The 71,068-nt window shown below is 35.6% G+C and overlaps 1 protein-coding gene across 1 annotated transcript; it reads left to right on the top strand.

Moving 5' to 3' along the window:
* Positions 1–10,794: 10,794 nt before the first annotated feature.
* Positions 10,795–53,460, top strand: LOC120634359 (homeotic protein empty spiracles-like). Its single transcript, XM_039904872.1, has 3 exons — positions 10,795–11,245; positions 33,278–33,450; positions 53,260–53,460. The coding sequence occupies exons 1-3, from the start codon at positions 10,795–10,797 to the stop codon at positions 53,458–53,460; spliced, it is 825 nt and encodes a 274-aa protein (XP_039760806.1).
* Positions 53,461–71,068: the final 17,608 nt, after the last annotated feature.

Raw genomic sequence — 71,068 nt, 5'->3', positions numbered from 1 at the left:
AAATATTAAAGTATTCAGTATCGCTAAGCCTTAAATGAGGGGTTTCCTGCTCCGCTGAGGAGTTCTGTCCTCTATCTCCAACCACATTCAGATCTACACAAAGTTTGGGCAAAATTAAACACATATTATAACCTCTATAGAACAAAAATAATTATTTAAATCGGTTATATGTTGTCGGAGTTATGGTGTAAAATCGTCAAACACTTTCATCCCCTCTCCCAAAGGAACCGAGCTTAAAGTCGGGATAAAAAGTATCCTATATTAACTTAATAAATTAACTTCTAACACTTCCAAGAATATGTGTACGAAGTTTCATGACGATCGGTTAAGCAGTTTTGCGTGAAAGCGTAACAAACAAACTTACATTGACATTTATAATATTAGTAGGGATTTATTTCAACAACTGTATTGCATAATGTAGGAAACACAAAGGAACACTTACTTAAATTTAATTTAATATGTGCTTTTACCACTAAAAGTGATCGCTTCAAGGCTACCTTAACTAATAAAATAAGGCAATGAGTGGCGGGAAATCGCAATTCTATACAAGTAATTACATAGATTTAGACACTAAAAATACATCAATAATTAAATAAAGAATATATTATTTGCTTTTGAAATTCATGTATTCAATTTGGTTTTTTTTTTTTTTTTTTTTTTCGGATTGTGTGTAGCTGATTAACCCTAATGATTTTAACAGCGTAACGCGGGCTTGTTGGCGAGCCTCGGAATGGGGCTCTGCCAGGAAGAGTTTGAACCCTAGGGCTCGAAGAAGCGAAGGGATCGTCGGCCTGAGGGCGCCTCATGTGAGGCCGAACCTCGGCTCAGGCGACGATTGGAGTGAAAGGGTTACGGACGGTGATTAATCCGCACGCTTCCGAGAACGTGGTGCGAGCCCACGTCCGGTTGACGTTAGAAGTCGGGGACCTCGTCTTCGCCGGCGAAGACGCTGTGCAGAGGTTGATTGTGTGTTCTGATAGGGAGCATTGTCAGTAGTAATCTGATCGTCAGGGTCGTGAAGGATATGTTTAGGCCTCCTCTTGTTGAGAGTGGCGCTAAGGTTGGGTGAGTAAAAAGAAGCCGCAACTATGAGAGGGTTGGGATGTCGGATAGACTTCTCAAAGTAGATTTTCGAGAGTTTTTTAAAGTATTGAGCAATAGTGAGGAGTTTGAGATCTCTATGGAGATCGACGTTGCGTACGAACCAGGGGCACCCAGTAGCGTTACGCATGAAGCGGTTTTGGAGAGTCTGGAATCTCTTATATGCGGAGGGAGGGCGAAACGCGAAGGCGACGCTCGCATATGACATGATGGGGCGGACACAGGTTTTATAGAGTGTCACTTTATGACGAAGTGACAACTTGCTACGTCTGTTTAACATGGGGTAGAGTCTACCGAGAACGAAGGCAGCCTTGTTACGGGCTGCGCTAATGTGATCTGCGAAGTTAAAGCGACTGTCAAAAGTTACACCCAAGTACTTGGCTGTCTTTTGCCACGGTAGGACGGTTGAATAAGTTAAGGTCCCTTTTGTCCCTGAGGTCAGGGCGGGCTCGTCCAGTGAAAAGCACTGCTGTGCTTTTATCCGGATTCACCTCTATCCTCCATTGGCGAAACCAAGCGCCTAAGCGCTCGATGGCCTTTTGGAGGCGGGATATGATGCGAGGTATGGTTCGGTATGTTGTATAGAGGGCGGTGTCATCCGCAAATTGGGCTAGCTCTACATAGGGGCTCTTTGGTATGTCGCTAGTGTAAAGCGCGTATAGGAGGGGTGATAGAACAGAGCCCTGAGGGACTCCGGCTCGTATGGGTCTGGTAGATGACAGAGTGCCATCTATCCGGTAACGGAAGGTGCGATCGCTCAGGTAATCTCTTAGCAGTTGCAAGATTCTATCTGGGATGCCCTGGTCGTGAAGCTTATATATTAAGCCCGCATGCCAAACCTTGTCGAAAGCTTTGGCCACGTCGAAGAATACTGCTCCTGTGAGCAGCGGGTATCTTTTTTCAAAGAGACCTCTGGATATGTGCTCCGTCAGGCGGTGCACTTGGTGGATGCTAGAGTGTTTGGCTCGAAAGCCGAATTGCTCGTCGTTGAGAAGCTTTTTTGCTTCTACGATGGCTTTGAGTCGGGCCAGTATAATTCTCTCATAAACCTTTGCTAAGGAGTTGAGTAGACTAATCGGGCGGTTCAATTTGGTTGGTTACCTGGTAAAGATCGCTTTTAAGCGATAAGGCCGCCTATTGTACCTTTTCTCCTTTATTTTAATTATGTATTTTTTAATGCTTGTTTTTTTCATTTGATGTACAATGTAGTGTATTTAATTAATTCATTCATTCTTTAACGATGAAAAAAATTTATAAATTATAAAATCCCAAATTTCACCCGACGGGACTCGAAAGGGAGACCTTCCACCTATAAATCGCATCGCTCACCACTGTGCCAAATAGAAAAGATTAAACACGATTATCCCAGCTGATTATTATTATGTTCTTAATTCAAACGGCATTAACTGTAAAATAGAAAACAAAAGAAAAACTAACGGGGGGTGTTAACTGTATTTAATTACTCAGGCAGGTTTTTTTTGTCACCTACCATTTTTTTATTAAATTTTTAAGGTATTAAAATTGACAATCCCGGATTACACTAATAGCAATCTTTTTAAATCTGTTTTTCTATTGTTTGTACACAGCTTTCTAAACATTCAACTGCCCAGTGAGATGTTAACAGCAATAACGTATTGTTACGAGTGCCGACCTCCACCAATAATACGCCACATAAAGAAGATGCTTATTCAATGTATATTTTAATATTTGATAATTATTCGCTAAGTTTGGATATACAGTATTTACTTTTTTTTTTTTATAATAAACTAAATGAATATTCAGTAATATAGAAGTCACTATTCACTAAATGACTGACTAAATGACTTTTGGAAGACATGTTCGAATAATTTAATTATGTTTTAATATATATATATATCTGTGAAAAATTATCCAAACGTTGCGTGGTTTAGGAGGTTAGCGGATAAACAAAATAGTATGTAACTTCCGAATATCAACACCGGAATCGGAAACTCCATATTTATTTACTAAGTAACACAGCTCAGTACTGCGTATCGTGAAAGACTTTTAGACAGATTAGTTTTTTTTAATATTTAATCATAAAGAAAAAAAGTTAACCCGCAAATAAAGATTTATTTCCATTTGAAAAAGATATGAACGATTTATTACTTTTACTGTATGCGACAAATTTAGGTAGGTACCTACATAAAACAGGACAGCAATTTGGCCTTATGGCAATAAAAAACGTAACTACAGAAAATAGGTTGCTGGTTGCATATATCGAATAGTTTGGGCTTGTATATATGTTTACATACAAGCCTACTACAGAAAATAGGTAGGTAGGTAAGGTGTAATTTTAAATATTTAAAGCTACTTATTTCTCAAATATAGTTCAACAGGTACATACCACGATAATGTTATGGGATTTGTCGATATTTCGGCCCCGTCTAATGAAGCGGGGTCACGACGGGACTGCGGATATACGAGATATCAAGTTGGATTTCACGGGCAGAATCTGACTACCCGCTTACGTGTTCTTTTTGTTGGTGACATTCTGTCCGTGACATCCAAATTGACATCTCGTACCTCCGCAGTCTTGTCGTGGCCACGATCCATGCAACTGGGTCGAAATATCGACAAATCTTCGTGGTTAACCAATATTTAAGAAATGTTGATTAACCACGAATATCTTGGTTTAAAATCTATTTCACAAATTTTAAGAAAGCCTACTCTAGCGGTAATAACACATCACTGGGTTAAAGTTTTTAACCTAATGATGTGTTAATATCGTTTCCAGTCTGCCAATGTTCTAAAACTGTGTATCCATTAAGCGCTCAAACGTTTAAAACCTTTGTCACTTTGTATAATATAATAAGGGAGTTATTTGAGAAAGCTTTGTTTTTTTTTTAAATTTAAATCAGCTTAAGAAGTTTTTAATCTATTATATAGCGTTAGTGAAGATTACATGTTTTTAATCTGTTTTTCTCTTTTGCGTCGGAACTCTTGTAAGAAAGGATTATTTTCTCTCTATCCCACTCTATCAACTACTGATGCCAAAATGTTCAACTACGGATCATAAGATACTGGGTTCGATTCGCGGGTCGTGCAATTAATGTATAATATATGTAATTTTTCTGGGTATTTTTGATAAAAAGTAAGGAAATTTGCAGTATCCTGCTCCGTACCTCAGATAGCCCAGTGGGTAGGACTTCGACTTCATTTTCGGGGGGCCGAGTTCGAACCTCAGCAACTTTTGTAAGTTATGTGCGTTTTAAGCAATTAAAATATCACTTGCTTCAACGGTGAAGGATAACATCGTGAGGAAACCTGCATGCCTGAGAGTTCTTTAATATGCTCAAAGGGTTTTGGAGTCCACCTATCCGCCCTGGGCTTGCGTCGTCATCTCATTGTTGAACCGTGCCCAGCAGGCCATTTTTCTACGCTGGGAAATGCGTTGAGGCATCTCTGACCGAGGCTGTGCAGTCAGAACTGGGGTCAGGTATGTGGGACTCGCTGGCCGATGAAGCTTCAGCCAGAAGACCCACTACAACTAGGTCAAACAATAGTCAAAGTCAAAGTCAAAAATATCTTTATTCAAGTAGGCCCATAGGTGGCACTCTTGATGCGTACTTAAGAATGACACGGTAGTGAGATGATGGCGATAACCACATTCGTAAACTTAAAACTTAAGCTACGAGGGTTCCAATCGCGTCCTGGTCTAAGAAGAAGCCCACAACAAACTTAGCCGGGTGTTTTTTTTTGTTATCACCATCTCACAATGTCATTTCAAATTATTAGAAGAGCAACCTGGTTAGAGCAATAATTTACACCCAAGCTTTTTTATCTCGATTACGTTGTCCTTTATACTATAACAGGAATTTTCTATAAGCTTACGTTTAATTCAAACTTTGAACTTTTTAAGAGACATCTCCAGTGGTATATCCTGCTACTACCTATAGTTGACTTCAAAGGATCGCAGTCGCGTGCAACTTTGACGCCCTGGCGCACACGCCCTTGGCGCGCAATGGTGTCTACGGGGGTGAAATAAGATGCATATAATATATGGAGCAGATATATGCCATATATCTGCTCCACCCATCCTCCTTCCACGGAGGGGGAGAGCATCAGTCGCCAGCGGTCTCTCCCTCTCCGATCTCTCCTTCCATTACGTGCCCAGCTGGCCCCTTAAATTATCCCCCGATTATATCCCCTGACAGGGGATAATTAACGTGTCCACTTGCTCAAGCACGGAAACATAGAATAGGAGAAGTTTAACCCCGCTATATACCTGGTTGTGCTCAAAAGCAGTTGTAGTGCTTTTTGTTTTTCTTTTATAATTCATACTGTTGAAAATTAAAACAAAAATGTATGCCAAGAACCAGACATAGGTACCTTTGAATTTTACCCCCAATTATTTATTACACATATATTATTTCCACTTGTGCGCCAATGCTCTGAGAGTTGATAAAGCTGTGTTAGAAGATACATTTTAATCCATTCCCCGGGGATATAATTGTCTCCTGCCCATGCTAGCCGAGACATGGTCGCTACCTATAGGCCCCATAAGAAGTCTCAGAGTCACTCAGCGGGCGATGGAGAGAGCTACGCTAGGAGTATCTCTACGTGATCAGAAATGTGGAGATCCGTAGAAGAACTAGAGTTACTGACATAGGTCAGCGAGTCGCAAAGCTGTAGTGGCAAGGGCAGGGCACATAGCTCGGAGAACCGATGGACGTTGGGGTCTTAAGGTGCTGGAATGGCGACCCCGCACCGGTAAACGCAGCGTGGGTCGGCCCCCAACGAGGTGGACAGATGACATCAGGCGAGTCGCTGGGAGCCGCTGGATCCAAGCGGCTCAGAACCGTGAAACTTTTAACTCCCTACAAAAGACCTATGTCCAGCAGTGGACGTTGATTGGTTGACATGATGATGATGATGATAATGATGCAAGCCGTGCTGTACTTGGCCGGTAATGGGTTGACGGCCGATTGGTACAGTGGGCAGCGACCCTGCTTCCTGAGTCAAAGGCCGTGGGTTCGATTGCTGTTCATCGCACAAACATTTTCCATATCTGTATATTATAAGTATTTAATTTATAAAAATATTCATCAGTCATCTTAGTATCCATAACACAAGCTACGCTTACTTTGGGCCTAGATGGCGATGTGTGTATTGTCGTAGTATATTTATTTTTTATTTATTTATGACTAGCGTAGGTACCCAGCCCGCTTCGCCGGGCTAGATTTTGCTTTATTTTATTTAAACAATAAACTTACATCATGAAATTTTTAATTTGAGTCTCATAATTTATTAAATCATTCAATCTCTTCTATTGTCTTCTCGAGCGGGTGAAGATCATTATCTACACCCATGTACACCCAACAATAGAATATCATCATAGTAAATAAAAGCTGTATTTGACAGTTTGACAGTTCAAAAATAGGAGTGCTCCGATCGTCACCAAACTTTACAGGATTACTCGCCAGGTCAATCCGGAGATTCCCTGAAAGTTTTATTGAAATCGGCCCAGCCGTTTCAGAGCCTATACGGAACATACCCACACACTTTCTCTTTTATATATATATAGATGATCTAAATAGGTATATGGATTAATCGTAGGTAGATGAACTAAGTGAATATAATTTAACTTCTGCAGCTACCTTATTAATTACAATTACAGCTGTTAGCTAGTCTAGATAAATTATCAATGCGCCTAGGTAAATAATAAAGACTAGGCCATAAATTTAGACCGAAGGGTATGCATACAAATGAGGAAAATTGTTAGTGTTCGCGTATAATTTCCCCATTTAGCTAATCACGTTGCAGTTTATAATATAGCGTGCAAGACATATATGCAACACGCACTGCCTACCCAAAAATTCCTCGACTGCCTAATAAATTTGTCTGGTTATTCTCGTACGACTACGAGTTCCTATCATCTGCTGAACTATACCACTAGAAGTTGTACTGTCCTAAATAACGTACAGAAAACATAGTTTTGCTGTCACAGAATTAAGAACATATAGAAACCGTGTTCACAACTAGGTAATATTGTAGAATCAAAAACCACTCGACTTCTAAAGTCGAAAATCGTAAATGGTTTCTCGAACAAACGGTTAGTCACTTCGTACCATTTATTTGACCTCGGTAATTATTTGACCTCAATGTTATAAGCGTTCACCATAGAATGAGAAAATAGGAAAAAGATTGTGAGTTAGCTACATTCCGCGGATGTAAAGTGAGACGTGCGCGGGGCGTTTTCACTGTTTTAGGACACAATGCGCTGTTTACAATAATAGCTGAATGAGGATTATATATGTTCTTAATTCAATGGTTGCTAGCAACGCTAGTAGACCCTCCAGTAGCTACGTGAACAATATCAAGAGAAGAGCAGGATGCAGCAGATGTCGTGGCTAGCTACCAACCTACCGATAACGACGTGCCGCGATTTAGCGTTCCGGTACGATGTCGTGAAGAAACCAGGGTACTATGACTACCATACTCCCTAACAGGTTAGCCCGCTTCCATTACACCGCCAGGTAACGAGGCCTCCTACATAAATAGTTTTTTTTATTTGAGTCAACGGAGTACGGTCAGCATTGTCTGTGCAACTACTACTATCTACTGAGATAACCGACCCGTCTGGGTGGACCCTCCCTTTGGAAGATATTAAAAAAAAATCTAAATTTATTCATGTAGGCCTGAGAAAAGCACTTATGAAGCTTTCATACATATGTGTTTACATAATTGTAAGGGGATGGTGATAACTTCGTTCGCCAACTTAAACCTAAAGCTACGAGGTTTCCAAACGCGCCCTGGTCTAAGAAGAGCCCGCCACAAACTTAGCCGGGTAATTTTTTTTGTTATCACCATCTCACAGTAAATTAATATTAAGCTATGAAGATAGAGCAATTCAAACCCAAGTTTTTTTATCGTGTAAGTAATCCTTAAAATTATAATAGGATTTTTCTGTAAGCTTACTTTTTATATGAACTTTGAACTAAATAAGAGTCGTTTAAGTAATCCTTAACATTGTAATAGTATTTTTCGGTACGTTTTATATAAGCTTAGGACTTATTGAGAGGTTTTATAGTCCAGCATTAAGGTAATAAAGAAAGTCGATTTCCAAATCAATAATTTAAACGATTAAAAGTTAACAATAAACAATAAATTCAATCAGGAATTGAAATGTAATTTTATTCGCGGCTTTATCGTACTTACAAAATAATAATCGAAATTGTATAATTTTACGCCACTTTTGTTTAATTTTACAATCAATAACATGATTGTAAAACAAAAATCAATCACCTAGCCGATAACAACTATATGAAGTAGAGTCATAACAAAAAATAATTTAAAAAAAGTTATTTAGTAGGTATCCACTTACAAACTTAGGCGACCTACACTGGGGTGTATTTTAAGTTATACCTACTTCTTTTGGCGCGTTAGGGAAAAATGATGAGAGTAAATTTTAAGTCTCATCATTTCACACCGTCACGAAAAACCGACACCCTGAAGTTAGCTATAGTCAACAATTATGTTTTTTAATAAAAGGTTTGAAACTGTACACTTTGAATTGTCAAAGTCTGCGGGCGCATTCCGGTGATTTAAATGATTCAATTGTACAAACAAATATCTCAAATTTGAATGATGAAACTTAGTTTTCCGATCGAGAGATAACTAGATAATGCGTTATATTAAATTTTTCAATGTATTAAATATCTTTTTCTATTGTTAGAGTAGTTTTTTCTACAAACGCAGAATAAGGCGAAAGATAACAATTTTAAAAAGGTTTTTATCTTGTTACGCCAAAGAAGAATAACTTCTAACGCGTGTACTTACATAAGTACACACACGTTTTTTTTAGAGATTCCCGCAAGCTTCTGATATAGATTCTGTGTGTTTTGGGATAATACTAGCATTGGGTTATTTGTGTTTCTTGCTAACAAAGTCTACATACGATATAAATGATTTTTATTTATTTCATTATTATATTTATATTTTTGAATTGAGTACCTATCAAAGTTTGGTTGGCAGTTTTTAATTAGTTTCATAACAAAAAAAAACAAAAATTAAAATTTCTTTTATTTCAAGTAGGCCTAGTTAATAAGGACTTTTGAAACGGAAAGTCAGTTTGTTTGTTGTACCACCGAAAAGAGCCGGCAAGAAACTCATTAGACACAGAAGAACAATGATTTTATACTTAGTTTAACAATCTTTAGAATATTTCTGTTTTGTAAGAGATGAGAGCGGAGTGGTCTGTTTCCAAGCAGCCTTGTCGTTAAGGAATTCATCAATCGTGTAGTAACCACGATTTGTTAAATGTGTTTTAATATATTGCTTAAACTTAGGTAAAGGTAGATATAATATTACCTTCGGTATCATGTTATAAAAGCATATATCCATCCCCACGAAGGATTCCTACTTTCTTCAGACGATATGCAGATATCACTAATTTATGTCCGTTTCTAATAAGTGTATTGTTTAAATCTCCTTTTTTTTAGTATTACTTATGTTTTGTTTACTAAAGATTGTAATATTATAAATAGATTGCAAGCCTACTGTAAATACCTATATTTCTCAAAATTTGGCACGAATTGATTCGCGTGATCTAAGTTTATATATTGATAGCACAGCTCTTTTCTGTATTATAAATATAGTTTATATATCAGCAGCTCGACCCCATACAAACACATTGTTAACAATGGGTTATAATAGTGTAGGCATAGCTTTCCAGTCCAAGGCCGAATGAAGGTACAAATTTCAGTACTAATAACAAAAAACTGTTTAAAAATAAATAATAGACTAACAAGTTTATTATTACAGTAAAAAGTATAAGATTTTGTGAAAAATCCGCCTTCAAAATACGTAATAGATAGGTACTGACGTACCTCATTATTAGGTACGTATTTTGAAGGCGGGCGGTCGTTCGTTCCGCCATATTTTATGCCCTATTAACTTCAAAATCTCTGTAAATAGGTATAACCTAAGTATATAAAAAAAAGTGAATTTATTTTGTAGCTTTATTTTTGTAGGTATAAAACAAATTAATGCTAAACTTTTAACCTAATTGCTTTCGGAATAACTTTTACGCGAAGAATTTATAGTGATCCAACCGATAAACATAATTCCACAAATAACAAATTCTTTAAAGCGCACGAAATCGATAATCGATTTATACATCACTCGGAACCTCTGAAAAACGTTATCGAGACATTAAGCTAATAAAGCATCGGAGTTAATTAAGCATCTTCGACGCGACCGGCGCGGACGGGCCAAAAAGAGCAAAGACGAGCTCCCTAACCTACCCAATCGGCGCCTTAATTGAATCAAAACCTTCCAAATTCAGAAGCCGTTGAAAAGTACTCAATTCCAACCAACTTAACCCGTGTTCTGTTTAGCCGGATGGAAATGTAGAGGCTGAAGCCGAACCCGCCCCTGCAGGAAGGCTCCAAATTCAAATTCCGCCTTATGATACCCTCCCACCAATGGGATCACATCGAATTGTGTAACGAAGGCGCTTAAGTAATCCGAAGCCACCCATTGGTGGTGAGCGGCCAATCGGCGCGCAGATTTCCGCTAATCGTTTTTTTTCCCGCGCAACGGGCGGATGGTTGTGGCGGAGGGCTCATTCGGCCGCGCGCCGTCGAGGCGTACGTATCGCTCGCACGATGGATTGTGATTGTGACATGTGGTATTGATTTGGTGTGTTTTATTGTGACGTTGGAAGGAAGCATGATGCCTCTCGCACCGACTCCTGTCTTGGCGGTGCCCTCGAAGCCGAAGATAGGATTTAGTATAGACAGTATCGTGGGTGGTTCGGAGAGGTCGAAGCATACGTCTCCTCCGTTGGCAAGTCCAGGGTCGCCATCCCCTGTCGCCTCGCCTCGTAGCCCATCGCCCAGACCTCTGCTGCGGCCAAGTGCGTTGCCAGCTGTGTTCCCGAGCCCAGAGTTAAAGAGACTGCCGTACTTAGACGCTCAGAGTCATCACCATCAGTTCTTGGCACATTTCCAAGGTGCCGCTTTGGCTGCAGCCTTAGCCCACCAGCAGCAAGGGTTTGGGGGTCCGTTACCACCCCACCCGCCTCCGCATCCAGCGGCTCCGGTGCCGAGAGAGTCCTACCAGCTGTACCCGTGGCTGATCAACAGGCATGGAAGGATTTTCCCACACCGGTTTCCGGGAGGTAAGTGTTGTTTTTTAACTTTCTACCTACCTACCACCGCTTAAGTATACGTGGTTTATTTTTTACGGTAATTTCTGTTAGGTATAACAAATAATTAGAGTTATCTAAAAGTTATCTATAAACACAGAAGTAGGTTGGTTAGTTTGTATTCTTTCGCAAAGAAATAGATTGACTAGATTTTTTTATTAATTTATATTTAAAAAGAGAACACAGGCTTCTTGTTAACCCGGGAAAATTCATCCTTGCACACTAAGTTACGGGCAATAAGATAAATAGAGATATATTCCCTCTCAAACTCACCCACTATCCAGAGTCAATAGTAGAGATCTCTTGTATAAGTGTTTCTTTCTTCACATATCTTCTTGTTTATGATTATGTCTCTTCTTTTGGTTCTAAATAAATAAAAATGAAATATTTTTCTGTTTCACACTAATTTTATTAGCCATTTAATATTTAAGCGACATAAATACTATTTCTTAAAAGCTTATGTTTTTTACGCTTTACCATCCTTCTTCCTATAAAGCGAAACAATTTTTTTTATAATGCTTTGCTTTACTAAAGCTCTGTTATTGATTTTTTTTAATTATTAGCACAATTAGTCCTACTTTACTATATTATAATTTTAGGTATTTACCTACCTATTTTGGTTCTAATACTGCCTCTATCACTGCCAAGGGTAGCAGAAAAAGATCTTCTATAGAGTCATAAATTTTCTTTTTTTTATTATTGTTGTTTACAACTTTGGAGTAATAACAACAATGACATGAGTTTTGATACTGGCTTTTAAGATATGTGAACATAAGAGTTAAACGCGTTACCTGATCCTACTGAAATGTTTCATAAATAAAATGATAGTGAAATAAAGATGAAATGAAATGACACTTATAAATACCCAACATTTTACTACACGGTTGCATTGTTACGAAATGTTTTGTCTTCTTCTTTTGATTGTCATTTATCGATGACAGTTATTGTTAAAATATTCATCGCCAGCTTTACTTTTATAAGTAAGACGTTAGCAAAATTATTGTTCGTATATACAAGTCGGATTACAAATTTCTAGCTGCCGAGTAACGTTATTTTTTTTAAATATCTCAAAATGATGGTCAAGATTAAAATATAATGAGAGCTTATTTGAATATAACGGAAAATTAGTTACATCATAATTTATCTGTTGAGTTGATTTATTTATTATGTCCTAGGTTTTGTTAATATTTAGGGTCCAGACAGTACTATTTTTTATTAACTATTGCCTGTGAATGTTTGAGTAATTAAAAATATCACTTCGATAATATTGCTTTCATGGCTAAGGAAAACATCTTGAGAACGTCGTACGGACCGTGTTGTGTCTGGTGGGAGGCTTCGGCCGTGGCTAGTTACTACCCTACCGACAAAGAGCCGCTAAGCGTTTTAGTGTTCCAGTGCGATGACACGTAGAAACCAATTAGGGGTATAGCTACCATACTCCCTTAAGGTAACGGTAAAGATTAACCCGCTACTATCTTAGAATGCATCATCACTTACCACCAGGTGAGATTACAGTCAAGGGCTAACTTATAGTGGAATAAAAAAAATGTGTTGCGTGATAAAAATAAAAAAAACAATAACTGACTTAGGTCAATGCTCTGGAACAAAACTTTAAAGAAAAATCGCTTTATTGAAGTGTCTTGTGAAGCTCCGTAGGTACAACATATTTTTTTCATTATTGAGATACGATGGTACGCAATCACAAACAGCAGTTCTACGAGGTAGAACCTTGGGCCTAGTTTAAGAAGAACCACGCAAGAAACTTAGCCGGGTACCTAATCTATTGGTTATCCACTTTTATCAAGTGTCACTTAAAACTGCGAGCTTTATCTACCTTAGAATATTCCATAAAGCGAAGCTAAAAACAAATAAAAGTCTTAATTCCAAATTTAGCGATATACATAACTGTAAAATTGAATTCTATTTTTAAACTTTTATTCCCTGTATACTCCATCGGGGGTGGAGTTTTGAAAATAACTGTTAAAAAACGTAAGTTTTATTTATAAAAAGAATCTGAAATAGTAATTATTGCGGATTGAAAAAGAAACGATATAATACAAACTTTCGATGCCTTGTTTAACAGTTTGGGGTTGTATTTTTAAAAATGAATGACATATTTCTTATTTCTAACTTAAAAATAAGTGCTTACCAAGTTTTATGGATATAACATGAAAAATAGCAAACTTTATCTTGGCGTTTAACACCCTCAGGGGTAGAATAATAAAAAAATCCCACCTTGTTTCTTAACACACGTCTAGTTTGCTCAAAGAATGTTCTCTCAAAATTAAAAAATTTCTACATTCAGCTATTTCTTCTTTAGGTTGTCTGTCATCAAGTCAGGTCGAAGCCTTTTATAGGCTTAGTCATAGACAATAGGTGTTTTTTTCTACAAACTTAGCCCCGTAAATAGGTTATACATACATCCAACCTTAAGTAAAATAGTTAATATATTAAACCATATAAGAATCTAATTAGGTGTTTTTAATGTTAGTGTCGCGTAGAAATTTTGATTAAAATTGCCGTCGCTTACTTTAGCTTAATGACTTTACAAAACTTTAAGCCTTATTTATACTTAACAAGTTAGTTAAAAGTTAGTTTTGAAGCTTTTTAAAATAAACTGCTATTATTTAACATATAATATATTAATTCAAATTTCAAATTCAAATTTAAAAAAAGATATTAAGGTAGGCCTAACACATGCACTTATGAAGCGTTCATACATATATGTTTACAAAATTTTAAAGGGATGGTGTTAACTTCGTTCGCCAACTTAAACCTAAAGCTACGAGGGTTCCAAATGCCCCCTGGTCTAAGATGAGCCCACAACAAACTTTGCTGAGTAATTTTTTTGTTATCACCATCTCACAGTAAATTGATATTAGGATGTTAGGGCAATTCACACCCAAGCTTTTAACCGTTTAAGTAATCCTTAACATTATAATAGGAATAGGAATTTAAGTCAGTTATGGTGGATTGTCATGAATATCGTTATAAGAAAAAATCTTTATTTATTTGGAGAGTTAATTGTTAATTAAAGAAATATAAATATAACCTAAAATTAAATAAAATCTAAAACGTCCTCGAAACCACCGCAGCGAGGCACAGTTCCTAAGATGCCAGCATCTGCCACTTTGGATGGCCCAACTAATTCGTTGGCCAAGGTAACTGCCCGCTCTAGGATCACCGGTAGACTCGATAACCCTTTTCGATAATTCTTTGAAAAGAGCTCTTGCCTCCGGACCCCACGGTCCCAAAGTCTCTACTCCAAAAGGCGCAAAAATGAAGCTGCTATCTAGGTTTTCATTAAAGAAATTGAATTATATATTCATAAAATGAATAAAGTTTGTGAAAAAAAAAATCATATAGTTAAGCCTACTTTATAAGCACGTTTCAAACTTCAAGTCTCTTTGTTTGTAGTGACTCTACCACGGGTTTATTTTTGAGCAATAGGCTCAGTTTTTAACTACACTCAAAAGATAACACCGTTCTTCTTGATAGCCTATAATTAAACAGCCGGTCGTTCTCTGTAGAGTCTGCCCTCCGAACCGGTGGTAGAGTCACAACAAACAGACAGACTTGACATTTAGTCAAAAACCGATTCAGCCATTCCAAAATGAGTCCGGACCGACACGCGATAGGCAAAAAAGTATGGCATAATTTATGCAAGTAAATTTTCGTTTCTCGACGTTCATTAAAACTTTAATTATGTGTAGTTATTACTTATAATTACTTCATACATATTTAATTTGATATAATTCAGATTTAATGACTTGTTTTAAGTTCTGCTAAATTATTTTGCAAAATTTTATCGCTTTAAAATAAATTTCATAGAAATGTGGGTAAAATTGAGCTTTTTATTTTCTTACTCGATCGAATATTGCAATACGAAAGTGTGCACGTTTCACGCAGCAACGGTAATCGGGAATTTATAATTTCAAAATTTCCTCTAGCATGGGAACCTTCGGCCGTGGCTAGTTACCACTCTACCGCTCCAGCACTCTACCCACCGACGAAGATGTGTAGTAAATTTATAGGTGTATCTGCTTTCCGAACCGGTGGTAGAGTCACTACAAACAGACATATTGACGTTTCCAAAGTGCTTATAAACTAGGCCTATACTTGTAATAGATGAATTTATAATATTAAATTTTATGGATTTAATATAAGTGCTGCCAGTAGCGTGCATAGAGGGTATGCACAGGATATGCAGATGATATAAAATGAAGAAAATCTCCAGTACCAGTTATAAATAGTTAAGGGTTATATATAACTCTAACAATGCCTATCCTTAAGTTTTTATAAGTCGTAATGGAGATTTTCTTCATTTTATATCATCTGCATGCCCCGTGCAGATGCTAGCCAACTACCGTATATTCTGTTCAACCTTTAGAATCGGGTGTTAATAAAAAAATAATCCCATTCTACGTCGAGTTAATACGTATAGTTATAACGTATAAATGAATATGATAGAGTACCTTCAATAACTTATCTTGTACCACAAGCATATTAAGATAAAAGTTATCTATGGACACACTTTGGGCGGTTAAATACGACCTTTTTTTTACACGCTTTTTATTAGCTTCAATTCTATGTTGGTTTGTATGTTTTTAACCTATTCCTTTTGATTTTGACCCTTTACAAACGGTCTGATTCCGTTCAAACTTTGTACATACTCGTATATCGAAGACCGATAATAATACTCGTAGGTAATTTGATAAGATTATTCCATTTTTCAATTAGCAAAATTACATTTTTGTTAATTTATATAAATTTCATTTATTAATTTTAATTTACAACAAAATAAAATAGTATAATGTTTGGACGATATCTCTAATATTAATAAATTTGATCAAATTCAAATTCAAAATTCATTTATTTCAAGTAGGCCTAATATAAGCACTTTTGAAACGTCAAGTCTGACTGTTTGTAGTGATTCTAACGTGAATAAGTTACCGATTAATTTTGCTCTAATAAAAATAATAGTTTAAGAAGAACTAGTAATCACGATTTTATGAATAAACTAAACTAAAAGGTAGAAATTCGTTTGGTTTTTTTATACCAAGCGTGTTTCTTATTTTTTTTAACTATTAATTTATTTGTAGTAACCATTGACAAAACAATCAGGATGGGAAATCATATCTTTCATACATTCTATTTTTCGGTTTCCTTTTTAGTTTTCCTTATCTACATGATTGCTTGGCAGAGATTATTAGTAAGCGATAAAGCCGGCTTTGGCATCCTAATACTTTAAGTTACTGCTTTTCTTTTGATGTTCTTAATTTTTTTATGTACAAATAAAGAGTTACATTTGTTAATAAGTAAACAAACGCTGTAGCAACAACTTTTATTAGTAGTAAGTACCTAGAGGTTTGGCCACATATGATAAAAAAGCTTGGGTATGAATTGCTCTTACCATAGCTCAACATTAACTAGACTGCGAGATGGTGATAACAAAAACAAAACCTGGCTTAGTTTGTTGTGGGCTCTTCTTAGACCAGGGCGCGTTCGGAACCCTCCTAGCTTTAGTTTTAAGTTAACGATTGCAGTTATCACCATCACTAACATTAGTGTAACATGTTAAATGTATGAACGCTTCAAAAGTGCCTGTAATAATACTATATATATACTATATATATAAGGTCTACATGAATATAACATTTTTGAATTTGAATTTGTTTTTGTTTAGCGACGGATCTCGTCCGGAGTAGTAAAGTCAAAGGCAAAGTCAAAAATATCTTTATTCAAGTAGGCCCGTCCCATAGGTACATACTACATGCGTACATAAGAATTAAACGGTAGTGAGATGATGGCGATAACCACATTCGTAAACTTAAAACTAAAGCTACGAGGGTTCCTAACGCGTCCTTGTCTAAGAAGAAGACCACAACAAACTAAGCATGGTTTTTTTTTTGTTATCACCATCTGACAATGTCATTTAAAAACTATTAGAAGAGCAATAATTCACATCCAAGCTTTTTTATCGATTACGTGGTCCTTTATAGGTACTATAATAGAACTTCTCTAGTACTGTCGCCATGGTATTTTCTGCCGCTAACCAGCATTGCTACAATGCTTTGTTCCGGTCTGAAATGCTTGGTTGTCTGTGTAATTGTAGGTACATGTGGCTTAACGCCTACGCCTCAGGTTGATTGACACAGGGCGGAACTTGCAGAACGTGTTCCTAAGCATGCCCTGCGAAGGGAGAACTCCTCAGCGGACTGCAGCAAACCCCTCATTTAAGGCCTAGCGATACTGAATACTTTAAATTTTTTTGAACTACAACTAAATTGAATGCCACATAAAAAAAAAACAAAATCAAACGCAGACGAAGTCGCGGGCAACAGCTAGTAATATATAGATAAACACCCAGACACTGAAAAACATTCATGTTCATCACACAAATATTGTCCAGTTGCGGGAATCGAACCCACGGCCTCGGACTCAGAAAGCAGGGCAGATTGCCCCTGCCGGCACTCGGGACCGCCAAATTTAAACGAGGGAGGTTTTAATTGTACTCTTGCGATACGGAACCCTAAAATCCCTAATATATCTTCGGATGAATTTATCTCAGTAAGTAATTAATTATCTATAGTTTTTGTCATTGCGCATTAAAATCACTTAGCTAATTATTATTCATCATTCAAGTATCAAAGAAATCGATACTCACGATTTAGTCTCAATACCCGCATTAATTCGAAAGTGTGTTTGTTCGTTTGTCCGTTTTTCACGCAGCAACGGTATGACTTCATGTTTTGCATTGAAGTAAGTATTTTATCAGCCAATGCGTTACATACGTTATTTTTATCCTGGAAAAATACATTACTATTAGGTAAATTAGAAGTGAGATATTTAAAATTACTTTCTTATGTTTATAAAAAAACATCATATTGAATTCATCATCATCATCATCATAGCAATCTATTACCGGCTCACTACAGGGCACCAGTGGCGTGCACTTCATGCATGCACAAAATCACTGCCTACCCAAATTATTTTATATACTACTATTATTCTAGGGTTTTTACAATTTTCCCATGTACGTGCTTTATGTATTCACTGGTCGAATACCCTGTGTACGCCACTGCAGGACACGGGTCTCCCCTCACAATACGCTTACGTACGCTTTTATAATATGATTCCTAAGGTGATTTTGGACCTGCCAATGCACAAGTTTAAAGAATTTGTTAAAACACACTTATTACAGCGAGGTTACTATACAATTGATGAATTTTTTAATAACAAGGTTGCTTGGAAGCTTCCGGCTCCGCTTTCAGCTCTCACAAGATAGAAAAATTAATGTTAAAATGCAAAATGTAAATTGTTGATTTTGGAAAAGAGCAACTGCTGAGTTTCTTGCCGGCTTCTTCTCGGTAGAATCTGCCTTCCGAACCGGTGGTAGAATCACTACAAGCAGACTTGACGTTTCAAAAGTGCTTATATTAGGCCTACTTGAAATAAATGAATTTTGAATTTTTTGAATTTTTTGAACAATAAGTAAGACCGTAGTCCACCACACTGGCCCAGTGCGGTTTGGTGGACTTATTAGCATTATCATCATATTATCATATCAAACCATTACCGGCCCACTACAGAGCACGGGTCTCCTCTCACAATGAGAAGGGTTTACACCGTAGTCCACCACACTAGCCCAGTGCGGATTGGTGGATTCCACACGCCTTTAAGAAGATTACGGAGAACTCTCAGGCATGCAGGTGCCCTCACGATGTTTTCCTGCACCGTCGAAGCAAGTGATATTTTATATATGTAAGTTAGAGGTTTTTCACAAATTCCGGTGGAACCGTTTGTTTCTGTGGGATAAAACCTATGTTACTCTCCGTGCGATCGCTAAGTTAGGCCGTTGAGCAAGGACAAACAATCAGACTTTCGCATTTATAATATTAAGTAAGGATTATTAATAAATACATTATATTTCATTTAATTTGGTCACGTGTGAAGCTGCGGGGCACAAACAGTAATAAAGATACAATATATTTCCAGACGCCATTACTATTTCGCTGTCACCCGCGAACGTATCGCCGGGACAAGGGGCCACTAAAAACAATGATTAATGAACGTGCTCAAGTAGACATTACAGCGGCAGCAAATGTTTTTAAACAAAAACTAGTTTTTGATCTGCATCTAGGAATATTTGTGCCTATAAAACTGAGTTATAATTATAGAGAAGAAAGCATTCATCACTATGTTTTTAGGTACTCCAACACTACATCACTAGGTATTTACTTACATCTTCGATTTTTATTTTTTTTTTATTTTCATATAGAATTGAGAAGCGGTGCAATGCTTTCTTGGTTTGCAGAATTCTACCACTGGATTCCACACACTAGCTAATTTTAGTTAAAAATCTTTAGTTTTTAAGGGACATATTTTTTTATTTTTTTATTCCACTACAAGTTAGCCCTTGACTGCAATCTCACCTGGCGGTAAGTGATGACGCAGTCTAAGATGGTAGCGGGCTTACTTGTTAGGGAGTATGGTACCTGGTCATATCCTTAATGGGTTTCTACGCGACATCGCACCAGAACACTAAATCGCTTAGCGGCACGTCTTTGTCGGTAGGGTGGTAACTAGCCACGGCCTAAGCCTCCCACCAGACCAGACCAGAGAAAATCCTGAAATTAAGACTTCCCAAATTACCCCTGCTGAATGGGGAAACGAACCCAGGACCTCCTACTTATATCACAGTTGGGTTGCTTCTTAAATAGTTTTAAATGACAATGTGAGGTGGTGATAACAAAAAGAATACCAGCCAAGGTTTTTTTTAAATATAGGTCCATACATTACACTGTGAGTAAGTATGTGAAAAGTGAGCAACATTGTTTAAATTATTATAAGACTACTTAGAGCACAGGTAAATACAGACTTAAGCATCGCTTAAACCAGTATATACCTGATATTTTTAGGTTAGGTATACATACAACCTTTGCCTCAGCACGGCTAGCGTGGGCATGAGACAATTATATCCCCGGGGGAAAGGATAAAAATTTATCTTCTCCCACAGCTCTATCAACTCTCAGAGCACTGGCGCACACATAGAAATAATATCCAAATAATATTTAATGTAATATTAAACGGGGGTAAACTTCTCCTATTCGCTTCTATATTGGCTATTTTATATTTATTTAACCTTTGTAAAAAAAATTTTTACCAGTTTCACCTATAGTGATCTCAAGGAATATTCTTTAAATTTCTACGTTAGCCCATAGCCGGTTTGCCCGGATTTCCTTTGATATTTATTGATATAGCCATTATAGTAGAGTTAAACTCGGTGCAAATGCACTTATTCAGTGCGTCAAATATATAAATAACCTAAGTAGTTAGTACGTACGGATACTATCAATTAATAATATCAACAAGTAGGTACTTTGTAACAAAGTTGGCGTAATATCGTCTAATTAAAAAGTTATTTTGATATAATACTGTTATCTGTGGTATCGTGACCCGCGGGCCCCATTTCGTAATTACTCTGTCTTGTCTATGATAACCTATAAACGTTAATATTTTGTCTCGGTAAGATGATAAGATTGGCGCTTTTAACGTCATGGATCGGGTTTTAAAAATGGAATTCGTCAAAGCGAAGGGTTGGCTATTTCTATCGATACTTTATGTTCAATGGGAAATAGCAGGCACGGGATAAAAATTTTATCTCCCGATTATATCACCTGACAAGGTATATAACTAACCTGTCCACCAGCTAAAACACCGGAACATGGAATAGGAGAAGTTTACTCCCGTTTATTATTTATTAGACATATCTTATTTGGATATTATTTCCACTTGTGCGCCAGTGCTCTGAGATTTGATATCTGTGGAGGAAGATACATTTTATCGTTTCCCCGGGGATATAATTATAACCTCTTGCCCATGCTAGCCGTGCTGGTGTCCCAGTCTGCAGTGCCAATGGCAACAATAGGTACCAATGCAATAAAAACAAACAAACTAAACCGTTCGTAATATTTTTAGCTTTCCAACATTTACACTATGGTATGAACTTCTTGAATAATAAGTCAGCCCATTAAAAATTGCGTCTTGGAAATTTAAATAATTAAATAGTTCAAACAAACTAAAAAACACGCTTAGTATAAAAAACTAAACTAATTTATTTCTTTTAGTTTATTTATAATAGCGATTTTTTTAGTTTTTCTTGATCTATTATTGTTATTAGAGCAAAATTAATCGGTAACCCATCCACCATTAAAGAGATAAAATATTTTTTTTTTTATTCAGTCTGCCCGTCTCTCGAAATGCAAGTTCTAATTATTATTTAAAACAGGCCATTAAAAAGTAATAGCTAACGCCCTCTACCATCTAGTAGCTTAATGTTTTCTGTGGAATTTGTTAGGTAAGCGAACGCCATAGGTTTTTTACATTTGGGTCTAGATGGCGCTGTAGTAATTAGTAAAAAATCTTATTTTTTATAGAGAAAATTGGAATAATTTTTTCAGATTAGTGTATTGTCATCGGTCCTCGATATGTCTACAAAGTTTGAAAGAAATCTGACCGTTTAAAGTGGGTCAAAATCGCGCCCAAAGAAGTCGGTTACAAACAAACATACAAGTGAAGCTAATATAAAGCGTGTAAAAAGTAGCTTGTGTCACCTTGTGTGTAATATTAAACCTGCCTATTAAAGTCTTATCAATATCGATTTAGCCGTTCCGAAGATTAGTCCGGACAGACAGGCACATACAAATTTTAATTACGGTGTATTTGGATTTATCATTAAAATGCATATGAGCCTTTTTTCAAAATCACAGACAGACATTTAAACTGTGTTCATTTGTAAATAATACCATTGTGTGTGTATATAAAAGGCTGTCAAAGGACAAAAAAAAATTGTTATAATCTAGGTTTTTAATTTTTTTTTTTTTTTTATTTAATTTAACTAATATTAAGCGTGGTTTAAAACTCAATACGTATATAATTGGCGATATAATACAAATGTTTAAAGCAAAACGCTTCAATATCTACAGTAATTACTCCTTAGCAATGATAACCCCGTGCCTTCTTACATTGTAGCAATCGCTTCATTAGTCGTAATTATAAACGAGATAACTTAATTATAAAGATAACGTACTATTCAATAAACTGTTTTAATGCGACGAATCTGGGTAGAGACATATTTAATTGGTAAACACATTACACAATTAAATTTTTAAAAAAAGAACATCAAATTTTATTATGCCGTAAGTATTTGAATTATTGTCTATGGTAATTTAGTGATTGGTTATGCAATTTTAGCGGTTTAATCCAAAATTGTAAGTCTGAAGTCGATTTAATTAACAAGCGTTAAAAATAGCATTCTTTTTTTGTCACTTTAGGGTCAATGAGAGAACCAACTTGATAAAGCTATAGTTAAAATGCTATATCTATAGATATATATATAATGCTATAGCTATAGTCAACCTTTATATAGATTAGGTATTAGTCTATTCAAAATTTATTGTAAATAAGCTCCATACGGATGACCAAAGACAACTAATCCTTTCGTACTTAAGCGTTGAGTCCCGTAAATCAATGAGTTGATTCATATCATAAGTCGTTTTGTAGCTACTTTATTAAATAATTAAATAAGTATAATACGTACTAAAATAGGTAACCTATATGATAAAGATATTGTTTATTTAAGGTCTTTGGTATCATAGAAACTCCATGATCGATTACTTTTTGTATTGAGGAATAAAGTATAGATTAGGTACCTATTGTATGAATAACATCACGCCCCTATATAATTATTTGCTACTGTTCATAGTCTCCTCGCGAATGCAATACGCTATTATCTGTGTCAACAAAAAAACGATATAGCTAATATAACGGCTAAAGAAAAATATATCGCTCGACAAATAACCGTTCCGAATAACCCCTAACGCAGTGTCAATTGACTGCCCTTGTTACAATAGCAATATTATTTTTATGAACCCCGCTTAGTAAAAATCATTTTAATCGTGACAGGCTGAACGCGTCCGTACCGTGGCCATAAAAAGAATTAAAAAATAATAAGTACAGAAGTAATATGGAAGCGGTTGAGGGTTTGACAAAGGACTTTTGTGACGAGGCGGGAATGAACGCCCGCGATTATCAACCAGCGCCATTGTTGTTCCAAATTTGATTATTTCGTAGTGAAGGACGTATCTATCGATAGTTTCATTAAGGTTAATGATTCAAATGATTTGATAAGGCCTGATCTCGTAAGGGTTTAAAAATCACCATTTATCAAATCGGCGACTCTAATCTTACTTTTTTAAGTAAGTACCTACTTACTTATAAAATAGCGAACATGCTATATTATACTGTCCCTGTAAACTTAGTCCAGACTTACATAGACTTTTATTGTATTTTTAAATAGATGTTATATTACCTATGTTATAGTTGGTATGAATTGTAAATTTTATAGTTGTCTCGTAACCGCAGTCAATAATGTTAACGTGTTATACTTTATTCATTTTAATTATTGACCATTAATAATAACTGTGGGTAATACTGTATATTATAATGATATGCCTTATTATATCTTTTTAATAAACAATAAATCAACTTATGGACAAGTATATAAATAAGATGATTTTAATTCATACTTGTATTAAACAAGTAGCACTTGTATGAATTACTTTTTGCGCATTTTAAAATAGTTATATTCCTTACTGTGTCACCCAATTATTTTCTTTCTAGCTGTGAATTTTATACGGTTTATTAAATGGATAATAAGTAATTTGGTTGTTAGTGTAAATTTTATGCATTACGATGTTTGTAGATAATTATTGGTTTTATGTTGGATAAAAAAAAAACAACTTCTTAACGTGACGGTACAGTCTTTTTGTAGTCTTGTGAAAAGAACTGAACAGTACAGAATTACAGTAGTTACGAAATATGTTATTGCTTACTTTATAGCGTAATAAATATGAACCTTAAATGTTTAAATCGTAGTAATCATCAACTTTTACGGTATAAGTGACATAATAATTGCGCACTCTAAATGGTACAATGCGAAATTATCTCGTTTATCGACACACCATTTATCGATATGCACGAATCACTAATCGTTAACCATGTTGGTAGCTCCAAACGTCAAATCTTTTACGCGCGTTTTTTCTTAATGACCAGCGATTGTTACCGGATGTTTTTTTACAATATTTCAGTTAAAAGGATTGAATGGGATATAATTGGATGTAATTTGAGACATTGTTGTTGAGTGAGCGAGATTAACAGGCGTCTTAAATTAAACTATTTATGTTCGTTATGTTGGCAGCGGGCGGCCATCTTGGAACGAGATCGGTAGTTAGATTTGATTTACGTTTAGGAGGAGGAAATTTATGATTAATTATCGGGGCCCGCATTTAAATATACGTTCGAAAATGTTACTTAAGCTGGTTTGTTTGATAAATTATGAAGTTATTTGTCCAAAGTAATTGGTTTACTTAGCGAAATGGTTCAGGTAGGCGTAACTGACTATAGCTTAATAGGAAAACTTTTTGCTCATAACCTTTTTCTGAATAGGCTACTTTAAAGCTAGTACACACGATACGATTTTGTTTTGACATATAATAGGCAAGGCAATATAAACGAGAACAGAATGTAATTTATTTTCAGCCAAACGTCACAATTAACCTATTAACGTGCCACAGCTGGACGCTTCCTCGATCATAGAAGAGACGATTTAAGAGCATAAACCCACCACGCTACTCCAATACGGGTCGGTGGGTTTTAACGACAATAATCACATGTTAGTTATAATAACCGGCACCGACGGCCTAACCTCGAGAGCCCTGAACCCTGGACCTCGTGCGCTGTAGTTAAACATGCTAACCACTAGACGAACAAGGTATTTTTGATTCCGATTAAGCAGAACAAACGCGTACGACAGAGGACGAAACCTAGCTCTCGATAATTCTTATCGTGAAGAACGTCAATGTGCGCTATCTTCGTCGTTAAAAGTACCGATTTATGTTTTTGACACTTCCATCGGCCGGGTCATCGATAAGTGTTGTAGTGTTGTACTCCATAAATCTTACAGCTCTAGGTCGGATACCAACTTTTGTCATCTGTGTAATGAGGTACCAACTTCTTGGAGGGTATAAAAATACGATGGATTTATTATTATTATTTATTTAGTAGAACAGAGCTTTAAAAATTACATTTCACCATTGAGCAATTTCAAAAGGAAACGTCATAGACGATACTTTTTTTTTACACAGATACAGAATTTAATTAGAGTTACAAATCCTACTTATATTATGGAGCGGTGATAGCCCAGTGGTTAGGATATCGACTTCACTTTCGGGGGGCGAGTTCGAATCTCAGAACGCACCACTAATTTTTTTATGTTATGTTCGTTTTGAGCAATTTAAATATAACTTGCTTCAACGGCGAAGGAAAACATCGTGAGGAAACCTGCAGATTGACCTGAGATTTCTCCATAAAGTTCTCAAAGGTGTGTAAAGTCCACCGATCCGCACTAAGCCAGCGTGGTGGATTACGGCCTTAACCTCTTCTCATTGTGGAAGGTGTCCTGTAGTTGCCCGGTAATAGGTTTATATGATGATGATAATTATAAATGCGAAAGTTTGTATGGATGGATGGATGGATGTTTGTTACTCTTTCACGCAAAAAGTTCTGAATCAATTTGACTTAATTTTGGAATGGAGATAGACGTTACCTGGATAAACATACACTGCTTTTTATGCCGGGAAAATGTACCGTTCCCGGAGTTCGTGAAAAAAGAAAAAAAACCCTGTACGAAGCCGCGGGCAAGGTGTACTATAAATTATACACGGACGAAGTCGCTTGCAATCGCTTGTTACATATAAATTGCAATTCTAATAATTATCACATTTTACATCAGTTTCTTATAAGAAATAAATAACATTACATTGTTCTGCAATATTCATCTATAAAAATGTTTTAATGGACACCTAAGCGCTGAAATTCTTTTTGTTGAGAGCTTTGTTTGATTGTTTGAAACAATACGATCTTCATGTAATCCCGCAAACAGATATCTTGCGTCCTTGAGACGATTAGTTACTGCGAAATTAGAAAAAAAAAACTATACCACAAAATTACTAGTTACCCATAAACTTGTTAATTTAATATTCTTCTTACACTAGAAAACTACAAGACAATTATATTAACAAGTTGAAAAGCAAAAAACTGGTGTAAATAGTGCTCAGCCGGGAACCGAACACGCGATCCCGTCGTTATACCTGCCACATTATACGCGTAACCTGTATCCACAATTACAGAACCACGGTGTTTGCTGTAGAGATGTATAATGATAAGTATATGTTATCTGTCTTATGTTATCATTCGTGACTACATTCTTTTTAACCGACTTCCATTCCAGGGGGATATCAATTCTGATGATTTTTTCATACGTATAAAGACAGATTTGCACATGTTTTTAAGTAAAACTTCTGTAGGCGCGACTAGGGAGTAAGTCAGTTTTTTTTTCTGACGGAAGTAACGCTTACGTCTGTGTAGTTTCTGCTATTTAAAAATAATAATTTGGATTGGTCGTAAGCATATGTCATATACTCCACGCTTCTTGACTTATACGCCAGCGAGTGGCAAATCAAATAAATCATAATCAAATAAATTATTATTTCCAATATTTTCAAACGGATCAACTGTGGATAGCAAAGTGATTAAAAATTCAACAGTTTAAAAAAATAAATAAATTGTAAAGTTTTTTTTTTTGCATCTTTGATCTAATGGAGTGTTTTGAGACATACGACGGAACTTTTCAACATTGCTACATTATTGATACTATCGCATACATATGTATTTTTTACGCAAACATACAACATAGCATTAGACGTGCAACGGACGGGAATAGAAGAAGAAAATAACATCACGCCTATCCCTAGGGCAAAGATCATTGCCCATACAGCCTATCGCTACTTTTTAATTCATCTCCGTTGGGTTCTGGCAAAGATCTAAGACCATACAGCCAGTTCAAAAGTGAGTTACGCAGGTGTATTCAGTTTGTCGGGATAAACCCACATTATCTAACAAAGTTAGTACTTAGTAGCTGCATATTTTTCGACTGAAAGCTAGACTCGTAAGTTGTAGCACAGAGTATTCAATATTGATTTATACAAAAATGGTATATTTGGTATATAATTTATATAGAAGTCGGATTTTATTGTTTATAAATTCATATTGTTATTGAAAACAAGCCATTCCTCCCGGTTTCACCCGCGTTAATTAATTCATGTAGTACCTAGCAATTAAAAATTTGTAAATTTTAGTTTTAAGCTATTTTTCTTACATATTAAGTAAATACGCACTGGGCGGTTAAGTTATCTTTACGTTAAGTTATCGTTAAACTATAATTTTAATTTTTACCTTGGAAATGTACAATTTTTGTTTATTAAAAATGTGAAACCCTCGTGATTTTTGGTTTGTTTACATAAATTCCATATCGCGTTTGGCCATAGAATAGAAGGCTTCAACAAAATGAAAAACGAAAATTTAGAAGAGTGTGCCGGGTTCGAACCTCGTTCCCCGACCGGGAGAGCTAATCCTTAACCACTAGGCTATGTAGAAAAATAAAAATGTATATATATATTTGTTGACATACTTCCTAGTAAAATGTCACCGTGTGTTAGATACAATATATTAATTAACGTATTTCTTTGTTGTGAAAGGCATGCGTCGGGCAATAAGATATATATTATGAAGACTATAAATATTAACTACGTTTATTCAAGTGTTGTCACCTTGTAGTTATGATATATCAATTACTGAATTAAAATAATCAAGAAAACACGATTGCTGAAAACTGTATGAATTTTCGATAGAAGCAGGCGTTACTTTGCGGATATCCATGATATATTATAAAAATTAAGCTTAATTTGATATACTCCGCAAAAAGCAGGAGAATCTTACCACTGACTTAAGTCAACATCTCCTGAGGATGCTCCGGTTTTGGAGCGAAACGTGCGTGGAGGGACATTGCCGAAGATCTGTTTGGTGTGGAGACAGATTCTACTGTTTTTCGCGGAGTATAGCATATTAAGCTTAATTTTCATAATACTGTACGAATTTACAGTCGCCATATTGAATTTAGGAATTCAGCCTAAATTTCAGGGGGGGGGGGAGATTTTCGGAGGTGGTCCATTTTAAGCCATTTAATATCGCTTACTTACGCACCTGCATGCCTGAGAGTTCTCCACAAAGTTCCCAAAGGCGTATGTAGTCTACTAATCCTTTTTAAATTTTAATAAATCATTTTAAATTTTTAACTTCAGCATATTCGTAAACTTAAAACAAGCCTGGTCCTCCGAGACCAGCTGTTTTTGTAAACGACCTGTCATTTTATGAAGATATTTTAAGAGTTTTAAATGTTATGAAACTAAAATAAATGACGGAATAAATAGGTATTTCCCAATTATTACTATTATATTATTTTGTTTGACAACCCTATTGAGTAAGTATTAAAATAACTCACGCAAAACGAGCCAGTGAAGAAGAACACAGTATTGATTCTTATTTTGTACTCATTAAGTACTTAAATCGATTGCAGATATTATGTATTGTCAGTTGTACCTATAATCTACATTATCTATGCCATAAAGAGAAGGTTCGGCGTGTGAGTAATTACCTTTTTAATTTCTGGTCAGGGTTGCCGACTATTAAAAAAATTATACAAAAATTTTGTCAACAGTATTTCATTCCTATTGGTCAAAATTTCTTAAAGAGTCATCTTCATATACATATTCCACATCCTAATTTATTATAACGATTTATTACTTTCAAAAAGTAATGTTTTATGATTGGTAGGTAATATCAAAATGTATATAATATAGAAATATAACGAGTGAGTTGACTTGTGCCGGTCTGTAATGCCCTTCGCTTCCGTTTTTTCCACCACAAATGAGGGTTCACCTTCACATTAAGAGTGAATAGGTTTTTTCTAGACACGTTGAACAATAAATTTATTAAAAAGTGCTGAAACGAGACGCGTCCTTGAAATGCCACTCTTATCTTAAATCGTAAAAAACAAACACACACTATACTTTATAATATAAGTGAAAACGTGAGGGAACCCTATTTATAATAAAGCCGTGGGTGGCTAACGTGGTGGCCTTGCAAAGACGTCTGACATTTGCTAATGTCGTTATAATTGCAGGCATCACACAACTTATGACTCCCTAGTACCTTACGCTGAGCCATAGCATAGATGCCTCGGAAAGGATCAAATATTTATGTATACAAAAAATAGATTGTCTGGCAGGGCTTTGGGTTCGGCTAGTTACCACGTTACCACGTTTTCAGTAGTAGTATATAGACATAGCACGTACTAACGTCACACTAATTCTGCCTGTTTGAATTGTTACACGTAGCCGTTGGCCTAAATAAGCTCCAGTTCTTGGGTCACCAGACGTAAGGACCAATTTTTGGGACACTAATACAATTTTTCGTGTCCGAAGACCATGGGGAAATATTTCAAGATATTTATTCAAATTGTAAATATCATGAAATGCATTAGCTTAATTATTTTACTTCTTAATAAACATAATGCAAGAATATCAAAATCCCGCAAATAAGTATGACCTCATGACGTGCCTACCTGCTAAATCACTGGAGCATGGAATATGAGAAGTTTACCCCCGTTTATTAATACACATATATTATTTGGATATTATTCCACTTGTGTGCCAGTGCTGTGCAGTTGATAAAGCTGTCGGAGAAGATTAATTTATGTCCTTTCCCCGGGTATTTAATTGTCTCCTGCCCATGATAGCCGTTCTGAGCATTGGCGCTAGCCTTGCATTGGATGTAAACATTCAGTCTCACTGGTGAGTGTAGGGGCAATCAACATTTTTACAATACTTTCATCCAGTCATTATGTTACAATTTTCATATATAACCCACGATTATTAAGTAACATTAAAATATGAGCATGTACACTCTCGACTCATCAGCGTTAAAGTCGGAGTGTGCAATTTGTAAAATACGTGTATTATTTCTTTCCTTACTTCATAATTCTTGGGGAGCAAAATGTTTTAGTGCTAACACACGACCCGATTCAGTTGGTTCCAATCAAACTCATCCAATCTTAATCCCACAGTCTTAGTTGAGTTGGTTAATGAGTTTCCGCTCATGTATTTTATGAACTCTTCTGACTGCTTTGTCAAGCTGTCTTTTTGCTGTTACTATTGATCAACTGGTGTTTTGTATTTCTAAATATGTGTGATTACCATAAACTACGACTTTACGTTATTTAACGTTTTTTTTAATACCACAAACACCCCTAAGAATTAAATAATAAGATTTGGTGTTAGGTATACATTCTAATTTATATCCATATGGTCCATTTAACTTGAATAAAATATTAATATTTATTTGCATAATCTCTAAAGTCGACTTAGCAAGTTTGCCCCCAAATGTGGTCTAGAAGAACTGACTTTGCTGTATAGCCAGTGGTTTAAATTTTTGGTTGGAAATCTCTACCAACCAAATTGGATCGTCTGTTAACACTATGTAAATGGTTGATAGATTAACCGACCCGTGGTCGTTTAGCGGTAATCTTTGCTTAATTTAATTTTAATAGCTGTACGCCATTACAAAGATACGCTGTACGCCGCAACCTGTTATTAGTTACTTATTTGCGGGAGTTTGATATTCGAGCCATTTTGATATTATTGCATTATGTTTATTAAGAAGTGTAATTAAGCTAATATATTTCATGATATTTACAATTTGAATAAATATCTTGAAATATATCTCCATGGTATACGGACACGAAAAATGTTATTAACATCGTGTCCCAAAAATTGGTCCTCACGTCTGGTGACCCAAGAGCTGGCTCTTATTTAGTCCAACGGCTAAGTCTAGCAATTCAAAGGGGCAATAGCGCCAGCATTTTGGGTACCATGCCCATAAGTTAACAGTTAGACGGCTTATATTTATTGTAAATATTAATTGCACGCATAATAATCGAAGCGTTGAGGTATTACTGTCAGTTTACGCACAGCGAGTGATTCTACAACTTAAAATGTCACATTTTTTATTCTTTACTGCTTTTATAAGTGAATATAAATATACAGATGTTGAGAAAAAACGCTATTTTTAACACCATGAGTGAAATTTTTAAATCTCTAATAATTAAAAAAAAAAATTTAAAATGTTATGTCTTGGACGTCTGTCTGTCTGTATGTGTGAATCTCCCATATCACGGTCACGATAACGAGCGAAATACTTCACTTACCGAGTTGGTTTTTTTATAGGCTTCAGTATTTTGAGGAATAGAAGCATATTACTTTTCACGGTATAATTAGATTAGATAGTTTAATTATTATTTAAAAATAATCTCAATTTTATTTTAATGAATGAGATTATGAGGCGTGCACTTTTGGATTTTCCCACTATTTTAGTTTGAAATTATTATTTCCCTAGAAAAATATATTTTTCGTCGGTTCATAATAAAAAATTATAAAGGATTAGGTATTAAACGTAAACGTTATTTGAATAAATTAATATTGTAGTTATGCAATTAATTTACTTCTCTTTGGATATTATTTATGGGCTTTTAGTTGGTGAATCTTTTCAGTTCATTTCACTAAAAATATCCAGTATATCATACGCCTCAGGTTGATGTACACAGGGCGTCAATTTGCAGGACAGGACATGTTCTGTAGTATTGTTTATACGAGATGGCTTTCAATTACCTACCATCAAGAGTGGCGTGCACAGGGTTTTTGACCAAGGTATGCATAAAGCAGGTACATGTCATGAAATGGAAATATTTCCCTCCAATACGACTTATATCAAATAATTTAGGTATGCAGTGCTTTTGTGCATGTATGAAGTGCACGCCATTGACCATCAAGTGGTCCATCTACTCGGTCCGTAAATTTTTATTTACTATAAAAAAGTAGAATAAGAAGCGGTGATATGTATATATATATATATAATGGGTAGGAGCTCGACTTCACTTTCGAGCGGCCGAGTTCGAATCCCAGCACGCACTTTAAACTTTAAGGTTATGTGCGTTTTAAGTAATTAAAATATAACTTGCTTCAACGGTGAAGTAAAACACCGTGAGGAAACCTGCATGCCTGAGAGATCTACATAATGTTCTCAAAGGTGTGTGGAGTCCACTAATCCTCACTGGGCCAGCGTGGTGGACTACGGCCTTAACCCCTTCTCATTGTGGGTGGAGATCCGTGCTCTGTAGTGGGCCGGTAAATGGTTGATGTGATGATGATGATGATAACAAGGACATAAAAAACCCCGCAATTGATTTATTTTATGGTAATATTAATAGTGTACGTCGAAACCAATAAGATAAACTGTTGCATGTTAGGTAAACTTAATTTTTAGTTACAGTTTGCTGCATCTTTGCTAGGTTCTACCAGGTTTACCTGTTTATATAAAACTAATCTGTGGAAACCTGTTATTAGTTTAAAGCCAAAAGTTTTTTGTGAATTATTTAGTACTAGATGTGCCCTGCGGCTTCGCCCGCGTATTTTTGAGAGGCAGCGTACTGCTACATAGTCTACACCTATAGTAATTTTTTTATCTTACGTTATTGTTTTTTTCAATGAAAAGTATACTATATTATTTCTAATACCTCTAAGAATATGTATAAAAAGTTTCATGAAGATCGGTTTCGTAGTTTTCGCGTGAAAGCGTAACAAACAAACTTACATTCACATTTATAATATTAGAGTAGGGATTTACAACTGTTGGTTTTCCAATTAAAGAAAAATAAATAAAATAATAATAAATAAATATACTACGACAATTCACACATCGCCATCTAGCACCAATGTAAGCGTAGCTTGTGTTATGGGTACTAAGATGACTGATGAATATTTTTTCTATATTTATATAAATATTCATGTTCATCACACAAACATTTTCCGGTTGTGGGAATCGAACCCACGGCCTTGGACTCAGAAACACACACTCAGAGCCTACAGTGCCAATTATTATAATAGTTAATAAGAATTATAGTTTTAAATATCCTATTATTTGTTTCCACAGGTCCCGACATCCCCGGATTCCTCCTGCAGCCGTTCAGGAAGCCGAAGCGGATCAGAACCGCCTTCTCGCCGTCACAGCTCCTCAAACTGGAGCACGCCTTCGAGAAGAATCACTACGTGGTCGGTGCTGAGAGGAAACAGCTGGCCCAGGTGCTGAGCTTGACTGAGACACAGGTAATACACCGATCTTATCATATCTCGTTTTATAGGTTACTTTCTAACGACGACTGCCTTGAAGAGTTAAAAGGCTACTGGGTTGAATAATAAACCTAAGCCTTTGTCTTGGTTTAATAAATCGGGATTCGTGACAACTTCACAATTTCCACTGAGTGCATTAAACGAAGTATTTAATACATTTGCGACAAAAAGAAATCATTGAATACAGTATGTAATAGACAAGTAATATTCTTGATTTAATTCATATTTTAATAACTAGCATTAACGTTATAACATAGCCATTTTATACAAACACTAGCTGTTGCCCGCGACTACGTCTGCGTTTAATTTTGTTTTTTGATGTGGCATTAAATTTAGTTATAGATCTAAAATAAAATTAAGTATGTAGTATCGCTGAAATATATCGCCTGAATGATATCGCCTGAAATGACGGGTTTGCTGCTGTCCGCTGAGGGGTTCTGTCCTCTATCTCCAACCACAGTTTGGGCAATATTAAATACATATTATAGCCTCTATAGTACAAAAACAATTATTTAAATCGGTCATAATTTGTCGGAGTTACGGTGTAAAATCGTCAAACACTTTCATCCCCTCTCCCAAAGGAACCGAGCTTAATGTCGGGATAAAAAGTATCCTATATTACTTCTAACACTTCCAAGAATATGTGTACAAAGTTTCATGAGGATCGGTTAAGTAGTTTTTGCGTGAAAGCGTAACAAACAAACTTACATTGACATTTATAATATTAGTAGGGATAGGGATAGGGATAGGGATAGGGATTTTGTCGTTTACCCTCCTGGCGCAATGTAGGAGTTTCTTCGTCTTAAAAGAAGGGTTTGGAGAGGGGGGTTCCAGCGTTTGCAGCCAAGGGTTAATTTACAGTGGAATAAAAGACAAAATGAAATCGGTGAGTAGCGCAAAATCACGAAATTTCACCAGGTGACGCAAACCTTTTTTCTCATTCGAAAAAATTGCTCAACGCTGCTTAAGAAGTTTTTATTTCCACCATCAGTTATTACGTATTTTAACATGTAATGCCTAATTAGCGTTATCCGAGCGCTAGCCGCATTAAATTGTGCACTAAATAGGTTGGTAATGTGAAACGTGTGCAATCATCGCCGGCGTTCAGCTGTAAAAACTATCAATGCTGTAGAAACTGGGCTAATAAACGCCGGCCACACCCGAGGTACCGACAGCATAAGACTGGGCCTGGTATCTATACTTACACTGATGGTGATAACAAAAATAATACCTACCCGGCTAAGTTTTATGCGTCGTTAGTGCATTGGTGAGCGGTTTATTAGTGGGAAGAGCTTTCCAAATCGGTTTCTTAATTGAGAAGTTCTTAGGTAACAAGCATTTATAAAACAGAACTGGATCGAAAGCCTTCTTTCTCTTTTTAAATTCTGTAGAATCATTAATCAGTTTGCACCTAATAAATTCATGTTTTCGTAAAAAAACCGACCACGTTTTTCGAAAAAAAACTTAGATTTTTACGATGCTATTTATTTAGCCAGGGGAAACTATCGACAGCAGAAACCAAAATTTTATCCACCGTTCATGTCCACTTACGAGGGATGAAAACTTGTGAACCTGCCAAAGCTGGGCAACACGGGAAAATGACGAGTTTACACCCGTTTGATATTATAAGTAAATATTCGATTCGATAAATTCGGAAAAGAGATAGATTTTTGACTGAACCAAATTTTAAATTAAGTTATCACAAATCGCTATCGCTAATTAGGCTGTTTTGTCAATGATCTTTGCCTGTCCAAAATAAAAAACAAAAATAAATTAAGTTTTCATAAACCGCACGGCTTGTTTTGCTAACGCTGCTGGGAGCACGCGAACTGCTAATGAGTTACCAATTAAATATGTTTTTATTTATCATTTTCAGCTATTAATCGCAACGATAGATTCTTTATAATTCATTTGGCGATTTCTTTAAGGGCAACGTCACTTCCATTTAATTTAAATAATATCTATAATGTAATGATACAGTATGTTTTATATGCAAATTATTTGGGTTGGCTGCATCCTCTTTGCAAAATATTAGAAATTAAACTCATAAATAAATTTGTACGCACGAGCGATTAGGTAATCTTTGATTTAATCGATTTCGAAAGTCGATTGTTTTTGCAATAATAAATATTTATTTATGCGTTAAAAAACATAGATAAAAAATACAAAAATTAAAATGCACTCGTGAGTTATATAATAACTAAAGTTAATTTTAAATCGACCTAAAAAAATAGGAGGTAATTAGTTAATAACCGACTTCTATTTTGCTGGTATCTGCGTCATAAATTTGCATTTCATATTCTCTGTGGTCTGTTTCAGAGACAGACAAAGGAACTCTTGGAAAAATTACAGCAAATAAACCGCGATAGCTGTTAACAATCGCATAAAAAAACATCACGTCTCCAAACTTGAAAGGGTTACACAGATGTACTTATCCTGCTAATAGTATAAATGCGAAAGTTTGTAAGGATGGATTGATGGATGTTACTCTCAGTTGCGTGCATAGAGGGTATGCACAGGGTATGCAGATAATATAAAATGAAGAAAATCTCCTGTATGACTTATAAATACTTAAGGGTAGGCTTTTTATAACTCTTGCAATGCCTTCATTTTCTTCATTTTTTATCACCTGCATACCCTGTGCTTACCCGCTATGCACGCCACTGGTAACTCTTTCACGCAAAAACTACTGAACCAATTTGACTTCATTTTAGAATCGAGATAGATTACACCCTGGATTAAAACATAGGCTGCTTTTTATCCCGGGTAAATGTACGGTTCCCGCCGCAGGATTCATGAAAAACCAAAAAACGGCGTACAAAGCCCAACAGCAAATTTAGTTTATAGAGGTACACCCACACTTTCTATCAAATTGTAGTAGTTGCGTATTTCTTCGCGACTGGAAGCTACTTGTAGCAGACAATATCAAACCTTGAGTCAATAAATAATTTATTAACTTTCTAGTTTTTAGTAGCTAAATATAATATATTGTTATTATTTCGGATAAAGACAGCGTTCTATCGTTACGTTTAGCCAGGGGAATCTATCGATTTCATTGTAGGCAGAAACAAAACAGTTTATCCTCTGGTCATATCCACTTCACATCAATCCATTACCGGCCCACTACAGAGCAAGAGTCTACTCCCACAATGAGAAGGGGTTAAGGCCGTAGTTCCCTGTAGTCGACCGGAAATGGGTTGATATTATTTCGACCCGTACGCCTTTGCTCGGAGAGTGGTTAAAACTGTCGTAGGCGATAAACATTTTGTCCTTTTTCCGTGGAGAAAATATCTAAGTCCACGCTAGCCGTGCTCCAAGAATCAGAAAACGAAAGAAACCCGGACGAATCAGCGGCCAACAACTAGTAAGTTATAAATTATTTCTGATACCAACTCGCAGCGCGTGTAAGAGCTTAAAAACTAGTTTTACAGACATTTATTATGTATTAACGCAATTTGTGATGAATTAGTCTTAATTGAAGACTTGAAAACTACTTAAAACTTATCACGCAATATCAGCCTCTATTACTTTTACAGGAAAGTATAAGATGTGTGTACATTTTGAGAAATTTTCAAAGTGCAGCCATACGTGACAGTTGGTTGTTAGGGTACCGCAATAAAGTTTAATTTATATATATACCTAATTTAAATTTATTTCATCTTATATCTTTAAACGAGCAATTCTTGTATATATATAATTGGAATCTCAGAATCGGCTCCAACGATTTTCATGAAATTTAGTATACAGGAGGTTTCGGGGGCGATAAATCGATCTAGCTAGGATTCATTTTTAGAAAATGTCATTTTATTAGAGTTTTCCAGTAATAACCGATTTGGTGCAGATGAAGGTCAGCTAGTTTTAGATTAAATATAAAAAAAAATAGTGTTTTCTTATAAAAGCAATCCATTTTATATGAGATGTTTAATCTTCAAAGTGAGAGAAAATGTTTAAGTAATAATTTGACAGCGAGGAAATTTTTTCGACGTCTAGGATTAGATTAGGTCTTGTCAAAAGCTGATATTAATTCTAATACTCCCAAAAATTGAGAGACAAGAATAAGTAACTTTTTTCTTAAAAAAAAAATTAACAGCACTGTAAAAAATAGATACATTTTGTAAGTTTAGTTGTTGACCACCTTCGATATTATGAATAAAATAATTGCAATGGCCTTGGTAGGTATAGATAAATTCTAGAGACGTAGATGAGCGCAAGAAAATATAAGTTATTTTCACTATGACGGGCACTATTATATAGTATCTATTATTCTTATTAAAATGACTAATTTACAAAATTATAATAAGAACTGGCTTTGCACCGCGGTTTTCAAAGTCAACATCAAATAAAACCACAACCTTTTAACGTTTCTCAATAAATAATTCATATAATAATAAATATAGGTACTACGACAATACACACATCGCCATATAGCCCCAATGTAAGCGTAGCTTGTGTTATGGCCTAATAAGATGACTGATGAATATTTTTATGAATAATATACACAATACATTAAACTTATAATATACAGATAAACACATTTATGTTCATCACACAAAAATATTCGAGTTGTGGGAATAGAACCCACGGCCTTGGACTCATTTAACAGGTTCGCTGCCTACTGCGCCATTCAGCCGTCCAAATTTTACGAACGTAGTATTCATTCATCGAGTCGCGTAATTTCAACGAGTAAAAGCCTACTGAACCCTTAGCAATGTAAGCTGCACTGCCTCTTAACTGATATATTTTTCCACTGTTTATTTTTTTCGCTAATCAGTTTTAAAATCGCGATGTTCTTCTTTATAATTAACATGGAAATTTGCGGGTTAATGAGGCGCGAACTGCTGTTATATTTATTAGGTTTTGATGAGACTTTTGTGTTTTTTGCACAATTTGTACCATCCCGAGCGTGAAGTTGCAAATGATCCGAATTAAAATAACTTAATATCTTTTTTATTTCAGGCTGTATTCGTCTCAATATACAATACAATACAAATAACATAATTTAAAAATTAATAATAATATAAATATACGGTAAGTGGTGATGGCCTTGTGGTACAGCTTCAGCTTCCCTTTCAGAGGGACCGAGTTCGATCTTCGACACGCACCTCTAACTTTTCGGAGTAATGTGCGTTTTTAATAAGCAATTTAAATATAATCACTTACTTTAACGGTGAACGAAAACATCTCTATTTTTTTTTGTCTTTGTGAATCTTGATGATGTTCTAATAGCTCGCACCCTGGAATTATAATCACTGGGCTATAAAAACGACCTCCCCTTTACAATAAAAAATTAGGTTACACGAAAACCCCGTGTTTCTAAATCACCCTCGGCGCAAAAAGGACCGTCAGTGCTCTTTTTACGTTACGCGATGAGTAAACTCTTCATACCTATTTGTATACCTTCGTTCACAATCCCCGCCCAGCGATAAATTGTGTCAAACTGTAAATTAAAGCTTGTTAAAAGCCAATTTAGCCTGTCAGCATGCAAAAAACCTACATACAAGCTAAAAAAGAAAATGGCCGCCGAAAATTTTACCTACAAAAAACTTCTTCGCAAGTCTCAATAATCGAATTACGTACGTAAACATTTTATCATAATGACTGTGTTATACAGACTAAGGGGAAAAATATAGACGGAGATCTTTCTAAAACACGTTTAGTCCTGCGCCACCTCTGGGCCTACTTGAATAAAGATATTTTTGAGTTTTGACTTACTAAAAGTGAAGCTTATTATGTACAACCATAGACTGCAACTATAATAGAACGGGATAAGCCTTAAGATATGCAAATTAGTTATAATGTTGTCTGATAAGGTGTTCAGTTTGTGGTTTATGTAGCCATTTTACGAGAGCATGAATTGAAATTAGTATAGCTTATATTTTAAGCTAGGTATCAAATTCATATTCAAATTCAAAAAGGTTTCATTCTTGTAGACCTTATCACAGGTAATAATGAAGCGTTCATACATATAATATAATATGTTACCATTAGCTTATGGTGATGACTACATAAGTTAACTTAACACTAAAGCTAGGAGGGTGACAAACGCGATATGGTCTAAGAAGAGGCCACAACAAACTTAGCAGGGTTGTTTTTTGTTATCGCTATCTAACAGTCGAATTAATATTTAGCTATGAAGTTAGAGCAAGCTTTTTTTTATCATTAACCATCCATATCTCATTTATTAAACATATACCAAGCAAACAAAATAGTAAAACAAATGTTTGGTTGGACTAATCGATTACAACATCTGGTATATGTTGTAATAACAACATATATCAGAAAAACAAACTAACACACTTCCAAATTTTTAATATTAAGTTAGAAGTATCTATGGTCTTATCCGGCAAGAGTCAGCACAGACAGCTTCTATTTTGAAATCTCCGAGCAAAGTATCTGTCTATCTTTTTCCTTCACTTCGTTGTCCGTACGCAGGGCAGCTGTATGCAATTTACTTAATAACATAAAATTACGGGTTCTTAACCTGTTTTGATGAAAAAAAATGAAGCGTTTTTGAACCTGGCAACATTGTGAATAAGACCACAGACAAAAAAGCTCTTAATTGTTGTTGGTTTCTTTAAAAAAAACCGGTTTAAAAGTATAGCAGTGTCTTCTTTATTTTCAGTGTTTTTTTTTATTTGCATTCTCTTTTTAAACTTATTATAATGATATATATCGTAGTTACTCAAGTGCTACGTAAATCTTAAAGGTTTTGACATTTTATCAACACATTACCGGCCTATCACAAGGCACGGGTCTCCTCTCAGAAAAAAAAATGGATAACTTCAAATCAAGAACACTGGCTAGATAGGTGGCTTGAAACGCACATATCCTTGTCCATCTGCTTAAATTCACAGCGCTCACCGTTGCGCCAGGGAGGTCTTCGATCTACTACCACTACTCAAATACACATATATACATTAATAGAAGATGTTTTAAAAAATATAACAGAGGGGTGGCTTGTATGTCACTACAAGGCACCCTCTGCGTCTCGAAGTTAGGGGTGTTAACAAGACGGCGCCCCGTGGCTCCGCCCCGCGTATCATCTTATGAGATATGGGGTGTTGGAAGTATGTATACCTATATTTATATTTGGGTCCGTACTGAAGATCAGCATTGAATGGATAAATGAATGAATTAATTAATGAATACATAAATGAATGATTGATTGAGTGAATGAATGAATATACTCTTATTGCACACCGCCAAAAGTAAATAAAGAAAGAAAACTATAACAAAACAACATATACATATTTGGCGGCCTTATCGCTTCACAGCGATTTCTTCCAGGCAACCAATGGCGATTAAAACAAATACAGAAAATAGGTAGGTGGCGCATTTATACATATAGGTACCCGAAATATATAAAAACTATATGGAACTTTTTAATAGCTGTTGCCCGCGTGTACGTCCGCGTCTAAAGAAAAAGCCCGGTTTCGCCTGCGCCTATCGGCAGCAGAATCCTCATTCAAATTCAAAATTCATTTATTTCAAGTAGGCCAAATTAATAAGCACTTTTGAAACGTCAAGTCAGTCTGTTTGTATTGACTCTACCACCGGTTCGGAAGGAAGATTGCACCGAGAAGAGCCTTTTTTAAATTGTCAATTAAATAACGACATGATTGAATGTAACATATTTTTTTTTATTCCACTAGAAGTAAGCCATTGGAGCCACCTCTAACCTTGTGGTAACCTGTTTGGTAGCATAGTAGTCATAATCGGTATCCACGCGCAATCGCACCGGAACACTAAATCGCTCAGCGGCACGTCTTTGTAAGTTGGGTAGTAACTAGCCACGGCCAAAGCCGATACAAATTCTACCAGATAGCCACATACAAAACGTAGGACGTAACGATTTTTCTCTTTTTTTCTTACTCCACGTAGCTGCTGCGGCTGCCTGAAGGCAGAAATTCTAATTTGTAACTTTTTGTATATTTAATATCAATATTTCATGTAAGTTTTGTTTTATTTAGTTTAGTTTTTAAATATTCTGTTATATAATAGTGTAGATGGGCAGTGGCGTGCCTAGGGTTTTGAGTTTGAGCAAGCCCAGGTATCTCATGGACAAATTTAACTCGTCATGATCTCTAAGTCACCATTCTTGTTGTGCTAAATGACAAACAATATCAACAAATCTTTGAAAAATACTACTTACGATTGAGGTCAGAACGCGAATTATGATAAAGAAGTTTCTATGCAATGTTTGCCAAAATTAAAAAGTAATCATAGAAATCCCAAGTGTTTCTGAGTTCTGCTCTCTTTAATTCTTATGATGCCTGGTAATTTATGTCGTAACCAGCCGCGTTCCAAACATTCTTTTCATTTGAAAGAAAATTATGCAAAGCCAACAAACAATTTTTAAATTAAAATATTTACCTGTTGTTCGCCAATTATTTTTTGATTTCGCTACAGAAACAATTTGCACGCAATTTGAGCTCATATTTAACAATATTTACTATAATTTGTAAGAAAGCAAACCAGTAAAATTCACTATTAAACTCAAAAAAAAAAACAATAATAAACTCCTAACTAGTTACTAATCAATAATAATGAATCTGTCAAGTGTCAACTAGTTGTAACGCAAATAATAACACGCGTGAAGTTGTTTCAATTCGCTCGCTGGTGATCTTCACTAACTTCAACTCGCAATCTGGCATTTGATCTCCATACTAAATTATTAAATAATCTAGATTGTCTCTGCTAAATACATTGAAATTTCTATGAGAGAGAGCAGTAAAATAAAAGCCCCATATAAGCAAATGAGTCTGAGCGAGACAAAGCGGGACCTCCGAGCGCGTACGAAGACAAGCGAAGAGCGCGATAGTGATAGTTCTACCACAGAGTCTAGCTGCCAGAGTAACGTAGTGCTTGCAGTAAAGTACACAAAGAGTATATATACATTATTGAGCAAAAGTTAAAACATTGTATTTATATCATTTATTTCATTGTAATAATTTCATTTCGGAATAGTCGAGAAAAATTTAAAAGAGAGATTTATTGTAACGCAAGCCCGGCTTTAATGGTAGTACCGCCACTGTAGATGGGACATAGTTACCAAATAAAAAAAAAAAATAAGTCGAAAAAATATTATAAAGCCACGCCGTACGCCACTGCCCCAGGGAGGTCGTCAGAAGACGCCAGGAAATCTATAATTCCAATAGAACACAATGTACCATTAACCGTTAATAATAACAACGGATATACAATAATAAATAATCATGAACACAATAAAAAGTTAATGCATTAAAGCTACCAAAACGATCGCTGTAATAGCTACATCCGGGAAATTACCGGATACACTCCTATAACTGAGCAATTCTTGAAACACGTGACTTAAGTCGCTGAGTGCTGCTAAATAAGGTTGAATGATCTATAATCTGTGTTCTTCACAGCAAAAAAAAAGTTAACAGTAAAACCGATTCTTAATTTTTTTTACTATTTTCGCTTAAACAGGCCGTTAACTGTATTTATTTCATTATTATATTGACCCATTACCGACCTGCTCGTAATACGCAGGATTTAAATTGTAGACTAGCTGTTGCCCGCGACTTCGTCTGCGTTTGATTTTATTTTTTGATGTGGCTTTAAATTTAGTTTTAGTTCTAAAAAAAAATTAAGTATCGCTAAGCCTTAAATGAGGAGTTTGCTGCTGTCCGCTGAGGAGTTCTGTCCTCTATCTCCAACCACAGCTTGGGCAAAATTAAACACATATTATAACCTCTTTAGTACAAAAATAATTTGTCGGAGTTATGGTGTAAAATCGTCAAACACTCATCCCCTCTTCCAAAGGAACCGAGCTTAATGTCGGGATAAAAAGTATCCTATATTACTTCTAACACTTCCAACAATATGTGTACAAAGTTTCGTGAGGATCGGTTAAGTAGTTTTTGCGTTAAAGCGTAACAAACAAACTTACATTGACATTTATAATATTAGTAGGGATAGGGATAGGGATTACCAGGCACCATTATTATTACTATTATTACATTAACATTAACATATAATCGTCATCATCAAAGCTCTACAACCCTGGGTGGGCCTGAACTTGGTCAAGCCTATTTCTCCATTTGAGGCGGTCAGAAGCTGCTTCTTTCCGGCTCCGAACTCCCAGAACCCGCATATCCCTCTCAACTCCATCACTCGCCCGACCCCCAGGTCGTCTTTGGCCTCTACGCCCCTCCAAAGTGCCCTCCATTAACCTCTTTGGAGCTCTCGTGCCTTCCATGCGTTGCACATGCCCTGCCCATTGCATTCTTAACAGTTTAATAGTCTTCACGACATTTGGTTCTTTACATTTATCTTTAACATAAACAAAATATAATAAATACAGAAACATAAAGAAGTAGAATACAAAAGGCCGCCTTATCGCTTAATAGCGATCTCTGCCAGGCAACCTTTGAATTAGGAAAAAAAAGAACAGGAGAATAAATTGCTGGTGGCACAAATTATTAAAATACATACATGCGAATAACTACATACATAAACTAGTGTACACAAATAGATCAAAAGTACATAATATCCCTATCCCTATCCCTACTAATATTATAAATGTCAATGTAAGTTTGTTTGTTACGCTTTCACGCAGAAACTACATAACCGATCCTCATGAAACTTTGTACACATTTTCTTGGAGGTGTTAGAAGGATATAGATAGGATGGTCCTTATCCCGACATTAAGCTTGGTTCCTTTGGGAGAGGGGATGAAAGTTTTTGACGATTTTACACCATAACTCCGATAAATTATAACCGATTTAAATACATAATTATTTTTGTACTAAAGAGGTTATAATATATGTTTAATTTTGGCCAAACTTTATGTAGATCTGAATGTGGTTTGAGATAGAGGACAGAACTCCTCTTTTAAGGCTTAGCGATACTGAATACTTTAATTTTTTTTAGAACTACATCTAAATTGAATGCCTCATCAAAAAACAAAACCAAACGCAGACGAAGTCGCGGGCAACAGCTAGTAAATAATAAATAAATATTAAAATAAACAAATATATGTAATAACAACACTTACATATTTAAATACTTTAAACATTGGTTGCCTGGAAGAAATCGCTATGTAGCGATAAGGCCACCAAATTGTAATCTCTTGATATGTATTTATATCTTTGTAACTACTTTTTTTTCTTTGGTGTACAATAAAAGTGTATTCATTCATTCATTCATACTTTAACATACGCCGTGGTTTCGATTCCCACAGCTGGAAAATGTTTCTGTGTTGAACATGAGTGTTTTTCAGTGTCTGGGTTTATATATGTGTATTAAAAGTATTTATGTATATTATTTATAAAAATATTCATCAGTCACCTTAGTACCCATAACACAAGCTACGCTTACTTTGGGGCTAGATGGCGATGTGTGTATTGTCGTAGTATATTTATTTATTTATTATATTTTATTATCTATTGCACTGATTTCCTGTGAAAAACATTGTTAAAATTTCTTTGATGATAGTAATGAATCTGTGTCAAATTGCTCCTGCCAGGAATCGAACCCGGGTCCTCCTACTTAAATTCACAGCGCTCACCTTTGCGCCAGAGAGGTCGTCAAAAATAATGTGGATTTTTAAAACATCACCCTGTATAACGGACTCCTCTTTAACTACAGTAGCGTAATGCGAGACGAGCGTAAAAATTACAATTGCCTAACAACCCCAATTTGTCGCATAATCGCATCTCCGTCCCACCGATACATCTGTCCCTCTCGCACTAATGGATCGACAATAAAGTAATACGCAGATAAATAGCTTTCCGCTTAAATTTTGGCCCAATTCGTAACTTCGTGCTACCCCTTAATTGCGCATCTCCCCTTAGTTTAGCCATCTCTTTTGCTCTAATAGGATTCTGTGTATCGCTGTCCCGCTTACGCAACTCGCTGGGGAGTACGGTCGCGTACATAAGCACTTAATAGTATTCCAGAATGACACCCTTTATTTATGTTGCGCGGGTTCCATTTCCACGGATTTAGCTCCCCCTTTCCATCAAAATTGTTTGCGGACTCTTATAACGTTATAGGACCAGTTGTTTGAGAGCCCTACTTGAAACCGCATAGTCTAAGAGCCGTAGCGCTAACATGCGTACCAAGAGATAAATGGATATGTCTTCTATTTACCCATGAGAGAAGACGAGATAATGGGCAGACGTGATTATGATGATAATAAAGAGTTACTGGTTTACCATTATGTCAATAGAATTTGTTTGCCTTTACCAAAACGGAAAACTTGACTAGGCTTGTTCTCTAAATGCTCATAAAGTACGCTTAACCACTTCAAATAAATGAATTTTATTTACAGGAATATGATTTATGAATGAAATAGATACCGAATGAATTAGTGTATGTGCGTATGCGTGCACACTGGCCGCTTTATTACGCTATACTTCACGAGCATGTCGAGGTCATCGGTGACGTTAACCCATAAGTCTTTCCCTTACAAAATAATCGCTGAACGGCTAACGAAGTATTCACTTTAAAATTATAAAATTGTCCAGTCCGTAGTGAGCACCAATAATAGCCTATAATCGCCCACTGCAGGATTATAAGCCCCTCGCAAACGGATCGATCACGAGAGTAAACGCAGTAGTTGGTAAAGAAGATTTCACTTCAAAATTATAAATGCTGGATTATAGGTGGTGGATGCCTCTTGCAACGGATATTAATACTAAATTTTGAAAAGTCGTAACCCAAAAGTTGAAAGCTTTAATAATAGGAATTACCAGGCCGAGAGCTTTCTGGTATTTTTTATTAAACCTTAATTATATTTTTTAAAAAACCCTTCAGAAGAATGTCACCAGCTCTTAGACTACCAAGTTGATATCATAGCGGGTCTTTTATAGTGGTTCTTCTCGCACCGACAGATGCGATCAAATTAAATTTTATTGTCTTCGTATACAAAATGTGATACATTATAAATTTGCATGAGAACATTGTAATTGTTATATTTTGTTAGTTAATTGGCACTTTTGGAAGTTTTTAGAGTTGTACGGGTCGTTTAAATGATGTACAGTTTTAATTTTTTAATAACTGTTCTTAAGTTTGTACCTAACCACTACTGTAAAATGATGTTGTAAAAGAGCAATCTGCTGAGTTTCTTGCTGGCTCTTCTCGGTGGAATCTGCCCTCCGAACCGGTTGTAGAGTCACTACAAACAGACTGACATGGTAAATGGATAGAAGCAGGCGTTATTTTACGGAAAACCATGATATATAATCATGAAAATTATGCCTAATTTGCTATACCCCGCGAAAAGCAGGAGAATCTGTATGGCGTATAGAAAATTAGGCTTAATTTTCATGAGACTGACTTGACGTTTCAAAATTGCTTATAAACTACTTGAAATAAATTAATTTTGAATTTTGAATTTTCTTTTTGCCGTTGGATAGCAAACGGTTCCCACGGAGTTTGTGAAAAAAAAAACGTCAAAAACACTGACAAACACCGCGGTCAATAGCTAGTAAATAAATTAAAAACTTCGAAAAGTAGTCGTGAGGTTGAAACTACTAATTTTTATATATCCATTATAAAATATATACTAGACTATATAATCTACAAACAAATCTGCATTGTTATACCCAATTACTAGCAATCTGTCATCTATAAATAAGTAAATAACGAGGAATAAGTACCAGGATACCATAACTTTATCGAAAGTATTAAATACCAAGGACACAGCTCGACTTGTTTCTAACAATAAATATTAATATACCTATTTGAAGCTGTGCTAGCCCAGTGGGTAGGAATTCGACTTCACTTTCGGAGGGACGAGTTCGAAACCCAGCAAACCTCTAATTTTTGAAAGTTATGTACGTTTTAAGTAATTAAAATATCACTTGCTTCAACGGTGAAGGAAAACATCGTGAGGAAACCAGCATACCTGAGAGTCCTCCATATTTTTTTCAAAGGTGTGTTGAGTCCACCTGGCACTGGGCTAGCGTGGTGGACTACGGCCTTAACCCCTTCTCATGCTGGGAGAAGACCCGTGCCCTATACTAGGGCGGTAATGGGTCCTTATATACCGGTAATGGGTTATAGTTTATAATTTCTTCAATCTTTATATTTCACACAAAACAGATCTGATACTCTCCTATTATAAAAAGTAGTTTTAGCACGTAAGCACTATAATTTCCTTGCACCCTGCCTATACAACCTTTTAAAAAAAGGTACCTTAAAAGACATGACCAATAGAGAAATTAAGACATACATTAAATCTTGGCTAAAAGATTACGATTATGAGGGTACAGAGAAAATATTTCATAAGAGTATCTAATTTAAATAAAACAAATTACAAATTAAACACAAACACACACGCACACACACGCATATAAACACGCATACAAACACGCGCACACCCACAAACAAACCTAAGAACCCGCCTCAAAAATTTACATAATTTTTCTTTTTTTTTCATTTATTTATTTCTTTTCTTTCCTTTATATAATTTGTCCTGTAAAATTGTCAAACGTTTGTTAATAAGACCATAGATATAGGGAAGACACGGTCTCCTGTACCACAGTTTTAACTACCGCAGGAGACAGGGCTTCACACTCATGAAATGTATACGTTTATTTTGATAAAATAAAGATATTATTATTATTACTATTATTACTCTGTACGCACGTTTCGCTCCGCAGATCTTTTTTTTACAGAGTATAGCAAAATAAGCTTAATTTTCATTGTGTATCATGGAATTAAAACGCCTGCTTCTACCCAATACCCATAGACAATAGACATCCATAAATATTCCCATTACTCGTTAAACAAAACGCGCGACCGTCGGGGCTCGTAGGTCGATTTATATGAACACCCCATTCATCACGCGGGTGCCCGTGGGACCGGTTTGTCTAACCCTTACTTATGGGGTGGTGGGTTACGCCGATTTATCACTGTGGTGATTTCGATGTTATTACTAAACTATTATTATATTTGTGATTGGGTTATTCTGTTTGTTCAGTGTTATATGCTATTGATTGGACCGTATTTATTATAGCTTGGCGAAGATTGGATCGTTAAGTTTAGGGGACTCGTATAATGTGACACTTGACAGATGAAAAAAGTATATATTCTTTTTAATAACCATAAATCCATGCGTAAAATTAAAAATATGATAATACAAACACAAAATAAAAAACCTTGTGTCAAGAACCATAGTCAAGTTAGGTTATATGAGTTGCCTAGTGAACATCGATTGGTGAAAGGAAAATGTACCCTACTCATATATCTAGAAATCTAGTAAGTTGATTAGCTTTTAGCTTTTAGATTATTTTAATTAAGCATGCTGTCGTAATTTCAAGAAGGTTTTAATCTCCTGTCTTTCTCTTTTATTTGTGTTTTCCTATGATAATGTCAGTTTAACGATCCAATAAAAAATAAAACTTCTATAACTAGGCGTTTCTTACTTAGACATCGCCTAGTCCGTCGTTAGTGAAAACGGGCATAAGAGTCCTTAGAACACAATATCATAAAAAAGTCTTAAGTTATCAAGAACAATAACAACCAATAATTACCTCCCATGTGCTAAAAGGGAATGATCATTTAAACATCGTTCCATTTACAATGACATGTGAAGTTAAAGCGGGTGTTTACGCAATTTAACCTCTGTGTTAAATGACCGAGAGGTTATAACTTTTAACATGTTAAAACGTTGTAAATACGAGATTTACGACTGTTAAATACAGGTAACTGACTGAAAATTATTGCCGTCTTTAAGAGCCAACTGATTGTGAAGTTTTGGTGTTAATATTTTATGATGTAGGTACCTAATACTACGTCTGGCGTAAACTTTTCCATACAAACTATCATCTCGTACGTGTTTGAGAAAAAAAACCTCAATTTATTTAATGTGATATTACTTAAATGCCCACAGAAACATAATATGGTCTAAAGCTACGAGAGTTCTTATCACACTGTGATTTAAAAAGAAGCTCCCCAAAATGTTAGCTGCTTATTTTAGTTGGTGGCTCAACTTTTTTACGCAACGCCTCTTTCTGGTTTGATACTCCAAGCGTATCGCTCTCCATCGCCCTCTGAGTTACTCTAATACCTGTTTTCACCAAACCTAGGAATCTCCTTAATCGGATGTCTAGTGATTGTAGGTGATTTAAAGAAAACAAATGTTCACGGTGATAGAGTGGGTAGGAGCTCGACTTCACTTTCGGGGGGCCGAGGTCGAATCCTCACCTCCAACTTTTCTAAGTTACGTGCGTTTTGTCATTAAAAATACCACCTGCTTCGATGGTGAAGGGGAACATCTCGAGGAAACCTGCATGTCTAAGAGTTTTAAATAATGTTCTCAAAGGTATGTGGAGTCCACCAATCCGCACTGGGCCAGCGTGGTGGACTATGGTCTTAACCTCTTCTCACTGTGGGAGGAAACCCATACCCTGTAGAGGCCCGGTAATGGGTCGATATGATGATGATTTTACATGGTTATAAATAAGATAAACGCATAGATAGATAGACAAACGGTTGCAATTATGACACCCCACTGTTTGCTGGTTGAAAAGATAAACGATTGGATGATCCGGATAAAGGGATCATAAGGGATCGTCCCATCCCCCTAAAATTAGATTACAATGGACACGGCCACGGTACATTAGCACTATATATCGACATCAAATATCAATCAAGCAGCCTTTGTATGAGGTTTAATGGCGCGGGACAGAGCGGGACGGGGATATTTAGAGACAGACGGATGTATTGGGATTATTGTTTAGATAAATAAAGGGTGTTTCTATATATTGAGAATGACATAGGTACTCAATCTACTGTATGTTTTAATATTGCTCTGTCCTCTCACTGTTAAAACGTAGTGGAAGTGTCAATTGGAGAAGTATGGCGGGTAATTGCGCTACATTCTTCTTTTTTTATTCCTAGCAATGGGACGGCAATAGGCTGAGGTTGTATTTGGTTTCGATGAATTTAAACATTCGTGGCTTATTAATAGGAGAGATGTGTTGCAAAACGTGGAGATGTACTGGAATATTACACGTTTTTATTTATCTCATTTGTACACGTTTTTATTTATTTGTATTCGGGTAGAGTTTACTTCTTTCTTCAAATACTTGGTAAATATAACAACAAAATGGAGATGTTGGTAAAGAGCAACTGTGTGTAGAGTCAAATAAACAGACAGACGAAACGTTTCAAAAGTAAGACTAATTAATTAAAACGTGGCCTTATTAATATGATGTATTAATTTTATAACTACCCACAATACATTACAGTAAAGCTATAAAATGAACTCAAACATTGAAGTAAATATTTCAATTTATATCACGAGGGCAACAATGCATTTCCACGCACGATTAAACCAAGCATAAAGGGTTGGAGATAATAAAACTATTCATACACCCCCCGGTGATATTTCATTGCGTATTGAAAGAAAACTGTCGAAATTTTTCTACGGGCAACAAAGAGATTTCCCGCGCAAACTGCGCCGCCATTTTGTGAAGCAATCTGTCACGTGGTTAATGGCCGTTGAAATCTATTCACAGAGTTTTAGTTTAGTGTTGCTCTGAGAAAATATGGTAATGCAAGCGGATCGGAGTTTCGGGTGTAAATCTTGAATTATAGTATCTTGTGTCAGCCATTTTTATTAAAAACTGCTTTTTGGAAAAAGTTATGAAGCTTGCCAGTTTAATTGTTATACTATATTCGCTTGAATTTTTGGATTCTTCAAGCATAATCAAATCCATCGCTCATCTATAAATAAACGCCGTATATATATATATACTTACTTTTTACGCTGTGCATAGAGTTTTCACAACTAAAGGTTAAGAGTCGCGGTGCCTACGAGAAAAAACAAAACAAATAAATTCCAAGCGCCCAAAATTATATTTCTATTTTTAAATCTTATTTACTGTCTATGGAATACAACTTCCCTTCGTTTATTAAGAATTCAAGCTACAAGCTAAAAACGTAAGTAACGGAGATTTTATAAAGCAATTATAACCTTTTGTTATCATAGTTTTAAATGTTATAATGTAAAATGTCCAAAATGTCCAACTGCTGAATGTCTTGCCAACTTATTCTCGACAACGTACGAACATACAAGTTTAATGTTTCCAGTGTCTAGCTTAAGTATATGATCCCTATATATACAGTTATTTGAATATAAAAATATATCTCGTGAACTGTAACTGAACTACTCGTAGTACCTACTGTATTGCAAAATATTCGCCATGTTTAGTAAATTTAAAATTACAAACGCGGTAAAGCGGTAACATAACAAATTCCCAAGTAAATACAGAATAATCACATCCAATTTGTTGCTATCGAGAAATGCCGCGAAATTATTTATTGTTGTTTGAATTGTAAGTTACCGAGTTATGGCGAACAATCAAGTTTCCCATGTAGTAAAATATAGAAATAAACGTTAACTTTTATTAGCCATATGAAATTATTTGTAACGTGTATAATTTTATTGTATTTTACGTTATTTATTTTATAATTTTATTTATACTCATTATTTCTCCACCACTACACAATCGAAATAGGAAATAAGGGAAGAATAGAGAGAAAATCAAATACTCGAGTAGAATAAAAAAGACGGCCTTATCGCTTAGTAGCGATCTCTGTAAGGCAACCTTAGGATGAACAAACCGATGGTGTAAAGTTATTGCTGCATATCGTCTGCGAAAGGTGCGGAAGTCATTTGTGGGATTGGGTATACGCTTTTATAATGTGATTCCTAAAGTAATTTTGGACCTACCAATGCATAAGTTTAAAGAATGTGTTAAAACACATTTATTACAGCGAGGTTATTATACAATTTATGAGTTTCTTAATGACAAGGTTGCTTAGATCCGGCTCCGCTTTCATCTCTCACAAGATAGAAAAATGAATGTTAAAATGTAAAATGTAAATTTTTGATGTTGCAAAAGAGCAACTGCTGAGTTTCTTGCCGGCTTCTTCTCGGTAGAATCTGCCTTCCGAACCGATGGTAGAGTCACTACACACGGACAGACTTGACGTTTCCAAAGTGCTTGTATTAGGCCTACTTGAAATAAATGAATTTTGAATTTTATTATAAACCTACATTTAAACAACTACATAGGAATACATAAACAATTAAAAAAAAAGTTTAAAACGTTACTTAGGTTGTAACGTTTAGAACTGTAAGACGATAGGTTTTAGCGTGCGAAGTTTATATCATCTTTCTTGAACTACCTCGTTGCTTTTACTCTTTTAGTTACCATATATAGACTATTATGGTGCTATGGTAAGCGTAGTGTGAGGTCCCGGATTCGATCACCGGTAGGGTCAGTTTGAGAATTTATGTTTACCTACTGAATTCTATTTGGTCCAGTCTGGTAGCCGGCTTCGGTCGAGGCTTTTTACTAGCCCACTATCTTATACGTGCCGCAAAGTGATTAACCGTTCTGGTACTATGTCGCAGAGAATGCGAATAGGGGCTATGGATGCCATACCCCTAAAATATGACCTCGCTGTCATCATCTCTTACCGTCAGATGTGATTACAGTTATGGGTAAACTTGTAGTGAGAAAAAAGGGTCTGTCTTCTTTACTTACATACTGCTAACTTGTGATAAGAATCATCAAAGCCCGCCAACCCGCATTGGAGTGGCATGGTGGGCTAAGGCTCTAAATCCCTCTTACTTATGAAAGAGGTAGCATTTGCCCAACAAAATATTTAACAAAATAATTTCTCTAAATCCCTCTTTTCCATCAGTGCGGAAGCAAGTGCCTGCCAGGAGTCATTAACAGGAGGTTGAGCTGATAACCAATCTGTTCTCAATTACTTAAACTCTCTTTTATTCCACAGGTGAAGGTGTGGTTCCAAAACAGAAGAACGAAACACAAAAGAATGCAGCAAGAGGAGGAGGCAAAGACTGGCACCAAATCCGGCTCGTCCAGCTCAAAACCCGAAGATGGTAACCAGTTTAACAACTCTTACGAGGAAGAAGACGAAGAACTAATAGATATGGACATGGACGAGTTAAGTGAAAGTGAAAACGAGACGTAAAATGAACGTAAAGTGAACGTTAAGTTTAGTGATAGGACACTGTATTAAAGTGACAAAGATTTGAGTAACTTTACAAGTGAATTAAACTCATCATTAATGTTTCATTATCTGTGGTAATTTTTTATTATCTATGGTATGGTTTTATCTGTGGCATTTTAATTTTAACAAGCAAACTCACTGGGTTTACAGTTCCTATTTAACCAGTAGTAGAGCTCTGTGACGGAGCTCGTCCGAGGAAGTACAGCCATGCTTACTTCTACCGCATTGCTGTATTCCGGTCTTAAGAAAGTGGTTGCTGGTGTGGTTACAAGCTCATCAGGTTGAGAGACACAGGGAGGCAGTTAGTAGGACGTGATCTTTCCACGATCTGCTAGGTGTTGTTCTGTTCACAGAGAAAATCATCGCGGTTTTCTAACCATCACCATATACCATAACCATACCTTAAGGTATTTATCTGCTTGGTCAGTCAATAATAGGTTAAAAAAAACTGGAATAACTACCCCGTTTACTTAAATTTGTCCCAGTACAGTTGTACAGTTGGTTTACAAATGAGACAGACGAATGTCTCTGGAACTAACACTATAGTGTTTTTAGTAAACAAATTCTAGTTCCTTGGACGCTCGTTTTAGTTTCACAACATACAGCGCCAATATGGCGTCTATCATTTGGGGACAAAAACAAAGGGACAGCAGCCTAAATTGTTATAGTAAAGGTGGTAGAGTAGAGTATAAACAGACCGACATGACGTTTCAAAAGCGCTTATAAACTAAGCGTACTTGAAATAAAAGAAATTTGAATTTATTGATAAGGCGAACACGATATGCAGTATTTGATGTCATTTGTGACACGTCTTCTTATGATGGTCAATATTACACATTTTAGTAAAAGACTATGTTAAAGTTAGAATGTCAAGAGTGATGAAGTTTCAGGTTGGTGTAAAACTGTCAAGTTATTTATCCAATTGACTTCACACTTTGACAGTTTCACGCTACCGTTAGTGATAAGTTTGCAAACTTGAAAAGTTATACTTAAATCTCAGGACGATGTGAAGTGTATATAGTATTGTAATTTAGTTAAAATAGTAGATTATTTTATTATTTATTTCTCGAATCGATTTAAAAAAAAAGAGTTTGTATATTATGATTATGACGCTATTTTTATGTTGGCAACATTGAATATAACATGGAGGTTCTAATCAAATAATACTAGAGGTATGTAGAATATGAGCTACTTTATGATGTATTTGTCGTTAAAATATATCATATTTGGTTATTGCGATATTATAGATATCAGGTATCATCTTGAAATTTCTAATGTCGCCTCAGATATTTAGCTAGGGTAATTTTGATAGCGCAAAGCACATTCAATAATCACTGCATAGATATTTATAAAAAAAGTCAAATCCAGTAATTTAAAATTGGGAACTAAAAATAACTAGGAAAATCCTAAATTCCAAATTCTAAAATTTATTCTTTACGCATGTTTCGCTCCGAAACTCGAGTATCCCCTTACAATTAACTATTGTTCATGCATTAAAGTCTACATATATATAAATCCAGTAATTTAAAATCGGGAACTAAAAATAACTAGGAAAATCCTAAATTCCAAATTCTAAAATTTATTCTTTACGCATGTTTCGCTCCGAAACTCGAGTATCCCCTTACAATTAACTATTGTTCATCCATTAAAGTCTTCTTCTTTAGGTGCCTCTCCAACTAGTGAAGGTTGGCCGTCAGTTTTTGATACTTTTCCTTTTCTCTCGCGAGGCTAAACAGCTGGGCGGCACTCGCGATCCCAGTCCACTCCCTTATGTTGCGCAACCAAGACTTCCTCTTGCGACCGATGCGTCTCTTTCCAGCAACTTTGCCCATCATTATCAGTTGCAGTAGCCTGTATCTATCATGCCGAAGCACATGTCCTAGATAAGCAACTTTTTTCTTTTTGACGGTCTTCCAAAGTTCGCGCTGACAACCAACTACCATTACCATTAAACCATTATTAACCATTAAAGTCTACATATATATAAAGTCACTGATTCAGTTACTAATAACTACATATAAAACAATACACGGAGTCATAAAACAAAGCATGACGTCAAATAAAGAAATTCCATAAATAAAACCTAAAAATTAACTTGTGTCTTTCACCAACTAATTTATCTCACTTCACAATTAATCGTCATTTATTAAAATTAACCTAACAAGCAACCGTGTCATTAAATAAACGGAACGCGTCCCAACATGGCGTCGCGTCGGAACATTCTAGTTAGTGCATCACAAATTATTATTAGATAACCGAAATTGGCCGCATTATAATAGTTTTGGGATTAAATTAATTAAAAAATGCCTTCTTTGATGCGTTCCTAGTGATGTGGGTATAATTAGACAGTTTGATTTTGAACGCTGATAGGCGGGTCCATGGTTTTCTAAACGAGGGCTGTCAACGTTAGAGCGAGAAAAATATGCTCTTGGAACGCGCGTTAGAAAAGGAAAGGTTGTATTTATAGAGATGGAAGGCGATTATAATACGTCGTTTGTGGGCCTATTATTAAGAGATGATTTAGAAATTAGGGCCTCTATACACAAGGCGACTTAAGTATCCAATGCCACAATATTATATATTATTAATTTGTAAATATGTTGTTTCTTGAATTTAATTGAAGAAATTAACCTTTTTATTTTATCGTCCTTTAAGTTATATGGCAGCTAGTCACAAATGAGTTGCAATTAAGTCCATTCAGCTTTCGAATGGCTTACAACTCATTTATATTTTGGCAAGCAACGAGTACCTTTTTAGTAACTAAATCTAGACTAGTAGGCCTGCTTGATTAATTGGATGATTATTAGATCAAATTAATATGCACCAGTTTTTTATTTAATGCTTATTTAGTTTATTATTTAGTAATGCTTATTCATCATGAAATCTTAAAAGTCCAAAGTATTTAATAATCACTCAATTTTTAGTGTAGATATATATTAATAAATCACCAAAATCGAATATTTGTGTTGCCTTGTGTACAAGGGCCTTATAAGTTGGGACTTTATCTCTGGCAGAGATCGCGTTCCGTAATTGGTCGGGCACAACAAAATTGTTTTTAAACTGTTGCCGATTGTTCTCCGCGGCTATTTGTCTACGCGCATTCGGTATTACAGATAGAGATCTCACAAGATAGGTCATTGGTGATCAGGTTTACGCTTCAGACGTTATTGTCTGTGGTTATTGTATGAGAGCTGTAACTTGTAAGCGCTTTTATTGTTATTGGTTTATTGATCTTGACTTGTGAAATGTGTCTGAATCATACAAATTATTATTACCGTTCAAGATTTGACCTGTACCGTTTTTTTGTAGCAACCTGTAGCACCACTACAATCATTCAGGCAGATAACTTAACCAAGAAGGCACAATACAGTGAGAATACAAATACTAACTTCTAGCTGATAGCTCAACATCTCATAATTCTATGACTTGTCTATGACGAGTTTTACTTATCAGCCAAGAAGATAATTTTTGCTAAATCTTTTAATGAGATACCTACAAGATAGTGGTGAAAAGTTTACATTTAAACGCGGTATCGTTTATAATGAACCTTAATAACACACCGAAAGGGTTATAGAACACTAAACCATTTTGTTAATAGCCTACGCTGCTGACACCATTTTACGTGTGGTACTCGAGAGTTAGATGGAAAAAACAATTTGATTTAATAAAACGAACAAATTGGGAAACCATTTTAAAGCAAACGAATGCAAAACCTAAAGTTACTCGCTGCAACTAAATTACTACTGACGCCGGGTTGTTATATTATTATTTCTCTTTTACTGCAAAGCAGTCTAAGATAGCCTGTTAGGGATATAGTATATTCAATCCAAATCAGTTACTACGTGGCATCGTACCGGACCGCTAAATCGCTTCATGTCGTTGTTGGTAGGATACAACTTAAAAATAACAAAACTGCATTTAAATACAGCAAGAAAATAGTTTCCTTAGCGTATACTCACTAGTGTAACACTTCCCAGTGTTTATTTAACGGGCATAAAACATTTATTTCTTCATAAACATTATTATTCCAAGATAGGTAGCCAAATTGATATGGTCATAAAAGCCTTATAACAATGAGCAAGTTAAGGGGAGAAACTATACTAGCTGTTTAGGGTAAGTACCGGACCACTGGGTCTACCATTGAAATTGAGGAGTCATCAATTAGTGCGTGATTGTTGATGTGTTTTTTTTCATATAAGTAGCTGATAAAAAGCTACTAAATAGATATTTTAAAGAAATTCGTTTAGTAACCTGAATAGTTTTGAGGGTACCGTTCGGAGGGTGTTTCGATCGTGGACGAAATTTCATACGTGGCAGAAATAATGTGGTAGAAGGTTTAGATAACAGGCGTACAGGAAGTGTACGTGAAATTAGTTTTTTATGGGTTTTGATTATGGGGTGGGTAAAAGAATTGTGACGGTTATATTAATACGTAGATGTATTTTAAATAGTGTCAATGGATTTTATTATTATTGGGCTAATGTTTAACTAATTTTGGTACTTTACTATTTTTGGGTATTGATATAGTTTGGTATTAAAAAAGCTCAGTGTATCCAAGTATTTTTCAGTATAATATTAGTCACGTTGTTTTTTTTAATTTTAATTGCCATTTCTTCTCGTATTGATGCTATTCTATAACTTAACTCGAAAAGTAAGGTACATTTAACTTGCCGTTAATTTTTGGTTATCTGCAGTATTTTGTCACGAACTTAGTCAATTACGTTCGAAATTCTTAGTCCACAATGGAATAGTGTAACTTAAAGGGAATGAATTCAGTTATTATTGCATTTTAAACCGCGCTGCAAAATTGCATTTTATTATTTCTTTTTTTTTTACACTTTCATACTGTCAAATCGTGTAGCATTTTTTTTAAACATTCAATATGTTATGTCCACTCCTGCGCATGTTGCTCGATGGTCTACTCCCTTGTATACGGTCCTGTGTTCCACAATTTATGTTGCATAAATAATTTATTCTGTACTTGTTTTTTAACGTTGCACTTCATTTAGAATCAACTTGTTCAGCAACGAATGCTTGGTTTTTGTTGTCTTAATTAGTTGCTCTTGGATATCACTAGTCCTAACAAAAAGGTGTCGAGTTCCTAGAATCCAGAAATGCATTAAACAATCACAAATTAACCGGCAACACTAAAGGGAATGCTTCGGTTCCTTTTGTGTGTTATAATCGCAGAAAAACTTAAGCGTAAAAAAGCTAAGTTACTCCCTAGTCGCACCTAAAGAAGTTTTACTTCAAAAAGCCTTCCCAGTTGTAATATTGAGGTTAGTGTATCAAATGAATGCGATATCCTCAGTCACTCTGGGTGGTAAAAACTTAAAAACAAATCCCTGCGTTCACTTAAAGTACGATTATAGGGTTAATTTGTGTTTGCTTTTCAGTCTTTTGTTCCAATGATTTATGGGTCTCAGGTTCCGCGGTACGGAGCTCTTTACTTCCCATTATGCCTTGTTATTTCGAGAATTAATGGTCGCAATTACTTTTCGAGTAACAATGCTGTTATTTGTTATTTTATCGACTAGCAGTTGCCCAGGAGCGTCCGCGTAAATCTCCGTTTAATGTTACCTTAGATCACTTCGGGCAGAGTGCTAACAGTCTGTGAACGTCTCATCATATTATATCAATTTCAAATTAAAAAAAAACCTTCGATGTTAATTTCGTGCACATCATTCTATAGGTCAAGCCCTTTGATACCGCTATTGTGGGAGTTATGAGAAAATACTAATTCGCCATTTTGTGGTGTGGTGGCGATCTTGGATTTGAAGTTTGTCATAGTATTCTACTAATCAAATTCTTTCATTTGATACCCGTCATTAGGAAGTTGTGGTCATTTTGGACCGATTTTCATTAAACACAGTTGAAATCACTGTCGAATAAATTTCCTTTGAAACAAAAAAAAAACAAAATTGAAATCGGGTCATACGTTCAAAATTCAAAATTCATTTATTTCAGTAGGCCTAATATAAGCACTTTTGAACGTCAAGTCTGTCTGTGTATAGTGACTCTACCACCGCGAAGGCAGATTCTACCGCGAAGAAGCCGGCAAGAAACTCAACAGTTGCTCTTTTCCAATCAATATCAACAATTTACATTTTAAAATTCATTTTTCTACCTTGTGAGAGATGTAAGCGGAGCCGGATGCTTCCAAGCAACCTTGTCATAAAGAAATTCATCAATTGTATAGTAACCTCGCTTTAATAAATGTGTTTTAACACATTCTTTAAACTCATGCATTGGTAGGTCCAAAATTACCTTAGGAATCATATTATAAAAGCGTATACCCAACAATCCCACAAATTACTTCTGCACCTTTCGCAGACTATATGCAGATATCACTAATTTATGACCACGATGCCACAGAAATAAGAGAAATCTAGAAAAGGCGAACGAAATGCTAAGTATTCTCTGTCAACCTTGGTTGATGCAAAAAAACATTAGGTATTTGTTTTAAATTTGAAAGTCCAATAGATAATTGGTCTCTAATGATTGTTTGAATATCATTATAATTCTGAAGAATTCCTCACCGAACAACGGTAAATCACTCAAATCATAAACAGTTGCGATATTAATCATTCTACTTTCAACCTTTACTTGTAATCAACCCAAGGTTTCGTTTTTTTGCTTCCTTTTATTAAACAACAATTATTATTTAAACGAAAATCTTTTTTTGTTATATTAATAATTAATTAAATTAAAGATTCTCATGTCAGATTTCTTTTTAATGTTGTTGAGGAAAATTTATGTTTCCTTTACTGTTTTCTCAAATTACCTATCTATAATATTTACCAGAGGGTCAGGTGAAACTATTTTCCTTACTGCTGCCCGTGGTTTAGCTTATGTTACTCTCCGTCCTTTAAACTAACTCTATGTCAATAATCGTTTGTCATTTATTGCTTATTATTGAAGGAAGGACAAACGAATAAATACTTATACTAAATAAGACGGAAAAATAATTATGAACTAAAAAATCATATCATAAAGATATTTTAGTTCATAATGAATTTTCCATACGATCTTACATCTCGATTCCTATTTCCCGCTCAATTGAACGCCATTTTCATTATGGTTTATTCATTAACTGTTTCTGATTTGCGGCCATGTTGCAATTTAACGATCTATTCGAGAAGTCGATGTTTAATTGCACCGCATTACTGATTAGGAGAAATTATTTGAAATTATTCCTTCATTTGGGGGCATGGGCTTGAATCGATTAAAAATCGATAATTGTTTTTGATTAGGCTGTTAAATTACGCTTTTAATTATTTAATTCGGCTCGATTGTATGGACATGGGCGTTTGAATCGATTAAAAATCTATAATGATTTTTAATTATGCGTGTTTTCAAATTTAGTAGATACTTCATTTGTTTTATTGTAAAGCCATAAAAGTTTAATCCTTAAAAGTATCAAAAACCTACCGTGCGCTCTCAGCTATATCATATGTGTAATAATCTTCAATCTTTCTATTGTTAGTCCGCTTCTTTGTATACTCATAGAGCTACCGGCGCGCAAGCAAAAACGGCTTGCGTTGTGCGCACTCCCCTACTCCGCACTAATTACTTTGGACTCACTATATTACTTACACATAAAATGCCTTTGTGTCGTAATAACATTTTATCACAAACAAGTCTTAATCGCAACTAATCGTTGTTGAATAAGTATACCTTAAAACAAGCGATGTTATAAGCGTATCACATTCAAATGTCTCATCAACTTAAAAAACCTCATTTTATTAATTCGGCCCTTAAAAACATAAAATGAGATTTTTATGTTCCGTAGTTGGCTTACGCAATTATTTATATATATATATATATATTTCTTGTGTGCGTGTGTATGTCACTGAACTCCTACTGGACCGATTCGAATGAATTTTTCGGTATGCGTTGGGTGGCACCCTGTATGGTTTAGATTCACAAATCAGCCCGACAGATGGCGCTGGGGTCAGCTAGTTTATTATATATTTTGTAGTTGTGCAGAACCTTTATGTTATATCTTTTAATGCCAATATGTATATACAGAATGCAGTACCTAATAGGAAATACTTGTTATGTTTAGTGCACAAACATTGTTTAAGATATACAAATATATAATGAGCGGATGGATTTTATTGATTGAAATCAATACGTAGATAACTAAAAAAATGGTTGAACTTGGCGATTTCATTGCACACACATAGCATAGGCAAGAAACATGTTCTCCGCGGGGAAAGAACAAAACGTTAATCTCCTCCCATAGTTTTATCCACTCTCCGAGCATGCGATAACGGGTGGAAATCATATCCAAGTAACATATGTGTAATATCAAACATATATATATAAACTGTTTCGTATTATACATATATTACCACTTTTCACTGTTGCTATGCTTTGGCAGGTCTTAAGCAGTGGATAAAAAAATGTCTTCTGTCCATGCCAGATGTGTTGAAGGTAATTTGAAAATTGTATGTTCGTGTTTTGCTCAAATACCTACTGATGAAGCGATGAAATTAAAAATAAAATAAACTTATGTTGAAATAAACTGTTCAATATGCGAGTAAGTGTCGATGATCATCAAAATACATGCATTTGGATTTAAATCGTAGATATGTCCTCATTAGCTATGCGATATGTGTGAAACAAGAAATGAGTAACCGCACTTTTATTATGCCACTTACCCTTTTATGTCTTACAATAGTACCCCAGTTTATTGTCTTGTTTTTCATTGATCCAAAATCTTAATAGGTAATATTTAAAAAAAATCTATAAATTCGATGCAATATGAAACTAGTGCGTTACATAATGAAAATTAAATTTTCAGATCAGTGGTTCCAAAAAGGTTATTTTTCGTCACTAGTTTAGTAAACTGACGTTTAAACATTGACCAGTGGTAATGTAAGCCTTTAATTCTCTATATTTAATATATATCTCGAATCTTTTTTTTAGTTAGCAACGTTGTTATTGTACAAAATATTAAACTTTTTAACAAATAACAACTTCGCTTACAACTTATCGACAGATTACAGATAGATTGAATATAGAAAACGGGGGCTAGACACGTAGATCTTACCGATGCCGATGGCCGATGGTTTTCCGAAGAAAGGGGATCTTTATCTACGATTTTATCTACGATTAAAATCATTGCATACAAATTATAATTTGACTATGTACATTAGTATATAATAGCGTAGTTAATAGATTTTCGCTCAAAATATCGTAGTTGTATTAAGTCAGTTCCTTTAGGATTAATGGAGGAATGCCAATAAGTTAATGCGTTTTTGGCTAAATCAAGTGTTACGAATAATTTAACTTTGATAACAAAAGAAACCGATGTAAATCCGGAATGTAAAAAAAAATCCCAACTATATTTTCTGTAGTTATTTAAACAAGACATGTAGATATTTTCTATCTGCGGTCTTTAGTTTTTTTTTTAAATATTACTAGAGCTCTGTAACGATCGATGGTGACACTACGCGAGTGTCATATTGAATTAAAGTAATAAAAAAAAGCGTTGTAAATATTATCCATTATTTATTTTTCTGTTTCTCGTACTTAAATGTAATCCGTTTATTTATGTAATATATTAAAATTACACTGGACGTCTTTAGAATAAGAATTGTACGCTTATACAACTTACAAACAAATATCTTACCAACAAAATAGTTTGTGATGCTAATATATCTCTTCGTTTTAAAATTACCGATTGCATCACATAAAGAGCTATAATATTATTTAAAATATGAAAAGAACTTGGCGAAAACGCTTCCGTGCGCTATTTAAAATCTAAGGCACCCCGCATTATGTCAACACTATTGACAGTAAAGACAAGTATTAAAAAAAAATGTCAATTTCTTTATTTACGATAATATTGATTGTGTGTGTCCTATCGGTGCTATTCTCTAAATGCACAACCTCGCCTTCGACTCTGACGCATCGACAGATTTAACCATTGATGAATAATTAACATTAAACTGAGCACGTCACACCACCACATCCACATTCTAGACCTTCGAATCTTGGAATATGTTACATGATGGACAACTTAAACGCAGCTAAGGGCGCAGTTTCAACGCCGCGATTAGACCATGTCTTTACTAACGCATGCAAAGTTTTGTTTTTTCATTCCGCTACATGTTGACCCTTGCAATCTCACCTGGTAAATGATGATTCAGTCTAAAATGGTAACGGACTAACCTGTTAGAGGTACGGCAGTTATATTAAACCCATACATCTTATCGGTTTGTTGACGACATCGTACCGGAACGCTTTGGCGCTCTGTCTTTGTCGCTAGCCACAGCAGAAGCCAACAGAACAAACAAGAAAATTTAAAAATTTTAAATCTCTAAATTTACTCTGCCGGGGATCGCACCCGGGACCTTTAACTTGAAACTGCAGCGCTCACCACTACGCCAGGGAGGTTGTCAAAATTAAGTATTTCTAAAAGACATCTATAAAAGTTATTTTTAATGTTCATTGTACATCATAAACTAGGTAATCTCTGCTCGTATACAAATCTTTATATTATTTTCAACATTATCAGCTAATATAGAATCCTACAAAAAGAAAACATTCAGTGTATATTTAAAATCGTTCCTTTAACTTCCGAGGTGTTAAAGCCATATTATAAAGTTAAAAAAAGTTGTAAATATTATCTAATAAATAAAATACGTCTATTAATGTAGTGAAATTGTAAATTACCAACTTATTTAATTAGTGATACGTGTAAATATAATTTGTGTGTTAGTTTCTATATTTTAGATGTAAACTTGAAATAACAACGCATAGAATAGGTACGTTCCAACTTCCTACATGTTACGTCTTATAATAACGATGTACTTATAATACCTTGATTTTTTTTATAAATTATTAATGCCATTTATAGCTTTTTCGTTGTCTATGCGTTATTATTTTAAGGTTTTAAGTTTGTGTACAATCTAAGGGTGCGTTTCCATCAAAGCGGAGAACAACGGAGCGGAGTGGCGCGTAGACGTGCAGAATCACAATCCGATGATTAATAAAGACATATATACAACTTTCATCAAGTAATATTTAAAAAAAACTAACATGTCTCTGCTTCGCTGTTCTCCGCTCAGCTCCACTGTACTCCATCGAAAGGCACCTTAAACTACCCGTGACTGTACCCAGTATGTGCTGATGTAGCGAATACAACGAGTGATATATAAATATATGTTTTTACTCATTTATGCCTTTCTGTTTTATTATTCACCTTTGTCATAAAACTTCATACGTGTAACATTCAGCTGTAGCCAAAGGAATAAATAAATGAACAATGTTGCCTTATCATCATCATCTCAGACTATTTATTTCAATTGAAATTCGAAGAAAATCTCTCTAGGTATATTTTAACAGACCTGTAATGGTTTTTAAACCTTCATACATGTTTTTTTTATTTTTTTTTATTTTTTATTTATACACTTTATTTGTAAACCACAAATAGTAAAAAAAAAAACAATGGACACAACAAAAATAAACTTAAAAAGTAGGATACAAAGGGCGGCCTTATCGCTTAGTAGCGATCTCTTCCAGGCAACCTTAGGATTAGGAAAACCAAGGGAAACCGATTGGTGGGATGTATTATTATTATATACATACTTACGAACAATTACACACTAATACTTATCAAGATTACACACATAAAATATTAATAATAATAAATATAAAAAATAATAAACTAATATATACTAAAACATTAATTAATTGTTGACCGTTTATAAATTATTTATAGACAAGGTACATAACAGATTAACAAACCGATTAAAAATAATAGGCTTGATGACAGTAAAAAAGAATCGCTAAAATGTTGAATTAATCTATTATACGATTAATGTTTTATAATATATAATAAACTTATTTTTATTGATATTCAATCGAAGTATTTTAGATGGGGTGACCGTGTCGAGACGAGCGGTCGCTCTTAATAATAATTATGACAAAACACACATCGCTATCAAAATTAAAATTCAAATTAAAAAAAAAAAATTGGTTGCCTGTAAAGTCGGTATACGGGCGAAAGTTTTACGTGACAACGACTTTGAGTGGTAAAATAATTTCAATGTGAATATTCCTTCGTATAGTAGGAAGAAGGATGAAATAATAGTAACAATTTAAAACATTTATTTATACAAAGAATTATATTTAAAACATTAATTTATACAAAGAATCTCGCACTGAATTTCATATTAACAAAATTTTATTTTTACCTTTACACATACATACGTATTTATATACAAATATACATACAATAACTTGCAATACATTTGCGTACAATGAAACAGCGTTTACTACAAAGGGACGCGTGCGTTTCACTTTTTATGTCTGTCTCTCTCGCTCTTAGGCGGGCGCGTGCCTCTCACTCGCTCTCATTGTGAGCGCATAACGTGAGCGGAGCGTAACGCAGTTTCTTGAAGTGTCACCCGGCAAACCAATTTATAAGACGTTGTCACGTCAAAATTCATTTATTTCAAGTAGGCCCAGTTACCAAGCACTTTTGAAATGTCAAGTCTAGGACCAAAGTAAGCGCGCTTTTGTCATGGATACTTAGATGAATATTCTATGAATATAATACACATAAATAGTTATAACATACACATAATCTTCCAGACAGAATGGTGAGTATTGGCAAACAGTACCTTTGGGAAGCCTTTAGTCCAGCAGTGAACCGTTAAAAGCTATTGATTTTGCACTTACCATGGCGAAATATATCTCTACTACTTGCCAGCGTCATGTATTTATCCATGGAGCTAAGACACCAAAATATTATCTTATTAGGTACACAAAACAATTATTGAAAAAATTATAAATGACACCATACGGATTCTCCTGCTTTTCGCGGAGTATAGCAAATTCAGCTTAATTTAAATAACTTAACTTATAAATATAACAAAAACTCCCCGAATTGGTCATTAAACAAGTCCGCCAATAAACCGATACATTACAATTCGCGCAGCGTATACCAATCTGTATGCAGGCCGCTTGCAGTGCTGTCATCTGCTGGTGACGTCACCACCCGACCTGTGTGGTCGACCGATAGGTGCTTGGGTAATAATAGGACATTAAATAAGACGAAATAACTCTGTGGTCAAGTGATTCGAATGTTCTACTATGGGTCACAGAAGTTCGATTCGCGGCTCAAGCAAATTCCGTAATTTATAAAAGACTAGCTTCAGCCCGCGACTTCATCTGCGTGGGCTTCAGAATTTTTACTAAAGCTTTGTTCGTTAACAATTTTTAGTCCTACCACGGGAACTATTCGAGAGATCGGTATAAGAAGTACATGTCCTTTTCCATAGCATAGGTGACATGCATAACAAAATTTAAAGCTGTCTGCCCGCGGCTTAGATCGTAAGCAATTTTCAATTTTGCCTCAGGAAAAATTTAAGGAATCGGGATAAAAGGTATTCTACGTTCTTTTCCATGTCAAAGGCTACATGCATGCCATATTTAATCCAAATCCGTTCAGCCGTTCTTGCGTGATTGAGTAACAAACATCCCCACTTTCACATTTATAATATTAAGATGGCGCTTGGGTCAGCTAGTACTATATATATTTATATTTATTTATATATATACTACTATATTTATATATGTACTAGCTGACCCCAGCGCTATCTTTGAGACCGATTTGTGAATCTAAACCATCCAGAGTGCCACCTAAATGCATGCCGAAAAATTCATTCAAATCGGTCCAGCCGTCTAGGAGGAGTTCAGTGACATACACACGCACACAAGAAATATATATATAAAGATGTAGTAGTAAACTATGGGCCCCATAAGAAGGCTCAGAGTCACTCAGCAGGCGATGGAGAGAGCTATGCTCGGAGTATCTCTACGTGATCAAATCAGAAATTTGGAGATCCGTAGAAGAACCGACATAGCTCAACGAGTCGCGAAGCTGAAGTGGCAATAGGCGGGGCACATAGTTCGGAGGAGGGATGGACGTTGGTGGACCCAAGGTGCTGGAATGGCAGCCTCGCAGTGGTAAACGCAGTGTTGGTCGACCCCCGACGAGGTGGACGGACTACATTAGGTGCGTCGCAGGTAGCCGCTGGATTCATCCGTGGAATTTGGAACTCCCTACAAAAGACCTATGTCCAGCAGTGGACGTCTATCGGTTGATATGATGATAATGATTGGCGCAGTTTGCAGCAACCCTGCTTTCTGAGCCCAGGACCGTGGGTTCGATTCCCACAACTGGAAAATGTTTGTGTGATGAGCATGAATGTTTGTGAGTGTCTGGGTGTTTATATGTATATTCTAAGTATTTATGTATATTATTCATAAAAATATTCATCAGTCGTCTTAGTACTCGTAACACAAGCTACGCTTACTTTGGGGCTAGATGGCGGTGTGTGTATTGTCTTAGTTTATTTATTTATTTATGATGTTAGTAGGATAGTAGAACTAGGTGTTCCCGCGATTTCGTCCACGTTTTTTTGGTTTTTCATAAATCCCGCGGGATCCGTAAACTTTGTTGTGATAAAATGTACCCTATGTATTAATCTTGCGTATAGCCTATCTTCATTCCAAATTTCAGTCAAATTTGTTTAGTAGTTTTTGCGTGAAAAAGTAACATCCACCCATCCGTCCTTACAAACATCAATTTGTAATATAAGTAGGACTAGCTATTGCTTGCGACTTCTACCGCGTTTTCTTTTTGTTTTTTTTACAGTTTTGTTATTTCCAGGATAAACAGTTACATTCCCTTGGATAAAAAGTATCCTATACCAACTCCAAACTGTAAAGACGTGCGATTACAAATGCTAATTGAATTTGCCGGAAACGTTACCCTGGTGTTTTTTTTTTTGGGTTAAATTAGTCCTATGTTCGTTCGACCTATAATGTACCAAATTTCTCTGGGGCAGTAGGACCAGGGGTTTCGAGCTTAGTGAAAAACTACTAAGACACCGTAAGGTTTCTTTGCATCGTCTAGAATCTCATAAAAGACTGTATTATCTGTATTTTCTCTTTTTCTTCTTTTTCGTAAAGACGCTTGCATGTAACCATCTGAGGATTTCTACGTTGTCACCGGGGTAGAGGGGCAAGCGGAAAGCTCGCCATGACAAGAGCCCTAGGGCGACGATATCGACGACGAGGGTGCCTCCTTCGAGGACTCGGACCTCGGCTCGGTTCGACTGACGGCCGATTGGCGCAGTGGGCAGTAACCCTGCTTTCTGAGACCAAAGCCGTGGATTCGATTCCCACAACTGGAAAATGTTTCTGTGATGAACATTAATGTTTTTCAGTGTCTTGGTCTTTATCTGTGATTTGTAAGTATTTATGTATATTATTCATAAAATTATCCATCAGCCATCTTAGTACCCAAAACACAAGCTACGCTTACTTTGGTGCTACATAGCGATGCGTGTATTGTCGTAGAACATATATTTATTTTTTATTATTTATTTATAATTATCCATTGTACTTGTGGGTTGGTGGACTTTTGGACTAATAGTGGTTTATTCCGAACGCCTCCGTGACCGTGGTAGTGTATCTAAACTGCTTCCGTATTTATATCAAAATATCCAGCAACTCGAGACATGAACATTTGTTGTGAATCGAATATAATTTAAATTTTTTCTCAAAAACGATTTATTAGTTAATTAATAATTATTAGCGAATTTGCAATAATCCTATACAATTTAATAAAATATTTTGCAAATATGCATTTACAGCTATCATAAGTTCAATTATTCACCCTTGTTCCTTATAGCAAACGTTTCCAAAGTGCAGCATAAATACTTCATTTTTATTTTATTTATATTGATTTATTATTTTCTATTTTATTATCTAACACTGAAAAGGAATGTAAATGTCACGATTCAAAACGTTCGCTAGCACCACCTACCTATCAACTTTCAAATGTCATTCGTTTTCGGACGATTCTAGCTAACGTACAACGCGGCTCGGCGCGCACGTCCTTGTTAATTCGGGACTTCAACACTTTCTTGCCATCCACTATCTTCGACTATCGCTGCCAGCATCTATACTTGAAACCACCGATGAGACCTATGGAGCCAGGAGCGGGGTACCCCAAATAGGAGAATCCTGCATCGACCGGTAAGTGGCATACGTGCATACTTTCAGTGTTAGAACTTAAAACAAACACACACAAATATTCCATACAACCCTCTTTATAAAATTACTGTAACACACAGTTTAAAACAATATCACAAAGGGTTTTTGTGTCTACCGCTGTTCCCAGAGCGGGGAGTTCCAAAGAATCAGTTGGGCCATCCAAAGGGGCATTTCTGCTCATCTTGGGCAATATACCTCGATTTATATATTAGAATCATTGGCGCAGTGGGCGGCGACCCTGCTTTCTGAGTCCAAGGCCGTGGGTTCCATTCCGACAACTGGAAATGTTTGTGTGACGAAGATGACCGTTTTTCAGTGTCTGAGTGATTATATGTAAATTATTTATGTATATTATTCGTTAAAGTATTCATCAGTCATCTTAGTAGCCGTAACACAAGCTACGCTTACTTTGGGGCTCGATGGCGGCGTGTTATATTATTGTATATTTATTTATTTACGTAGACAGAAAAAAAATTTTTTTACATTGCGCCACACATTACAATATTAACCACATTTTATGTGTGGTCCAACCTAGAAAAAATATGCCAGCTCAGCATTGTGCTGTATGCGCCAGTGGGAGCATACAGCGCTGATTTTCAGTTGGCACCTTGTACCAGGTGACACCACGGAAATACATAGCCAACTACTGACCGCATTACATTATATTATATTTCTATATATAGGTTTACGCATGTTTATTTAAATGCACCACCTACCTCTCTTCTTGAGCTGTTTTTAACGCCTTTGGTTGCCTGTAAGAGATCGCTATGTAGCGATAAGGCCGCCAAATTGTATACTTTTTGTTAAATTTTTACTTATAATTTGTTATGTTTATGTGGTGTACAATAAAAGTGTATTAATTCATTCATTTACATTTTAATATTTCATTTAATAAAAAACTGAGCTAAAGTTAACTTAAACCTATAGGTTTAAGTTAACTACTTACTTTATATATAAAGTAACAAAAAACAATCGAAAAACACCGGTTTAGGTGGAGGTCCACCAAGCTGGGCCAGAGTGGATTAGTGCAGCGTCCAAATAAACACATGTGAGTTTCAGCATGCGAAGAATACTTACTAATTTTAGTAGTTTGTGTAATAAAAAAAAAAAAAATAGTATACTTCACACGCCTTTGAGAACATTATGGAGCACTTTCAGGCAATTTCAAGCAAATAATGTGTTAATTGCTTAAAACGCACATAACTTAGGAAAGTTAAAGGTGTTGGAATTCCAACTCCCCAAAAGTTGAAGTCCCACCGACTATCACCGCTTCAAATTAATAATAATGCATCACAATCTTAATAAATATTCTTTAAAAGTATCATAGCCGGTTTTAAATTTCGCCACTTGAAGAAATCGATACAATATCAAAATCCGAACAAAAAATTGCTAAATATTCTGGAGCTCACACAAAAACGACAACAAACCGCGATCAGCCGACCGAGAGAAGTCACACAGCTAAAGGGATTACGCACAGGTAGTGGGT

The sequence above is a fragment of the Pararge aegeria genome, chromosome 23, assembly GCF_905163445.1.
Source record: "Pararge aegeria chromosome 23, ilParAegt1.1, whole genome shotgun sequence".
Classification (NCBI taxonomy): Eukaryota; Metazoa; Arthropoda; class Insecta; order Lepidoptera; family Nymphalidae; genus Pararge; species Pararge aegeria.
The sequence above is the reverse complement of the archived record's forward strand: the minus strand, read 5'-3'. Positions and strand labels throughout refer to the sequence as shown.

Coding starts and splice junctions, on each gene's coding strand:
- LOC120634359 (XM_039904872.1), top strand. CDS start 10,795: ATGATGCCTCTCGCACCGACTCCTGTCTTGGCGGTGCCCTCGAAGCCG. Junction 11,246..33,277: donor CCCACACCGGTTTCCGGGAG/GTAAGTGTTGTT, acceptor TTGTTTCCACAG/GTCCCGACATCCCCGGATTC. Junction 33,451..53,259: donor TGAGCTTGACTGAGACACAG/GTAATACACCGA, acceptor TTTATTCCACAG/GTGAAGGTGTGGTTCCAAAA.